At 34.2% G+C, this 72,089-nt stretch overlaps 1 pseudogene; it reads left to right on the forward strand.

The window, feature by feature from the left end:
* Positions 1–32,811: 32,811 nt before the first annotated feature.
* On the forward strand, positions 32,812–33,889 carry LOC149541128 (beta-1,3-galactosyltransferase GALT1-like; annotated as a pseudogene).
* Positions 33,890–72,089: the final 38,200 nt, after the last annotated feature.

The raw sequence follows: 72,089 nt of genomic DNA on the forward strand, positions 1-72,089 counted from the left end.
CCTCCACCATCGACATATGTCTACAAGCTAGATCCTGCAGGTTACTTTGGGCAGGAGGAAATCTCTAGTTGCAAAAATGAAATTCTGAAAGAAAAAAAAAAGAAAAGAGATAAAAGAAAAACATCCCATGGTGAAAACTCCTCTGGAGCGCCATTGGGTGACTCAAAAAATGAAACAAAAATAAAGGACCTATCCAATGGTGAAAACCTCTCAGAGGCACCTGAGGATGGAGATTTCATCCTCCCCCCACAAGAGCATCAACCTCCTATATCTTCAGTTTTCACAGAAGAAACTTGGCCTATCAATATCAATCTGATGGAGATACCACATATCACATACATCGCAACCTTGTTACCACCTGAACAAGCAAAGCTTCTTCTTGAAGTTCTCCATGAAAATATGGGCCACTTTGCATGGTCATATTAGGATATGTTAGGGTTGGACCCAAAACTAGTTTTACACCATCTGGTAGTGGATCTAGGGGCAAAGCCCGTCAAGCAGAAACTTCCAAAAATGCACCCCAAGGTGGCTTTATTAGTTAAAGCAGAGCTAGAGAAGTTGTTAGAGGCCAAAATCATTTGACCAATAGATTATTCTAAATGGATTTCTAATATGGTACCTATTACCAAGCCCTCTAGTGATATCATAATTTGCACCGATTTGAGGGATCTTAATAAAGCTTGTCCAAAGGATGAATTTCCACTACCAAATATCGACATGATTGTGGATCTCACCATAGGTCATGAACTCTCATCACTAATGGATGGTTTCTCTAGATATAATCAGATTCATATAGCAAAAGAAGATCAGCATAAGACAACATTTACTACACCTTGGGGCACATTCTGCTACAATATGATGCCATTTGGATTAAAGAATTCTAGGGCAACCTATCAGCATGCAATGCCTATCATCTTCCATGACCTAATCCATAAGATACTTGAGGATTATGTGGATGATATTCTAGTCAAATATCTCAATGCTTTGGATCACTTATCTCACTTTGAGGAAGTGTTCAACTGACTAGTAGAATATCATCTCATGCTAAATCCAAAGAAGTGTATCTTTGGTGTTACTTTAGGAAAGCTCCTAGGCTTCATTGTGTCATAGTGCGGTATTGATATTGACCCTAAGAAGGTCAAAGCCATCATGGATATGGCTCCTCCTAAGACACTCAGGCACCTTCATTCTTTGCAAGGAAAACTCCAATCAGTCTGGTGGTTCATTTCTTAGCTTGCTGATAAGTGTCAACCTTTTACTCGCCTACTTAAGAAAGATCAAAATTTCAAATGGGACCCAGCTTGCCAATGCAATTTTGAGCTCATCAAGCAATACTTAGCTAACCCATCTATTTTGGTTCCTCTAGTTGCAGGGCACCCACTCATATTGTACATCACAGCTACTCCCACAGTGTTAGGTGCTCTGCTAGCACAACTTGATGATGTAGGAAATGAATGAGCTATTTATTACATCAGCTGAACATTAGTGGGCTATGAGCTAAACTACACGCCAATGGAGAAGGCATGCTTAGCAATGGTGTTTTCCACCCAGAAGCTATGTCACTACATGTTCAATCATACTGTACAACTAATATCAAAGATTGATCCATTGAAATATATATTCTCTTGTATATTACTCACTGGATGCCTGGCAAAATGGGTTATGCTTCTTAGTGAGTTTGACATTCAATTTGTTGACAGAAAGGCCATCACAAGTGAGGCTATTGCAGATCACTTGGCTAATGCACCCTTAGTTGCAGATCACCCACTCATCATGGAATTTCTAGATGAATACCTTTATTTGATAGAATAACAATCACTCTAGAAGCTATAATTTGATGGCTCCTACACATCTCATGGCTCCAATGCGGGAATACTTTTGGTTACACCTCAAGGTGATTATATTCCTAAATCTTTCAAGCTACAATTTTGGTGTACCAATAACACTGCAGAGTATGAGGCCCTTGTTGCGGGACTAAAAATTTCTATTGAATGGAATATCACAAAGCTTCAGGTCTATGGTGATTCTCAGCTTATCATCAAACAGGCTTTGAATGAATATCAAACCAAGGATGACAAGTTACTACCTTGCAAAGATCTATTTGATCAATTAAAGGAGCATTTCACTTAGACACAGTTCATACAGATACCTAGACTCCAGAATAAGGCAGCTAATGCTATGGCTACTCTTGGTTTTCTCTTAGAAATACCACATGAAGCTACACAATATGAATTCTTGGTTGAGCAGCTGCATGAACCCCCATATGAGAATGATGAATCAACACAGGTCTATATCTTGGTTGGTCCCCAATCTCCATGGTACCATGAAATTCATGCTTACCTACTAAATGGTATCATATCTCCTCACCTCACACAAACCCAATGCCAAAACCTTATTTGCAAAGCTTCCCATTACACTATCATCGCCCAAACCCTCTATCATCATGGTTATCATGATACTATCTCTCAATGTTTAGATCAAATCGAGGCTGTAATGGCTCTCAAAGAGGTACACACTAGATTTTTTGGTACTCACATGAGTGGGATGGTGCTAGCGAAGCAGATCCTTCAGGCTGGATAGTATTGGCCTACTCTAGAACATGATGCATGTGAATTTGTGAAATGATGTTTACCTTGTCAACAACATGCTAATTTAATCTAGGCTCCAGCACAAGACTTGCAACCCATTGCACCACCATGGCCTTTTGCCTGTTGGGGAGTTGATCTTGTTGGTCTTATTGCGGCACTTTCTTCAGAAGGGCACAAGTGGATAATCACCACCACTGATTATTTCATTAAGTGGGTCAAATCAATTCTCCTTGTTACTGCCATAGGAGTTTAGGTGTCTAAGCTTATATTGTATCATATCATATGTTGCTTTGGTATCCTAGCTACCATTTTCACAAACCACGAAGATAATTTTGAAAACCTAAATATGGAGGAATTGTGCACTTCCCCTCACATCCACCATTGCTTTTCTAGCCTATATTTCCCACAAGGTAATGGTTAGGCAGAGGCAACTAATAAAACCTTGCTCAAAATCCTTAAGAAATTTGTCAATGCCTCTGGCCGTGATTGGCATTTGCAAATTAATCATGCCCTATGGGCATACTGCACTTCATTTCATACAACCACTAGCGCAACTCCATACTCCTTGGTCTATGGTGTTGAAGTAGTCCTATCTATTGAGGTTGAACTCCCATCACTCCACATTTCTCTCCAAGGATAGATATCTGATGAAGAATATAGAGTGGCTTGACTTACTCAACTTGATCTACTTGATGAAAAAAGGCAACAAGCCTATGACCACCTCATGGTCTATCAAAGTCGCCTCAAGCACAATTTCAAAAACATGGTCCTTAAAGAGAATATGAAGGCTCAAGCTGATAGAGAAAAGAAAGGCAAGTTCAAGCCCACCTGGCTTGGTCCTTATGTGGTCATAGCATCTTTTGGCTCAAGAGCCTATCAACTATCTGCCCTTGAAGGTGAAGTCCTAAATGATCCTACCAACATTATTCACCTCAAGAAATTCTATGCCTAAGGATAAAATTTTCAAATCAAGGAAAGAAAAAAGGCACAAAATAAATAAAGCATCCAATGGTGAAAACTTGGCAATTCAAGCACCTTGGATAGGTCCTTGGTGAAAACCTAGCAAATAGGAACCAGGTGTACTATAGCTCTTCCATTATCTATCACCAACACACACCCCTTTATCACCCCTCCATATTTTATCACTCATCCCCCCCACTTTTCCAAGGTGTTCCTTATTGTTACTTTCCATGCTTCACAACATCATCCTCTAGCACTTTGCACTATGTCAACATCCCACCTCATTTATAGCATCTTGTGTATCATACTTGATGTATCCCACCATTGTACTCTACTAGATCTCCCTTATCAAGTGTTTTTTATCCTTGCACTTTACCATATGTAGCATATACAGCCCATTTAACATGTGTCTCATACCCCTGCACTACCCTTTGTCTCCCATGTACCATACCGATGTCGATACAACAATTTCCAGACCCTTGTACATAAATTGTGCTTTACATAATCCCACCTAAACAAAACCATGTATTATAACAATGCTATCTCGTCATCCTGAGCTTTCCCCCATCATGCATATACCTACTATGTTTTGCTATCTAGTCATGAATTCCCATGTCCTTAACTAGTCATACTTGTACATACTATCCAAATCTTGTTGCAACCTGTTAGTAGCTCATTAGTTGATCCCTTTGGCAAAAGGTTACTTTTTCACGTTGCAAAATATTTTGTTGTTTCTTTTTGGTTTATTGTTTCCACATATCTTTCATTGTTTCCTCCTCAAGATTGCCATGATCATTTCATATCATGTTGTGTTTTGACTGGGGCAACTAAGGAGGTTGGTTTTAATCACAGTCTTTTGCTGCTTGTGAGTCAGTTTGATATTATCCTTGCATATTTCCAACATGTTTTCATCTTTCAATAAAACATGATGCACTTGGGTAATCTCATTTGCTTGTGGATCATCCAGCATCATTCTGACACTAATCTCTCCGAGACTCATGTGTGATGTTGGGGCAATCCTCATGTGCCTATTTGAGTCAGTCCTATGGAATTTTAGGGAAAAGGCCTTGATGTTCTTAGTAACCTTGGCAGATCCCTAACAATCCTATATCAAATAAAGTGTTCACACTACATAGTGGTACTTCCTCACGAAGTACCCCATGCTCAAGCTTACCCTACATCTCACTTTTATTTAGAACCCCTGGTATCCTCCTCCTTGTCATCACCCCTCTCCCTTGAACTATCACTTTTTCCACCCTCAAAATCATTTGATTCAAAATGTTGAAAATCAATTCTTGTTCATTCTCATCATAATGTGATCCCTATCATAAGTTACTATCTTAGCTCTAAAAATCTCTACTATCCTCCTGACTGTGAGTTTGTTGGTCACTCTTTCTCCAACATTATTCTTCTTAGAGTTATTATCTCATATGATCACTTTTCATATCATAGAACACTATCATAAGTTAAAGCATTGGTTATCCTATTCCACCATCATTTTTTGTCTTGCATCTCCTAAAATCTCGTATATTGTATTATCATCTTTATCATATCACAGAATATCATCGCATTCAGTCTTTTATGTTATTCTCGCATGCTTATCATAAATCTCAGGTGTGTCTTTTAGTTTTTGTTCTTTTTTAGCATATCATAAATTTACTTTTCTCTCTTTTAGTTCATTTTAGCATAGTCATTCATCATTAGATTATCAATCATTTTAGCATAGTCATTCATTAGATTATCAGTCATTTTAGCATAGTCACTCATCACTAGATTATGATTCATTTTAGCATTATAGTTATTGATTATTAGACTAGGTTTCATTTTAGCATTGTGGTTCATCATTAAAGTTGTACTTCATTTTTTGTATTTTCATCTTTTATGTTGTAAATTCATTTGTTTTAATCATTCATCCATCTTTAGTTTGTGTTAACATATCCTAAATGTCATGACATTGTATTCATTTTTCATATCATACATTTCTTGATTATCCTTTAGTTGGTGATTCATTTTACATTTGTCACTTATTTTTATAGTTTGTACTTATCATCATACAACATCATATCAAATACTCTCTGAAGATATCAATTCTCTAGGATCACATCACATCATTAGGATTGTATCAAAAACCTATCACATCTATCATACAGAAAATCTCATCATCATCACATCTACAATATCATAAAAACATGTCATCAAGGATCACATCACATCTGTGATATCATAGATAAAAATCACATCAAATCATATTGTATCATGTATACAATATCATCAAACAATCATAGCCTGCATCAAAAAACTGTCAACTAAATCATAAAATCATAGCACAACTCGCATCCTACATCACTGTCTATCCAATGCATATCAATGACCACACATAACATCACTAGTCCATAAACACATATCTCACAAGAATCATCAGATCTATATATCAATGAAAGAATAAAAGAATAACAGTCCATCAATTTACAAATGTCCATATCATACAGGTGGGTCTGAGCCCACACAAAATCTCCATGTGTCTCAAAAAGCTGATCTATACATGGTACTCACTATCCCAAAAAGTTTCTTGCTCATCAATGATCAACCCATCGTCCCTACCTCATCATTCTCCTCCTGTGCCCCTCTCTTGGCCCTTGATGTTGGTGGTGGTGGAGGTGGTGGCCTCATCAGTCCTCCCCCTATCCTAGAGCTCTCTACCTCCTCTCTCATCCCACGCCACTGGCTCAACCTTGCCCTCTGACTATGCCCTATGCACTGGGACCCACTTGTACTCTCCCCCTAGTGCTCCATCCACTCTCCCCTCCTCCCTACATCCCTGTGTGGCTACCTGCTACCCCTGACCGAGTCGGCCACCTGTAATGCTCAATTTGTGATGTTGGCACTATGGCAAGGTACCTCCCCTGGTATAATCCAGCCCTCTCTCTCAAATCCTCTATCTCTATTTGTAGTATCTGTAGCTCATCCAAACCCCCTCCTATTGCCACCTGTTCCCGCAAGGTTTCCACCTCCACCACCAACCTATCTCACTCCTGCTGGAGGGCATCTAGTCTCACTTGCACCCCCTACTACTCCATAGTCATGGCATCCGACCTCCCCTCCACTTAGCCCACCTCTATTTGTAGCCTCCCCACCATGACACCTGCATTGTCTGCCTGCCCCTTGGCTATATCCCACTCCTATCTAAACTGGTCCCACTCTACCCAGAGCTGATCTCTCTCCTATTGAGTATCACAGAGTAGCTGGCTCATCACTATGTGTGCCTACTCTAGCAAGGTGTACCGACCTACCAATCCATCATCTCCTCCCCCAATCGACAATCCCCCTGCATCTCCTCCTGCTACCCTTTGTCGCCCCTGTGCCTCCTCTCCTCCTCTCTCTGGTTGGGCTCCCATCTCCTCTACTCTCATCTCTGGCTGAGCTCTACTCTCCTCCCCCCCATCCTCCTCCTCTGTTGGGTGGGCTCCTCCTCCTGTGCAACCGCTACTACCCACAGCTGCAACCCCCTCGCCACATACCACCCATGTTGGGTTGCTCAAGCTAGCTCCCCTACCACCACCACCACCCTCGTGTCTTGTGCTCTCCCCACTAGTCTCAACCACACAAAAGTATCTCGGTACTCCTGTGTGGAGCCCACATCTGCTGCCCCGCTGAACCAATCTCACTATTGTGGCTCTAGCTCTTGCCATGCCCTCAGCAAACCATCCCTCTGTAGTGCTAGCTTGTACATCGATACTAGCTCACGTGTGACCTGCTGATACCAATGCAAATCTCCTAATGCCACCTGTTGCCACCAAAACTGTCACAGTGCCCTGTCCAACCTGTACTGCTCTGCCACATATTCCCATCTCACCAAAACCAAACAAAACAACTTTGTACACTTGTAACAACTCTTGGTCTATCTTCTTGTCCATCCTCGTTCACTTAGTATCATTGTCTCTGTCCCCACTTTCATGTTAATTCATCCTTGATCAACATCTTGCACACATCACACAACTCTTGGTTAGCTATTCCAATGCATCCTTTCACTTGATCTCCTATAATCAATGTGTTATCCATCTTTGTTCTGCTTGCCAGATGCCTCACCCATCCCAATACCTCAACTTTGGAGCTCTCTGATAGATCCTTGTAGGATATAGCTTTCCTCCTATCTACTCTTGGTCTGTTAGTACCTCATCCTCCACATCTCATTGGCAAACGGTTCTCTTTTGGATTTTTGCTTTCTTTTCCTTTGGACTTCTCCCTTTGGATCTTGATTTATCTTTTACATGCAATATTTTTGTTCCCTCCTCATAGTTTCCATGATCTTCCATATCATGGTACACTGCGAATGGGACACTCTGAGCGTAAGGTCTTGATTAGGTCTTTTCTTTGTTTTTCTTTTTTACTTGTGGGTTACCCAGTGTTGATTTTGTGCTGCTTCCTCTTGGATTCATGGGCGATGTTGAGGCAATCCTTGTGTGTTTGTTTTGGGTTCATTCGTCAATCCTCTGGATAGTTGGTGCAAAGGCCTTGCTATTCTTGGTAACCTTGGCAATTACCCAACATTCCTATATTAACTCTCATGCTCAACTACGTAGTAGTACTTCTCTTTGATGTCTTCCCCCACTCAACCCTCTTCCATGAATTCCCTTCATCTCCATTATCCCCTATCCAACCCACTTTCTCTTCCCATCATCCCTCCCTTCCTCCTAGTTTCCTTTTATAGTACTCCACTCCTTCGTCCCCCACCGTTTCCTTTTATTGGGTCAAGGACTTGAGTAATTTTTTTGATATACCATTGATAGAACTACAGGGATCATAGGAGGATTTGATAAGCACAAAATCTATTTGAAGATTTATGTCTATTTGCAAGATATATAGATAGATCATATGTCTGAAAAATTGATTATATTTTAGGTATGCATGTGTACATTAAGATTTAGTTAATGCCCAATGGGTAAGGGACTTGTCAGCTTAGAGGTTTCATGTTTTTGTTGTTGTATACATGGGTTATGTTGATGATTCAATCATTAATTTAATATTGTTTCCCTCACTTTGTTTATTAGGTTCATGTGCTCTATTATTAGCTATTTCATGTCCATGAACAGTTGCATAAACATAAAAGATTCAGGGGTTTTATCTATTATCTAGATTTAGTTGTATTTCTTTACACTAGTACCATATAAATAATATAAGGTCCATCAAGCTAGGTCTTATAAAGCCTAAAGAAGAAGAATGAAATTTAAATAGCCTTATAGTTGGCCCTACTATCCAAATAGGTGCATTAAGGATGGGATTTAGCTACCCCTAGGTGTAAATGTTCTTCCTCTAGGTTATTCAAAAGTTATTAATTTAGAAGCTAGTAGAGGGGACAAGTTGGTGATCTGAATGGCCTAGTTTTAATGAATATCTGATCTCATTTGATTATGGGGATGATGGAGACTGAATTAGATCACTTATGTGGGATGATCACCAAGATATATTATCTTTTCTCAAATTCAAGTTGTAACTATTAATGTTGTGTTGGTGGGGTGGTTGTGGATTTGATCTTCGAAGGCCACAAGAAGCAAAGGGTAGTTAAAGTACTCCTATAGTATGCTGCACCTAGCTTCTTTATGATTATTCTCCTAGTGTTTCCCATAATGGGAAGTGAAAAAATTAATAATAAATGTAATTCTCTAAGATATATGTACTCTTCCATTAATTTTCTAACATTTGCCCCTCCCATCTAAAGCTTGTTGCAATCCTAGTCTATTTAAAGATTCCCAAGATGTAGAGGAAGGGCTAGCATTTTTGAGTCTTATGCAAGATAACATCATTGAGATATGTTAGGAGTCCTTCATGCTTTTCTTAGCATATCACTTTATCTTTATAGTCAATCTGAATGAATGTTATTCAATGAACTTTGATATATTAATGAAGGAATAGTCTTAAAACCCTTATTATGTATTCTTGTGGCTTAGATTTTTTAGTTGATAGAATTTCTTGATATTTTTCTCTTTTGAATCCTTGAATTCTATCTCAAGTTTAACTAGAAGTGGGATTTGGTTATTCACATAGGTTACAAGTTGAGATACTCTATTCTCATTTGAGTTGTGACATTGTGAATATTAGCATTCCATTTAACACCTCATCTGAAATGCATCCCTATTGCTATCATGAATGCCTGATGCAAACTTCTAGGTTCCTTATCTCTCAACAGATAGTTCATCTTTTTATCAAATGCACCAAGATAAACCACTAAACACATTTGATCATCCAACTTGTAACTTTCAATGATTTTGTTTAAAATCTTTACAAATCTGATATTAAATTCAGGAACTAACTCACCATTCCTGATTTGAATTTTCAAAAACTTATCAAAATAATCGGAGATGCTTACTCTTTCCCTAAACTACATCATGAAGGCTGAAATTAACTCATCACAGGATGAAATTGAACATGCTAGTAGGAACGAAAACCAGCCCCTAGCATCATCCTCTAAAGTCTAAACAAACAATTTCATCTGAATGTCTTCATGAGCAATTTCAAAATCACCAACCAAGTCACTAAACAACTGAACATGATGACTGGCTGAATTTTCATGGTTTCCACCAAACTTAGGCAAATTCTTTCTGATGTTACAAGGCATAATATTCAGGAAACCATGGATACCATTAAAATTCAATGGCATATACCTCCTGGTAGAAATAGATCTAAAACTCTTACTAACAGGCTACATACTAGATGAGATGAAACTCGAAATTCTTCAAACTCAAGACTCATTCACCATTAGACACTTTCATAATTTATTAATTGCAGTAGATCTGGAGTTCTTTCTACCAATTCAAAACTTCAAACACACTTTGACATATGAAACACTTTTGTTGAATCTACTTTCCACAAAGCATGTTGAACTGTACTAAACCAATCTCCTATTTGATGTTATAAACCATTTGATGGAGAAACTTTTGAAATATTACTTTCAAGTAAATGAGAACACATGAAAGTGGAAGATACCTCTCAATGTGGATGCCTGCAACTACTTCAATGCTGCAAATAATAGCAGATTCAAATCTTAACCAGATTTATTAACGCTTGCACTGCATCTCGTTTGATTCTTTTACCCAATGTCAAGAACTTGAAATGAATTCTTCAAATCTACCTTCCCACTGTTGTTTTCTTCAAAATATCTTCACATTTTGAAGCACTAGTACAGAGATTTTACTTTGAGTCGCCACTCACTTAGTGAGAAAAGATTAACCAACTTGCAAAACAAAACAAGATGGTCCAAAACTTACAACTAGTATTTACAAATTGTATTCAACAATAGGGGAATTTCACATTCTTGACAAACTAAAAGAACATGACATTAACTATGAATTTTTTGACAGCAACTTATCAAAACTTCAAGGGACTTTGATATTGCAAATTATTCAATTCAATTAAACTTCTGCTGTCAATGAATAAGAACACTGGGGGACATGAATCTTTAGTAAAGAAATGGAAAACACTTCATGACCTTGCTTTTTATACTAGAGATTCCAGTAATTCTAACAATGAACTTCTTCATAGACTCCCCAGCGGAGTCGTCATTTTGTTGGTGTTTGAAAATGTTACCCATTTCCAATTACCCTGACAAGAACAAAACATATCTAGGGGCAGATAACTCCCATTTTCAACATGCCCATTCAAACACTAGGCTAACTATAAGGCATGACCCTTCTTCTTCTTCAGGCTCTATAAAACCTAGGCGGGTGTACCTCTTTAGATTTGACTATGTGACCAGTGCAATAACCATAATCAAGATCTATAAAAGTAGATGAAACCCCTAATTCTCCTATACTTAACTAGGAGATCACAAGCATGAAATAGCTAAGGACATGCCTCATGAAATTGGAAAGCTAAGTGCAGGTTATACTTTGAATACCTTTCAACATAAAATGAAAATGATTTAATAGATTGATGACAGCAAGATCCAGGTATGAGCAACAAAATTTAATGATCCTATCTATGATCAGTGCCTTATCTATTGGGAAATTAAATGAATTATAACCATACATCTTCTGGAAATCTCAGACATATCTCTACATCTAGATCCTTGATCTATCCTTCACTTTGTGAACTGATATCTGCATCAAAATGAATCTCATACATCAAAATGAATCTCATACTCAGAATATCCCATCATGAAATTAGTAAACCGTGTGATAAACACCAAGCAACCTAAATGAGATGCAACCTAATCTATGATCTTTTTTCATAAACTAAAAAAGATTACAGATCCACAAATAGGAGACGAGATTCAGGCTAAATGTGAAACCATTTTCGCTCTTTATTTTCTTTCCTTGAAATCAAATACATGAAAGATGTATAAAATACTTTATAAATCACCTAACAAACATGAACTATTTGCATAAAACTCAAAATGATGTTCAATACAAGAATAAATGTTGAAGAATGGTCTCTCAGTGCAAAAACTGGAACCCCTACAAAGAATGAAAGATAGAAAGATATAGAAGAGAAAGAATTCCTGGATCTGATCTTTACTTGACAAGTGTCCACTTGAAATTCAATCTTATGGCAACTGAAAACTTCTTCCTTCCTTCTCCTATCTAATCTAATTTGATTTCATCATTCATCTGTAACAAACTTGCAAAATATCCTTGCCTAATGATGAAATCCCTTTACTTGCCAAAATATCTGAAATCTTCACGAAATGCTAAAGGAATCAAACTTTAACTGATTTGAAATTACTTCAATTCGACCCCAACTACATTTTTATTGTCTTTTAACCATACCCATGTCATCATTATGCTAGGAATCAATTTTGAAATTCCATACCTAAAAACGGTTGCAGGAAAGGAACCTGATAGAAAACCTCATACTGCTCGAATAGACAGATTCTTGTATAGAAACTAACCTCAAAATAAAAAAATTCAGACTTCCATGATTTTGATGGTATATGATAAGGCATACTTTGCCTTCCAGAAACGCCCAGAATCTCGATTTGAAAAACACTCCTCTAGTAAGGGACTCAAGGCTGACTGCAACTCTGATTTTAAATTTCAAAAAATTTAAAATTCCCTAAGGTTTAAACTTCATATTAAAACCCCTTTTAAACTTAAAATGAATTTGCACGAGCATCCATTTTGCATAAAACTTTTTAAGAGTCATTTTTTAATTTCCTTCACAACTTCCCTACCCTTTGAATTTGAGGTCAAACCTCTATTGACTAGATGACACATTTCACTTTTTGATTCACTCCTTCAATGCATAGTCATTGCCCAGTCACTCACACCACGTCATTGTCACTACCTCGCTATATTAACTTCCTTGCAACTCTTCCATGGTGAGTTAACGACAACCATTGGATAGGCCACTTGTCGCAATTTGGTGCGCTCTTGACATTTGCCTGCCACATCATCATCTGCCATGTGTCGCATGTTGATTCATTGATGGCATCCTACACACAGCATCAACATAGCATTTTGACTCTCATCGAATTTCACAAATTTTTTGGCTAGTCGCTACCTCGCTAGTTGGAATTTCTTACCACTTTCCGGTGGTGAGATAGTGAGTAGCCAAAAAATGGACTTCTCTGGCACCTTCAACCTCTGCTGACATCATCAACTCTGACTAGCGCATTTGTTTAAAATTGTACTTATCTTCTAACTGGCTGGATGAACAAACCCCACAACCTGAGCGTGCGGCTCCAAAAGCCCATGCCTTTTGGACAACAAGTCTATCAAGTCCAATGCTATTAAACATCATAAAATTTGATACTCAAACAATGTGGGATATAACATTTTTACACATTTCTCCAGCTTCAAACCACATTCTAGTGGCATTCATCTTCTAAAAATGACTCCTCTACTCTTTCTTGTTGATGCAAGTGATGGAGTAGAGCTTTATATGTGTGTTGATGATTCTTTTAATGTTTAAGGCTTTTTTATCTTGCAGGCATGGGCTGCTTAGAACTTTGAGCCTCTTTTTATGGTTGGTGCGGCCTTTTTTAATGTGGGTGACTTCTTTTAAATGCTTCTTGGATGCTTTGACTGTGTGGATGGCTTCTTCATGTTTGGGCCTTTGCATGGGCGTCTTCTTGTTAATGCCTTTGACTTGCATTTTTCTTTTGGTTGCGGATGGACCTCTTGTGCCATGGATGTCTTGGCATTTTTTGCATCTCTCTTGAATGTGTGGGAAGCTTTAAAAACAATAGTGCCTCCTGCTAGAGCCATCTCCCATAAGAGCTCATTATAAGCCATAACCCTTAGCTTAAGGAGCTGCCAACTCTTTCTAGACTGAGATTCCTGGAAACGATTGATATTCACTTTTGTGAAAAGATACAGAACATTACACTGTCGACAACTCTCATCAATCTGACTGAGCCATTGAACTAGCAGTCTTCATTTGGCATTGATGGCTTCAAGTATATGCTACTGTGGATTCTTTCTTTCACATTTTTTATGCTCTTGGTCATTGCTTTAAATGCTATGGCTTTCTTTTAAATGCATTGCCACACCCTCAAATTAAAACTCGTGGCTTCCTCATTCAATTGTTTATCTAGTGCATGAAAGTTTGCATTATGTTTTGAGTGCACTATGTGAGCAAGTTCGTGCAGTAAAGTTTTCTTAATACTCTCATACTTCCTGAAGCCTTTAAGATCATTTGTTCTTAGCCGTACTGATATTTCCTCTCCATGATTTTGATGAAGTATTTCCTACAGATCCAAGTGCCTCTACTCTATCATATGATGATTTCTAACATTGCTGAAGTGCTATCTAATCTTGGCGAGGAATATCTAAGCCACCATGCCGAGCTTGTGTATCTTCATAATATGACCATATATTGCTTACTTTGCTCACAAGTGAAAAAACAACATTATTTAAAACACCCTGTAGAATAGACATTTTATCTCCTTGATGACTGACTTGAGATATGCTATGAGAAATATCTGATGTCATAAAAATGTATTGAGGTAGTAATTTTCCAATATTAATGATAGTTTCACTGTTAACTACCAACAGATGAATCTCACACATGTGGTACTAGATGATTGTGTGTGGCCAGCAAGCTCAACTGTTACTTTCTGCAATCGATGAAATGCTTCCTCCTATCATCTTCTCTAGGAGACCATAGACACTTTAAAATATGCTAATCTGACTTGGGGTGAGCTAGATAGCATAAACCCTTCAGGATTTAATTCTGAACTTCTCAAGTGTGGCTGGTATTTTCTAGAACACCAACTCCCTAATATACCTTATCAGTCTGACACCATTTAGTTGGGCCCTAAAGTGGGTCCGGCTAAAAAAAAAAATTGTTTTCAAACACCTAAACTGTCAAACTTATCTATTCACCACCTGATATTGACTGAAAAAAAATTTAACCGCTGATTGATCAATTAGAGTTCATTTTAACACTTAACTACAAATTGTCAAATTTGGTGTCAGGAGGCCTGTTGACTACCTTTAAAAACTGACCGAGACAACTGACTAGGCTCTGAAAATTGACACACTAACTCTTTTCTCCACACTCTTGTACCCTATCAAATCTCATCTCATGATGAATAACTAGGAAAATTTGGCAAGCGTCTGAAGTTGGCTACCTGGATTTGCAGGACAGGGAACAGTGACAACATAACAATTTTTACAAACGGAAAGACTTTGGAAAAGTGTGTAAATGGATTCGTCAAGAGCTGAAACTTGAAACATGACAAGTCTCTGATGTCTAAAATGCAACACAAAAGGAATTTCAACATTTGGATCAACTGGTCAAAAGTTACAACACGTCAAACAGGGCTTCCCAAAAATTTTAATACTTTGCAAAAACATGAAAACAATAACTGACCAACTTCAAAGGATTCAAAACCTATTCAGATGAACTCGAAATGACTTGAAATCTGAAACATAGGTTCTTGGGTATGGACACTAGAGATTCTCAAAGTGGCAAGTCATGACACATTTTTGGGTACAAGATATTCATTGGCAAACACAGCCTCCTATCGTTGTTTGACACTAGGGCAGAATTGCAAATTTGACAAATGTTTGAAATAAGACTTTGCCAGATGACTCAGAAATGTCAGTTTAAACTTATAGAACACAAAGACACACTAAATGAAAGGTGTTAGAAACATTAAACACCTCTTAGGCCTCAGATCAACAACCAGGTACAATCTCATTTAAAAGCATTTATAGGACCAAAATTTTCAACAATGCTCAAAATTAAAGCTACAATTTTGAGTGTCAACAATCCCACCATCCAATGTATCAACCCATTAATTTTTTCAGTATTATTTACCCAAATTATAATAATTAAAATTTAATTTTGATGAAATTGGATGGACAAGAGATTACTAAGACTCTCTAAGCATAATATTAAAGGATCCAAAGGTATATCTTTCTCAACAAGGATGGTCACTAACTCACCAAATCCAAACAAGGTTTCTTGTGAAATTAATGATTACTAATTCAAGAGCTCAAAGCACAATAACCCAAGGTGAAAATAGGCTTTTGATAATGGGTTAAGTAGCCTAATTCAAACTGGATCAACCTAGGTAGATTGAAAATAATAGGACAACAAAGTAGTTTGACCATAAAGTCTCGACTCAAGAACTCAGATTTTGTTTGTTTAAATGTCCAACTAGGTGTATCAATAGATTTTTAATCATGAACAAGGTACGCAAGATAGAAATCAGGGATTTCAAGCAAATGTCTTTGAATAATGAGCAAGGGACAAAGCAACCTTGCACATGAACAAGAATAGTGTCATAGTATCAATCTAATCCATAGAACCACTACTGTCTATGTTCTCAAAATGTTTTTCAATCATGCACATAGTCCTAGAAAAGAAAATTTGGCAGCACTATGGTTCTTAGTAATGTTCAACTCTATAGCTTTTGCAATCTAGAGTGGGTGAAATCCAATCCTGGTGCACAAGGGTTTTGACATATTCTAAGAATTTAATCAATCAGAGATATTGAGGATATCTGACAGCCCAACAAAAGACTACACCGATGGGGATTTCCCCCATGAGGATATTTTTATAGTGGTTGTCCACTATGTTTTAACCCTCTCTAACCAAGAAGACTCATAAAGTTGTACCACATGGAGACTTGGTTTGGATTCAAGGGTTCTAAGTTTCTGATGTGCCCAAAAGGGAATAGAGCATACTCCTCTAGCATCTTCACCTTACCCAAATATAGCAAACAAGATTCTTTAACATACTAATTCAAAATCACCTTACCAATTCTTTGAAAAATCCAACAACAAACACCACCAATCTCAAAAAAGAAATGACTAATGGATGTTGAGGACAAATCCAAGCAGAATAGCAAGATAATAACAAATATCCTTCCCTACCTACAAAGGGATCCTTTGTCAAGAGAATTTTTGCATGTAAAGCAAGTGAATGGAGCTTAGTCTTTCAAGATCTCTCAAATAGTGTTCATAGGGCCTAATTACTATTGAAACACAAATGCATGAAAGCAAATCTAGATCTAGTTTTAGAGCATTAAATGAAGTGTGAATCTATACAAGCATGTAAAAGCACTCAAGCCAAACAAATGAGATGTTCATTTTAGTTCCAAATCTAAACGTTAGAGAGATCAAACAAAATACTTGGTAATCCTTGCAATGCATCTTTTTTCTATTGTACCTTTCACTTACACTTGAATGCTTGCTCACAATGAACAAAGCAACAAGCAAACACAAAATATATATATATTTATATATGTATATATGTATATACATATATACATATATATATACATATACATGTATATGTATATATATACATATATATATGTATATGTATATGTATGTATATATATATGTATATATATACATATATATATATGTATATGTATATATATGTATATATACATATATATACATATACATATATGTATATATATATATATACATATATATATATATATATATACATATATATATACATATATATATATACATATATATATATATATATATCCAATTTATGCAAAACTAGGGTTAAATCTAAAAATATGATTTTTTAAAATGATAATAATCAACAAATAATCCAAATGAAATCTCACATAATGCATTGATCCATTGTAAAAATTAAATGCAAGCTATTCATTAAATGCCCTTGTTTTTATTGATTTTTGACCTAGTCATAAAGATCGGACCTATATGATACGAATTCAGATCCAAAACCATAAATGAAAAAAATAGACCCCTATAAAAAAGTAGAGAGCTTTCAAAAAATGTTAGAATTTTGAAAAGATCTTTTAATTTTTGCCCTAGGGATCCATTTTGTCAAAATAGACTAGTTTTTGCAAATCGAATTATGGAGCTATAATATGGTCTGTAAAATCAAAATAAAAAGAAAAAACTCTATTTAAAATTCAGAGATCTTTCCAAAAATGTAATTTTTTCTTAAAAATATGCTAATTTTCTCTGAAAAATGATTTTTCATGAAAAATAAAGGAAAAATAATAAAATATCAAAACTATCTTAGAAAAATCTGCAAATTAGACCAACGCTTCCTTGATATGTCACCACCTTGCATAAAAAAAATTAGATCAAAATAACTAGCCATTTTAAATATATGATCAAATCTTTTAGATCTAGAGTTTTTTGTCTCCAAACAATTATACACAAGGGGGTTAAATTTAAAAGTGTCCAAAACTAGCAAGAAAAGGTGGGTTACCCCATGGTGGGCACCAAAAATGTATGCCTAAAATGTGGGCACACTTTTACGAGTCATTATATTCAAGATTACTCAAGAATGAGGTCTTGAATAGTGGCTCATAACTCTCTATTCATGGAGTGCAAGGGTTTGTAATGAAAGCCCTCAGTTTGACCTAGTTTCTACCCATGCAAGTACACCATGAAATAAGAGATTCAAGGATTCAATATGCATGCAAATAGAGATAAAAACTAATCTAAATGATAATAATGCAAAACAATGCAAGAAAGGAAATGTAATAACAATGCAATACTAATCTATGAAAACAAATATGGACCTAGGCTAATATGCAAATTGCAAAGATGAAAACTCATGATGGAAGCTATGGATGCATGAGAGAAGAAGATAAGAAGATAGAAGTTCTCCACAAAAATCTTTAGCATTCAAACTCTTTCAAAAATCGCTCTCCAAACCTACAGTACAACAATAGTATAACAATGGATGTCCAAAATGAGGAGAGGGCTCTCACTTGTAAAGAAGATTGGATGATCAAAATTAAGAGGAAAAAAGATTTAATCAAGGGTGGAGAAAGAATGATCTCTGTGAAATAAAGATCCACTAATGAAAAAATAGAATAAGAATTAAAAGGAGAAGAAAATGGAAAAAGAAAAAAGATAACTCCCACATTAAGTGTAGAGAAAACAAAAAAATAGATTTGTTTAATTTTTTATTTGTTTTATTTCCTTTTTCATGTGGGAGAAAAGAGGAGGAAAATTAAATAGAATCCCACTTAAAAAATTAAAAAGGTTTGTTTAATTTTTAATTTAATTTATTTTCTATTACATCAAAAAGAGATATTTAAGTGGGATTTTTATTTAATTAAAAGGGAGCAAGTTCTTTTAATTAAATAGGAAATATTTAATTAAATTAAAAGAGGAGTTTTTTTCTTAATTAATTAAATGTGAATGAATTGTTTAATTAAAAGAGAGGCTTTCTTTTAATTAAATGGGGACTTATTTTATTTAATTAAACGAGATATTTTCTTTTAATTAAATAAGACTTTGGATAAAATGATCAACCTTAAAAATAAAATAAAATTTGAATTTGATTAAGAAAATTGATTTAAATTGATTTAATAAAATATTACAAACCATTGATTCAATAAATTTGATAAATTGAATAATGGGGGCCTATAGTCTAGGCAACCATTTTAGGGTGCATACAAGTAATAAGAGATACGAGAGTGTGAAGATAGAGCAAGAATGTCAAATTTCAAATAGTAAATGGTCCTTTTGTGGATGCTTTCATTCTTACTTCATAACTTTTTTATGAATATCACCCACCATTTTACAAGCTATCCTTATCAATGAAAAAATTACATGGAAAGAAGACTGCTTGGGAGAGTGAATCTAGGCAGTCATTTGGGAATGGTTCTTTAGATATATAGAATACCATGGGGTTCAACTATATTCCCTGCCCCTCGAACACTCATACTGCCATTGCATGCACATCGGCACTATGTGGTTAAGGCCCGGGTTAATGGCAGGGCACAACAAGAGAAGGAAAAAGAGCTCTCACAATAGGGATAGGGCATCTCATTGTAGAAACAGAGGGCAAAACACTATGTCGAAACAATGTAGGGGTATCCATGGTGTATAGGAGTCATCCAAGGCATGGAGAGTGTAGTCATGTTAAGGAGCAGAGAGAAATCCACATGAAGGATTAAAAAAAGCATCCATCTAAGAGCAAGCATCACGTTGGAAGAAGTTAAAGAGTGGGTAGAAAGGGAGGACTCCATGAGTAGTGACATCCATTACATGGAAGAAATCCATGAGTAGCAAAGATCTTTAGAGAATGTTGATAGTTGAGGGGGGCATCCATTTCAAATTTCATGCTCGGTTCACTCATAGAGGAATGCAAATAAGGGAGTAGTTGGTGCAAAAGTAATGAAAACTCATTGTCCCACATTCAATGTATGTTGGATCCTCAGTGTGTTTAAATGCACAACTACACACAAGGTTAAGTCTCTTAACAGACAAATGGCTTTTGAAATCCACAGACCTATGTAAGGTCTTACCATGGATGAATGGCCAGTTGGAGGTGATAGAAGCATATTTTTGGACTCACAAAGTGACACATGGCATAGCACAAGATGCTTTTGTAAAATTGTAAGATAGAGTTTGTGGAGCTCTAAATTTATGCCTATAAGATCTCACAAGAATCTTGGAGGATTGGGGAGGTAAGCATATAGAGGTAAGATGTTACAATCAAATCTTACGATCAAAGATAGGCAAATTTAATGTTAAGATGTTATGAAAATTGGATTTGTCAAAAGATCGGGAAGGTAAAGAAGGAGTGTCATCACCTTAAGATGAGTTTCAAACTGAAACAAATTTTGGGCATAAGATTTCCAAAATCCTAATATCATAGGCAATTATCAAAATATTCAACTATTACATAATGTTGTGTGGGGCTCGCTTGGGTAAGATGATGAATGAAAAGTCAACAAGTGGCTATTGGAGATTAGTAAGAGACAAAATAAAATATTTAAATGAAAAATTTCTAATCTAAACATGCATTAAATTCAAAAGTTGAAAGATTTAATATAATTCAAAGATATTATATAGTTCGACTATATACATCATTTAAAATTTTCATTTAATGTTTAGTTTGTGGCTCAGGGCCTAGATTTTCAAATTAGCATCAAAGGCATTAGCTCTACTTGAAACATGCACTATAATATATTGTTGGAATTGGTAAGAGATGAATTTTTCATTTCTACAATTACTTTTTACAAAGGTATTTACTAGTAGAAGGTACATGAGGTTTTATGATTTTTAGGCATCCTTAGTTTAAAGTGAAGATTTGATGGTTTCAATTTTAAATGAGACCGAATATGATCAGTTGGAGCTAAGATTTGATTTATTGGAAACCATAAAGAAAGAATTGAATCATTTTAAAGGTAGTTGGAAAAGATTAGAGTTTTTTTGGCAAGAGCACTTAGAGATACTGGAAAAGTTAGAACAATGCAAACAAAATTAGATTGAAACTTCTGCACATATTGTCATGTATCAATTACCTTTAGAAAGGAGTTTGTTTGATTACCTTTTTAGAAGATATATCAAATATTTTTGCAACAACACTTATGGTTTCAATTGTTAGTAGATGAAGAAGATCAGTTTCAATAACATTAAGATGAAGACAGTTTCAATAGGACACATGTCAATATTAGATTACAGATCTAGAAACTTCTTCTCCTCTATAAATATTTCTTCTCTTCTCATTGTTCATGTTCCAATTTTTCACTATGAGACCAATAGGGTTATAGTTCTGGAGAATTCTCCTTGTTTATGAGATACCATTTCTTTGTATTTTCTCTATTATCAAAAGCAATATTGTACATTCTTTGAAGCATTAATATTACATAGTCATTCCTTGGTTTTACTTTTTGAGTTTTGACATACAGATGATGTATTTATTTCAAGAAATGAATACAAATCTTTCATACAATTTCATTCTGAATTTTATCTCCTTTGCTATGGGTTTTGTAGTTTTCTATGATATATGCCCAAAGTTCATATTGTCCATTTACAATTTGTGTTGAAGTTGTATGTTGTTGTGTGTCTTGCTATTGGGTCAAGGACTTGAGTAATTTGTTTGATATGCCATTGATAGAACTACACAGATCATAGGAGGATTTGATAAGCACAAAATCTATTTAAAGATTGATGTCTATTTGCAAGATATATAGTTAGATCATATGTTTGAAAAATTGATTATATTTTAGGTATCCATGTGTATGTTAAGATTTAGTTAATGCCCAATGGGTAAGGGACTGGTCAGCTTAGAGGTTTCATGTTTTTGTTGTTGTATACCTGGGTTATGTTGATGATTCAATCATTAATTGAATATCGTTTCCCTTTATGTTTAAGATTTGAAAGAGTTTCCCTCACTTGGTTTATTAGGTTCATGTGCTCTATTATTAGCTATTTCATGTCCATGAATAGTTGCATAAACATAGAAGATTCAGGGGTTTTATCTATTATCTAGATTTAGTTGTATTCCTTTACACTAGTACCATATAAATAATATAAGGTCCATCAAGCTAGGTCTTATAGAGCCTAAAGAAGAAGAAGGAATGTTAAATAGCCTTATAGTTGGCCCTACTCTCCAAATAGGTGCATTAAGGATGGGATTTAGCTGCCCCTAGGTGTAAATGTTCTTCCTCTAGGTTATTCAAAAACTATTAATTCAGAAGCTAGTAGAGGGGACAAGCTGGTGATATGAATGGCCTAGTTTTAATGAATATCTGATCTCATTTGATTATGGGGATGATGGAGACTGAATCAGATCACCTATGTGGGATGATCACCAAGATATATTATCTTTTCTCAAATTCAAGTTGTAACTATTAATGTTGTGTTGGTGGGGTGGTTGTGGATTTGATCTTCGAAGGCCACAAGAAGCAAAGGGTAGTTAAAGTACTCCTATAGTATGCTGCACCTAGCTTCTTTATGATTATTCTCCTAGTGTTTCCCATAATGGGAAGTGAAAAAATTAATAATAAATGTAATTCTCTAAGATATATGTACTCTTCCATTAATTTTCTAACATGTGCCCCTCCCATCTAAAGCTTGTTGCAATCCTAGTCTATTTAAAGATTCCCAAGATGTAGAGGAAGGGCTAGCATTTTTGAGTCTTATGCAAGATAAAATCCTTGAGATATGTTAGGAGTCCTTCATGCTTTTCTCAGCATATCACTTTATCTTTATAGTCAATCTGAATGAATGTTATTCAATGAACTTTGATATATTAATGAAGGAATAGTCTTAAAACCCTTATTATGTATTCTTGTGGCTTAGATTTTTTAGTTGATAGAATTTCTTGATATTTTTCTCTTTTGAATCCTTGAATTCTATCTCAAGTTTAACTAGAAGTGGGATTTGGTTATTCACATAGGTTACAAGTTGAGATACTCTATTTTCATTTGAGTTGTGACATTGTGAATGTTAGCATTCCGTTTAACACCTCATCTAAATTGTATCCTTCCTGTGAAATATTTATATGCAAATGATTCTTTGCAATATTGAGTTCTTGTTAGCTATTCAAAAGTATTCATCAAGTCAAATCAATAATATCCTCATCCCACCATCCAATGTATCAACCCATTAATTTTTTCAGTATTTATTTTTCAAGCAATCCTTCTATCTATTTTTCCCTTCAAGTTTATTTTCCTATTTGAAGAAATAAAATCAGTGATACATCAAGAGGAGCTAGCCTATAATCCAGGGATTCACTACTAACTTAGGTATTTCCCACTACCTAGGAGTATTATCATGTTACTTGAAGTTAACCAAGTTAGAATTCAATCATAGGCACAACTTCTAGAGATAACAGTTTCTTTGTCCTCTTTTGAATTACCTTTTAAGGATATTTTAGAATAAGATGATGACTTTAATTTATCTCTCCCTCACATTTCTCTTTATGGACATGAGTTGAGGATTGATATTAATCCTTCTCCTAATATATGTCCTTTCTATGAGCCTAATTTAGAATGTAATTTACCTTCTTCCCCTTATGTAGGATCAAGCTTTAGTGATTTATGGCGCTCCTACAATGTGTTTTATTGATAGGTATGATGATCCTCCTATTTGGCATGAACCTTTGGATGTTGAGGGTTTTCAAAATAGTTATAAATGGCACTTCTGGTGTTAATGCATCCAAGTCAGCCCTATCTCTAGCATGTTGCATATTCAAGTTGAATGGCATTTTAAAGTAAAAAATTTAAACAAAATAAGCTCCACCCACAACTAGTGGCAGCTAAAAGAAACTCATGGCTTGAAGAGAAGGCAGCATGTCATTGTAGAGTGAGGAGGTGACATTTGAAGATAGGGTTGTTTTTTAAAAGAATTTCACAACATTGAAAGGGGGAACACTCCATCTCATATGGAGGAAATGGCCCATGTAATCAGCATAAGACACCCATGTTTTGGTTTGGAAGCAGAGACCACATAAAAAGAAAAGAATAGAGTACGATGAAGTCTCATGCATGGAAGCCTCATTGAGTAGAGAAAAAAAAAAGTAAAAGTTTTAGTCCCACATTGGAGATGTAATGGGTGTCATATAGTTTAAATGCTATTCATCACAATTAACATAGTTTCAATAAGACTGTGGGCTTTTGGAAGTCATGGTGTGCACGTGGGGCCATGGTCAGTTGGTTGGATGACCTTGAATTTTGAGCCCATAAGAAATTTTAAACCATAATGCAAGCATGATGAGGTGGCACCAGAATAGCAAGTTCCAAACCAAACACTTAGATTATTACATGTGGTCAAATTCTTATGGTGGGTGCTTGCCCATAATTGGAAGATGCTCAAAAGTTAAGAAATGTGAGCAAGTGCCTAAGTGATAAGTGGTAGTGGGTCCCAGATGAAATGACATGGCACGCCAGTCAGAGTGGTGACAGGGATGTCCAGTGCTAGTTAGAGGAGCTAATAAGGGGTTGATACATGGTAGTGATGTGTTATCTAGTTGGAAGGTGCCATGTGGTGCCCGATGGAGGATTATGTGGTAGATGCCAACCAATGGCATGCTGCCACATGACAAAAGAGGAAGTCAAACATGTTTGACTCAAATTCATGGGTAGGGCATAAATAGAAATATTTTGAAAATGTGAATATTTATGTAGTTTTTCAAGAAAAGGGCTCTTGTACAAATCTTTAAAATGCAGAAAAGGTATTTTCTAAATTTTGAACTTTAGAAATTTTAAAGTTTCAAAATTTTAAAAATGTAGAAAAACTTCTATAGTAGGGGGTATGATTTTCAAAATGACATTCTGGGAGTTTCTAGAAGGCTAGTATAGTAATATTATATATTGTTGAAATCGAGAGAAGACAAACTTTCCAATTATGGAATTTTTTTTCACATAGGAAGCTATCTATTTGAGCTATAGGAGGCTTTGTCCTAGATTCCTAACTTGCAACCATATTCAGACATTGAAGTTCTAATTTTGATTTTTGGCATAGTAATGAACTGAATGAACATAAAAGATAGTGAAGATATAGTTCAAGTTGAATTTGGTCACATCTAATTTAGTTTAAACCTAAATTTTACTAGAATTTCATGAGGTTTTTAGAATTTTTGCAAACAAAATGGTTTTCATCATTGAATAGGAGATTTTTCAAATCAGTTACAAGAAAATGATGAAAACTAAATCAAATCAGATGGAGAGAGAGATTAGAGAGATTCTTTTCACTACAAGGGATGGAATTTCAAGTGGACACATGTCATCTTTAGATCAGATCTAGGAATTCACTTCTTGTCTTTATCCTTCTTTTTCATTCATTGTAAGGATTCTAGTTTTCTGAGAAAAAATTCTCACTACTGAGACACCATTCTTCAGCATTTTCTCTTGTATGAACAATAGTAGTGAATAGAATAGATAAAGTTTAGATCTATAAGGTGTTTTCATGTTTTGATTTCATGCATTAGAATGTATTGTTTCAAAGAAATAAATAAAAATGAGCAAGAATTTCATTCATTCTAATTCTCATCTCATATCTTAGTAATCTACAATATTATGTGGTCTAAGGGAAAAGAAATAAGACTCATTTGCATCCCTTTAAGGTTGTATGTTAGATATGTTTTGTTGTTGGAACAAAGAGCCAAGTAAATTCTTGATGTGTTTGACAAGGTTGCTGGTTATTTAAGAAGGATATTTCATGAGAATGTGGTCTTAATGAACACGGATGTTTGATTCACAAAGTGATAGGATAGATCTAATGTCTTGGTGTATGAAATATGTCCTTGATACCATAGATGTATGTATTTGACTCATAGAATTTCCCAATAGATAATGCACTAATCAGCTATAGGATCAATTTGTTCTTACTGCTACATATTTGGGGTTTTTTTGAATTCAACATCATCAATCAAATGTATTTCCCTTTCATGTTGAAGAGCTAAAAAGGATGCCCTCACTCTTATGAATTTCATTAGCTTGCATTTAGCTAGTGCAGATATATGTTATTGCATGAGTTAATAGGAGAAATAAGGGTTAAATCTTCTTATTAGATTCAAGAATATGTTTTTGCATTTGTACCATATTAATTGAATCTGAGGTCCACCTACCTAGGTTTTGTAGAGCTTTAAGTAGAAGAAGGGTCAAGCCTTATAGTTGGCCCAATGTCTGAAATGACATGTTGAAGATGGGAGTTAGCTGCCCCTAGATGTGTCTTGTTCTCATTGGGGCAATTTGAAACTTGTATCATTTCAAAGCACCAATAAAATGGTGACTCTACTGGGGAAGTATTGAATCTAAATGATAGACAAACCTTGAGAATTTAAAAGAAGGAGATTCAATATTGTAGGAGAAGTGTGTGAAAATTTGCAGTACTAAGTTATTTGATGTGTTTTCCAATTTTCTTACTCAGATATTGTGTACCCCAGTGATGTTTTGTTTAGGATAGAAGTATCTTTCAAGGTTGAATGTAAATTTTGTTGCAACTCAAAATTATTTTCAAACAATTCAACTAGTTTGGTTGTCATAGTACTATTGTAAATTTAGAGTCAGAATTGTTTAAAGATTGTTTCTCTCTTCAAAGTTTTTGAAGATTTTCAAAGTTCTACAAGTTTAAAATCCAGTTTAGATTTGTCATGTTATGAGTTAGTTTCTCACAATTGTGAGTGATGACTCTCTAAGAGATCTTTGAACCAGTGTAGATTGGTTACATCTGAATGTTTTCAAGACTTTTCAATTTATTTATGTAGATCTAAAAGTTATGATAATTTTTAAGCAAGAAGAGAGATATGTGAGTTCTTGATTGTGAGTTTAAAGTGTTGTGTTGATCTATTGTCATAAGAAATTTGAATGTTGAAATGAATCACAACAGTGATTTCATTTTTTTCTCCTCAAGGAGATGACAGCTCTATAAGGATTTGATCAGTGGTGTGAAGAATTGAAATCATCACCTATGTCAGTCAGCAGAACAGTGTTTTCATGTAGCAACACTAAAGGCATTTTACACTTTCATGTGATTTCATTTCCATGAAAGTAAGCTTTACAAAGGTTGCTCCATCAAGTGATATTTCTAGCACTAAGTAGGAGAAGGTTTGATTTGTCTCAGCATACTTTGTGAAGAATGGATTCAACAAATGTTTTCATGTTTGGAAGTATGTTTTGGATTTGAATTGGTAGAAAGAATTTCAGATCTACTACAAGTAATAAATTCTAAAAATAATTATGGGGAATGAGTTTTAAGTGTGTAAGAAATGGAAAATGTCTCTTCACCTAGTATGCAGTGCATGGATAAGAATTATAGATATGTTTCTACCATGAGATACATGCCATTATATTTTGATGGCATTCATTGTTTTCCAAACCCTATGCTGTATAATCTCAGAAAGTATTTTCCTAAGTTCAATGGAAACCATGAAAATTGACCTAGTCATTATGTTCAGATATTCAGTGACTTGGTTGGTGATTTTGAAATTTCTCATGAAGATATTCATATGGAGTTGTTTGTTCAAAATTTAGAAGGTGATGCAAGGGATTGGTTTTCCTTTCTATAGTAATGTTCAATTTCATCTTGGGATGAGTTACTTTCAGCCTTCATGAAGCAGTTTGGGGAAAGAGTAAGCATCTCTGATTATTTTGATAAGTTCTTGAAACTCCAAATTAGGAATGGTGAGTTAATTTTTGAATTTAATATTAGATTTTCAAAAGTTTTGATTGACATTCCTGAAAGTTGTAAGCTAGATTATCAAGTGTTTTTAGTAGTTCATTTTGATGCATTTGATAAAAAGATGAGCTACTTTTTAAGAGATAAAGAACCTGATACTTTCCATCAAGCATTCATGATGGCACTAGAGATTAAGAATAATATAAAATATGGCTTAACCTAGAGTCACTTCTCTAGGAATATTTGCTGGCAAGATGAGGTGCAAAGGAAGAATCAATGTCATAAACAGTATTTGGTTTTAGATCAGCAAATAAGTACTCTTGTTGTTGTAAATAATCTTGTTGAAATTTCAAAACTAAAAACATGTTTAGATGAAGACTCTTTGTTGTAGAGAGGAGTTGATTCTTTTCTTCCTCAAAATAGTGCATGTGTTTATAATATCACAACAACAGATGAAAAAGTTACTTCACTTGATTAGTTAAATATGCAAGAAATAAATTCATTTTTTTCTTCTCCTAATGATAATATACCTTTTGTTGAGAATGTTGTAAATTTTGAAGTTGAAGGATATTCATCTTAGTATATGGAAGAGGAAGTTGAAAGTAATCTTTCAAGTGATGAAAGTGAAGTTGTTGATCCAACATATTAGGAAGAAGCCTCATGTGAAGATAATGATGAGAGTTGCAACTCAAGTCAAGATGAAGACAATGATAGTATATGTTTGTCTTCATATGAATCAGATGTGAATTGGGAAGAAGAAAGAAATGGTAGAAGTTGTCACTCTTATGAAAGTGAAGGTATGAATTCTTTTCCTAAATCTAAAAGTGAAATTTCATTTCAGAATTGTGCAAATCAGCTAGAGATTAAAAGTTGTGAAGAGGAGTTGTCTACAGAATACTAGGATAAAGAGGTTGTTTATAAGGATATATTACCTAATTGTGTAGATGAATGTCTTGAAGATATATGCATTAGTAGCTAGTAGCATACAAATGATTATGAGGTTAATGCATCAGCACCTAAAGATAATTGGTTTGCAAGACATTTGAATCATTCTAATGAAGGTAATGCAACTAATATTGATCTATTTTTTACATGCTTCATTGATGGAGTAGAAAGTGAGTCCTCATATAGATTTAATTTTTCTTCACATGTTGAAAATCTCCATGAAGATGAAATGGGTAGTGAGTTTAAAGTGTATGCTAACATTTTATATGATGATGATTGTGATGATGATGAGCTGATTTTTTGTCAAGATGTTCAAAAAGGATCATTACATGGAGTTATCAATCCATTGTTTGAAGAGCACATGGAAATTTCATATTTAGTGGAGAATTAGTTTAATAATTATACATTATCTTACTTCTATAAGAAATCAGATTGTTCCTCTTTCGAATTTGATAGTGATTATGATGATGATGTTGCATCTCATAATATGGATAACAAGGTGTTTGATGAAGGTGTTATTGAAAATCAGCATACACCTTGTGTAGACACCTAAATCTGATTACACCACTTTGGTAATCCTATTTAGCTATCTCTAAAGGTATCATTAATTAAATTCCTATTCAAATTAACCTTTTCCATCCCCTAGCTCATTAATTTAATTAATCATCTATAGTTCTAAATTGATAAATCAAATAACCCATTATTTATCAATTAATCCTATTCTCCTATCTAATCCCCATTTATTAAATAAATATATAAATCACTTTAATAAATAAAGCCCTCAAATCCTAATAATCCTAAAGCTATCCTAAATCCCTCCATTAGCTTAATCCACCCCATCCACCCATACTAACTAAGCTTAGCCACTAACTCACCCACCCTCATCAATACCATCCACTTGCACATCTCTAACATCCCTAATCTAATCCTAACCCAGGCCTAACCCATCCCCTAATCATTTGCATAATCCTATATGAGATTAAGACTTTCCTAAGCCAAGCAAAAGTCTATCCCCTCAAAATATCCCAACCACCAAGCCATAAATGCTCTTACAAGACATAAATGACTCTTACAAGCCCATTTATTGCTCTTACAATCCATTATGAGGGTCTTTATGAGCTTTGAGCCTCCTTTGTTGACCCCTCAACCCCGCTTGATCTAACCAATGACCCTGTGACATGTGTCACTCTATGATTGGCTATAAGGAAGCACAATCCATTTGCTTTCCTCTCATTCAATCTCATCCCTCTATAAGCTTTCTCCTTTCCTTCCATCCTCGCCATTGATCCCTCAAGCCCTTTGCCTATTTAAGGAATCCCCTCCCAAGCCATTTTAGTCACAATCCATCAAGTAAAGTCATAATGCCATTTTGAGAATAGGTTTTACATCTACATCCATTATCCACACCCAAAATCCAAGAATCTCCATTGAAGCAAATTTGAGCACCAATCTTTAGCATACATCCCTAAAACGCAAACCTTAACTAGACATAGCGAATCAACAAAGAGCCATTCCTATTGGGAGAGTCTTTCAGTGGCTCATATTCCCAATTAGGAACCCTCTTTTGTCTATCTTGAAGTTTATGTTTGTTATTAGTTTGTAGAAGCTTTATTTAAATTTGGTTTCTCTTAACATGCTAACAACTCACGTATACACCTTGTAGCAAGCTTTATGATGAATACTTTAATGTGACAACTTAATCGTTTGCTAATTGTGAAGAATCATTGAAGGAAGCTAGATTTGTTTTAGATTCTAACATTAATTATATATGTGAGTACAAATTTGATTGTTTATTTGAGTATCATCCGGTTATACACAAGGATACACAATTTCAAGGTATGTGTGATTCTTTTACCCAAGTTGAGTATGAAGCCTTCATATTCAAAGTTGATAGCATGCATGATTTATTAAATGAAGGAGAATTTCACTTTGAGTCTGATATTTATAAGCATGCTAATTAGAACTTTCATAATGAGCAAGTTGTAGAAAATGAAGCTAGTTGTTATATGCATTATGAAAGTGAAGTTATAGATTCAGTTTTGCCAAGCGAGTCGATTCAAAATGTGTATCTAATTGGTGAAACTGATATAAGTGATAATTTAATCTTACCTCATGGTGAAAGTAATTAAAATAAGGTACATGATAGAGGTAAGAAGTTTTATTGAAGTTTGGTGGTTCGGGGTCATTGCTTGTACATAATAGGAGTAGTTTTCTTGCTTTCAATATAGTTGTTCAAGAGAGAAGTTTTCGTTGTTTGGAGAATGGTCTGCTTCTTCCAAAGATCTAAAGCCTTACCATGCCCATAAGGGACATGCATCCTCAGACGAAACCACTATTGTCACTCAAAATTGAAGCCATGATTTTGAGTACCATTGAAAAATTAAGCCCCTTAAATGTTTTTTGATGCACATGTACCCGACTATCAATTTGAGGCCTAAGATGTGTGTAATATTTCTAACAGTTTCCATTTAGTATGTGTATGTGTTCCCTTGATGATAAATTGTCATTCTGAGCCATTCTGTGAAGACTGGTTTTGAGCAATGTCCAAATTTGCATTTTTGCCCAAGTGTCAAATAGTGATAAGAGGCCATGTTTAATTGTGAATATCTCGCACCCAGTAATGTTTCCTGACTCGCCACTTTGGGAGTCTTTATTTTCCATACCAAAGAGCCTATGTTTTATATTTTGAGTCATTTCAAATCTATTTGACTAGATTTTGAATCCCTCAAAGTTGGTTGTTTATTGATGTCATGCTGATGCACTTTGTTCTGAAGTCTGGGAAGCCCTGTTTGACTTGTTATAATTTTGACCTAGTTAATAAAAATGAGAGAATTCCTATTGTGTTGCATTTTAGAGGTGAGAGAATTTCCATATTTCAAGTTTGAGTTTATGATGAATCCATTTGATCAATTTTCAAATGCAATTCCAAACACAATTTCTACCTTTTTACTGTCATCAAGAAGTATAGATTTGTCAAAACCCCCATTCGTGATGTCATATCTTGAAATTCATGATAGGTGAGATCAATGGATTGTACCACTACATTGTACTCTAAAAATACTTCAAGTGTGCCAATTTGTAAGTCTTGATGAATCCATTTGCACACTTTCCAAAGTTAATTCCATTTGCAAAAAATGCTTTTCTGCCAGTTCTTTTAATCTGAAAATTTTGAGTAGCCCATTTTGACTGCTTGCCAAATGCATCTAGTTATTCATCATGAGAAAAAATCATAGTCTTATACTCTCCTCATGATAGTGAACCAATGTCCTAGTTTTCTTGCCCCCAAGTGTTAGTGTGCTTATTTTATCTGAACGCAATTTATTGTGTTCTAACATGTCTGTTTGCAGGCAAATCTGAGAGGAAAACTTTGATGGTCAATATCTTTTGACTAAGAATGTGTGATGAGATAAGTTTTTATAGGGTAAGAGATTATTGAACAGAGAATTAGTGTGTTCAATTTCATAACCCGATTAGGTGTTTGAATTGGTTTTTAAAGTTAGTCAAAGGATCTCCTGATAGAAATTTGGCAGTTGGCAACAAAGGGTGAAAGTGAATTTTAAAAGCTTAAAACAATGACAAAGATTGATTCCAATCAGAATTAGGTATTCAATAGATCAATTTGACAAATCAGTTGTTTCGAAGCAAATTTTTTTTTTAGTCGGACCCACTTTGCGGCTCGACTAATTTCATTTGATTGCAATGATATGAACCTAGAATCAGAGGAGTTTTTAAAGGGGTACTTATCTCCCATTGCAACATGTTGTGGGTGCATAGTTCTCAAGTCATGTCTATTTTTATTGATAGAAGATGAGAGTGATGGAGGTACACAATGTGTTTAGGATCAGTTCCAAGATAATTTTTCATTAAAGACTTTAAGAGTATTTGTGAGCAATCATACTTTTATAGCCAAAGAAGTGTAATACTTTAATTCTTGATAACATTTAAATTCACAAAATTAGTTCAAGAGACAACATTTCAATATTATTGTTGTCATGGAGCTGGTCCTAATTCTTACAATGAAGAAATGGTTAGTAGGCACACTAATTATTTTTTTATTTGTAATTTTGGTGTTGAGGTATAATATACTAGAGAGTTCTTCCCACAAACAATCACCTTACAGTTATTCTAGTAACCTCAAACCTCTTCATGTGGAACAGAATGAAATTATTCAACCTTCTTAGGGTCCAGACAACATTGATCAATAAAAGAAGTAGTCATGGAATGTAAGGATCTTTTACATTTTATTAATCAAGAGAAAGTTAATATGACAAAAGATGGTAGTGGTTTCAATAACCTTACAAAGGAACAATGTCCCTATTCTTTAAGTGTGATGAATCAAATAGTTTAAAAGTGATAGGTTTAAGCTTCAAATTCCTTGTGGTTTGGTCTAAGATTCTTCGATGACTGTTGTTGGCATTCCAATTGGGCTTCTTGGAAACCATTATATAGAGCTTATAGGGTCACAACTTTCCCAAGAGCCAAGTCCACCTATTGTCTTGCATTACAATGTGCACCTTCAAAGAGATAAGATAACAGAGAGTCCAATCATTGTTCAAAACACATCGACAGTAGGATGTGAATGGGGTGAAGAAGAATGTTTCCCTTTGCCTGTTACTTGTAAAAGATAGAAAGTGGATGATTTGGATAAATGTAATGAACAAGTGGGAAGACTAGCTAGTAGAAAATATAAGAATGTCAATCACACTAAAATCACCAAAGAGTTGGGAGGAATTGCAAAAAAGGGTGCTAAACAACATATCTATTTTCCTTTTAGGGAAAGATATCCATTTGTAGCAACTATATTGGTGGGCTAGGATGGTTTCCATATGATTATTAATGGAAAATATAATACGTCATTTGAATATCATGAGAGTCTTGAACCATGGTTGGTCGGTGGGGTATGATTCGCAAGAGATTTGCAACTCTTTTCTATATTGGAAAGTGGATTACCAATGTCTTAAGATCATGAACATGTCTTTGATTTGAAATCACTTAAGAATGGTGATTTAGAGAACTTGGATGCAATATGATGCTATTAAGTCTGGAGATGTAGCAGTGCACTTTTTTGTGGAGAATTTATGAGTAGCAAGAGGAATGGAGTCACTGTACAAAGTAGCCACAAGCCAAGGAAATACCATGCATAAAAGGAAGAGTTTCCTTCAAAAGAGGATATTATGGAGCTTCAGTATCATGGAAGTGATGTATGCCTATGGTGCATATTTAATATATGTCAGAGGTCCACGTAGCATGAGGGTTTTTAGAATAGTTTTAAATGGCACTTCTAGTGTTAATGCGTCCAAGTTAGCCATGTCTCGAATGTGTTGCATATACAAGTTGCATGGCATTTTAAAGTAAAAATTTTTAACATAATAAGTTCCACCCATAGCTAGTGGTAGCTAAAAGAAACTCATGGCTTGAAGAGAAGGTGGCATGTCATTACAGAGTGAGGAAGCAACATATGAAGATAGATTTGTTTTTGAAAAAAAGGCTACAACATTGAAAGGGGAAACACTCCATGGCATATGGAGGAAATGGCCCATGCAATTAGCATAAGACACCCATGTTTTTCTTGGGGAGTACAGACAACGTAAAAAGAAAAGAAAAGAGTAGGATGAAGTCTTACACATGGAAGCCACACTATGCAGAGAAAAAAAAACTGTAAAATTTTTAGTCCCACATTGGGGATGTAATGGATTTCATATAGTTTAAATACTATTCATCACAATTAACGCAGTGTCAATAAGACTGTGGGCTTTTGGAAGCCATGGTGTGTGCATGGGACCCATGGTCATCTAGGTGGAGGACCTTGAATTTTGACCTTGTAAGAAATTTTAAACCAAAATGCGAGCATGATGAGGTGGTGCCAGAACAACAAGTTCCAAAACAAATGCTTAGATTATGACATGTGGCCAGATCTTATGGTGGGCACTTGCCTACAATAGGAAGATGCTAGAGAATTAAAGAATGTAGGAAAGTGCCTAAGCAAAAAGTGATAGTGGGTCCCAGATGAAATGACATGGCAGGCCAATCAGAGTGGTGACAGGGATGTCCAGTGGTAGTTGGAGGAGCTAATAAGGGGTTGACACATGGCAGTGATGTGTTAGCTAGTTGGAAGTTTCCATGTGGCACCTAATGGAGGATGATGTGGTAGATGCCAACCAATGGCATGCTACCACATGGCAAAAGAGGAAGTCAAAAATGTTTGACTTGAATGCATGGGTAGGGCATAAATAGAAATATTTTGAAAATGTGAATTTTTAAGTAGTTTTTCAAGAAAAGGGCTCCTATGAAAATTTTTAAAATGAAGAAAAGGTATTTTCTAATGTTTGAATTTTAGAAATTTTAATTTTTTGAAAATTTAAAAGTGTAGACAAAGGTTTATAGTAAGGGGTGTGATTTTCAAAATGACATTCAAGGAGTTTCTAGAAGGCTAGTATAGTGATATTGTATATCACCAAAATTAGGAGAAGACAAACTTTTTGATTTTAGAATTTGTTTTCACATAAGAAGTCGTTTGTTCAAGCTATAGGAGGTTTTGTCCCAGATTCCTAACTTGCAACTGTATTCAAAAATTGAAGTTCAAAATTGATTTTTGGCATATTAATGAACTAAATGAACATAAAAGATAGTGAAAATGTAGTTGGGGTCAAATTTGGTCACATCTAATTCAGTTTAAACCCAAATTTTTACTAGCATTTCATGAGGTTTTCATAATTTTGGCAAACATAATGGTTTTCATCATTGAATAGGATATTTTTCAAGTCAGATACATGAAAGTAATGAAAACTAAATTAGATTAGGTGGAGAGAGAGATTATAGAGATTCTTTTCACTGCAAGGGATGGAATTTCAAGTGGACACATGTCATCGTTAGATTAGATCTGGGAATTAACTTCTTGTTTATATCCTTCTTTCTCATCCATTGTAAGGGTTCTAGTTTTCTGAGAAAAACTTCTCACTACTGAGACACCATTCTTCAACATTTTCTCTTGTATGAATAGTAGTAGTGAATAGAATAGATAAAGTTCAAATCTATTAAGTATTTTCATGTTTTGATTTCATGCATTTGAATGTATTGTTTCAAGGAAATGAATACAAATGAGCAAGAATTTCATTAGTTTCATTCTGATTCTCATCTCCTATCTCAGCAATCTATAGTCTTATGTGGTCTAAGGGCAAAGAACTAAGACTCATTTGCATCCCTTTAAGGTTGTATGTCAGATATGTTTTACTATTGGAACAAAGAGCCAAGTAAATGCTTGATGTGTTTGACAGGGTTGTTGGTTATTTGAGAAGGATATTTCATGAGAATGAGGTCTTAATGAACATTGATGTTTGATTCACAAAGTGATATGATAGATTTGATGTCTTGGTATATGAAACATGTCCTTGATATCACAGATGTATGTATTTGATTCATGGAATTGCTCAATAGATAAGGCACTAATCAGCTAGAGGATCAATTTGTTCTTGCTGCTACATATTTGGGGTTTTGTTGAATTCAATATCATTAATCAAATGTATTTCCTTTTCATGTTGAAGAGCTAAAAAGGATTCCCTCACTTAGCTTATGAATTTCATTGTCTTGCATTTAGCTAGTGTAGATCTATGTTATTGCATGATTTAATAAGAGAAATAGGGGTTAAATCTGTAGACACCTAAAAACCTTTAGAAAATAAAGTATTTTTATTTTCTGAAAAAATCTCTAATGACATCATCATTTATTAATTAATTATTTAATTAATTAATTAATTAATTTTTATGCCATTAAATCCCTTTATCTTAATTAAAAATATTTAATTAAGGAATCCCTCCCTAAAATGTTTAAATCTTATTTAAACATTATTTCCTTATTTATTAATTATTTAATTAATAAATTGACCAAAAATCCTAAAATAAATAAAAAATTTATTTTTTGCCCAAAACTTGGCCAATTTCCTTATGACCAATAACCTCTTCCAAAATCTTCTAATCCTTCTTTAATTTCGATTAAAGGCTAATCCCATCATTTCCTACCCCTAATCCCAACTCAAAATATTTAATTAAGATTAAATATTAATCCTCATGTTTATTAAAAAAGTTTTAATAAATATCTCCTCAACCCAAACCCTTGAAATAAATAAAAATTTATTTATTTCTTAAAAATCTAATTTATCCTCATCCTAAGAAGTTCTAGACTCTTCTAGAAAGTCTTCATCCTCATCCTAAGAAATTCTAGACTATTCTAGAAAGTCTTTATCCTCATCCAAAGTCTAGACTCTTCTAGAAGATGTCTTTAAACCTAATCCTAATCCCCTCCTAACCTTGTCACATTCCCTAAACATGGGTTAAGAATTACTAACCCAAGCCAAAGTTAACAAATATCTCCTCCTTCACCCACCCTCATTAAATGCCATCCACTTGCCTATCCCTAAGCTAATCCTAAACCATCCTAATCCATCCTCTAATCATTTGCACAAGCCTAAACAAGCTTAAAACCTTCCTAATCAAGTCCAAGTCGAAATTTCTCTCAACACCCTCAAAATATCTCAACCATAAAACCTTATGAAGTCCACTAGGTCATAAATGACTCTTACAAGCCCTTTTATTGCTCTTACAAGTCATTATGAGGGTCTTTATGAAGATTTTATCCCTTGAGCCTCCTTTGTTGACTCATCCTTCCCCTTTCCTCCATCCTCTCACCATGTGACATGTGTCACTCCTTGATTGGTTGTAAGGAAGCACAATCCATGTGCTCTCCTCTCATGCAATCTGAGCCCTCCATAAGCTTTTTCCCATCCTTGCATCTTAGCCCTCAATCCCTCAAGCCTCTTGCCTATAAATTGGATCCTTCCCCTTTGCAAAATAACACAATCCATGAAGTAAAGTCATAATGCCATTTTGAGAAGCCATTTTACATCAAAACCATACACCCACACCCAAATTCCAACTCCATTTGAAACCATTTTTGAAGCATAAGCTTGAGCATACATCCTATCTATTTAGACAAAGCCACTCAACAAGAGAGCTTCTTATTGAGAGAGCCCATTAATTGCTCATATTCTCAATTGAGAGCTCATCTTAGTCTATCTTGAAGTTTATGAATTTTGTTTAGTTTGTAGAAGCTTTATTTAAATTTGGTTTCTATTAGCATACTAACATTGCTCATATACAAAATCTACTTATTAGATTCAAGAATATGTTTTTGCACTGGTACTATATTAATTGAATCTAAGATCCACCCACCTAGGATTTGCAAATCCTGAAGTAGAAGAAGGGTCAAGCCTTATAGTTGGCTTGGTGTCTGAAATGACATGTTGAAGATGGGAGTTAGTTGCCCCTAGATGTGTCTTGTTCTCATCAAGATATTTTGAAACTTGTAGCATTTCAAAACACCAACACTAATGATGACATAGTGACTAATGAAGTTCCATTAACTCCTTCTGATATGCCTTCTCATTATGGTCCTAGTTATCATTTCTTAGTTAAACAAGGATTTAATGGTCAAGTATGTAGTAAGCATAAACATGAAATTCAAATGCCCTTCTAGAGTGGGGGGAATACACATTCTTATGGGTTGGTATCTAATTCTTAATAATAATAAAATGTTAACAACATCTCAAATAACACTTCAAAACATGATGAAACTATGAAGGATTTTGACCAAGAAGTTCTTTTGCCTAAACTCTTTCATTCTAAGACGATTACTAGACCTAAACACAAAAAGAAATGTAGTATTTGAAGATTTTTCCTTTTTTTTAATATCATATATTTCATGGTCACTCTACTAATGAATGTCAAGGTTTACATTATAAGATTAGGTAGCTCATTAATAGTAAAGTTATTTATATATCCTATGGCAATGAGTTGTATTTCAAAACTATTTTCTCTAAATAACATTTATGTTCCTATTATGGAGCTCTACATTATGTAAACAATGTTAGCCTAATCTTTGGGGGCTCATTGTCTTGTATAGTATTGTGAGAGATATAATGGGTCCCCTTTCATCCTTGTTCCTATGCTTGGGGGGCTAGGATGTCATCTCTTTCCTTTCCATCTTCATGAGATCCACTTTTCCCTGGTTAAGCAAGATCTGTCTATTATGTGATATCTAATTATACATGAAAATTATGGTTTGCATTGAGAATCTATGTCCTTAATCATACTCTATTTTTTTGTTTGACATTGGATTTCCATGGTTGATATATCTCTCACCTTGGAAGCTGAATGGTGTGCTATCCCTCACAAGGGTTACTTTTTCTCTTCTTGTATGATATCTCTTTGCATTCATCTCTTCCAAGGCCTTATAGGAGCTATGACCTTCTTGGATTGGACTTGGTGTTGTCTATGGATATTGTCTTGATGTTGATGAAGGATTTATCCTTGTTCTTTTCTTTCCTTAACATGTCAAAATAGTATGTATTTTTTCCATCTTAAGGAAGGAGGCATATATACAGCCTCCCTCATTCTATATTATGCATTTTTATTCTAACCTTTTTTTGCAACATGCTAAATCTTGTAAGCTAATGCACATAAGTTGCTAAATCCTTAAGAGACATGAATTTTCAATTTCAAAAATGCTAAATCCTTGGAAGATAATGTACATAAGTTGCTAAATCCTAAAGAGATACACACTTTACAGATATATTCTATGGTGATATGAGAATATGGATCCATGGGTACTTTATAAAAGTCTTTAGAAGATGCACTACATACATGCACAAAGTGGCAAGAAGGAACATAACTTTATGGGGTGACTATAAAGTTCCTTCTTGATGCATCATCCTATCCTTTTTATGGTTCACAATGAGATATACACATCTTACTAGGTGAGCTATCCACTCCTCTCTCCTGCTTTTCTCTTTTTCCTGGAGATGTCTCTCTTATTGTGATCTTGGAGTTGATGAAGACTTGAGTTCCTAGGGGCTTGAGGATATCTTTTCATTATGATCTACTTTACCTAGAGTTTGCATCATGTTCATACTTTTGCTAAAGTGGGGGCTAAATGTATCATCTTATAATCAAAGCATTTTCATGTTAAGAGTGTTTAACCCTCTAAGTAAGTGGTTTTGGGTCATGTCAAGAACCTTGAATGTATCTTTGAATTTGGATCTAGCCTTTCCCCTCTTTTAACCCCTTTTTCACTTTATTTCTGCATTTTTTGGCATTCTGGACTGAAATCCTAAGATTAATGACTTTTGGGTCAAGGACAACCTTAGGGTAAGGGATGACCTTTTAGTTCAAGGTTGACCTCAACCCTAACCTAGGGTAGGGTTGACCTTGTCCCTAACCCTAGGTCCAAATTTTAAGTTTCCATGAATTTTGGATGTTAGGTTTTTGAAAGAATTGTTTTCTCACTTTCGGGTTGGCTATTTTGGTCTTCAAAATGGTAAACTCTTACATTCAATTTAATCTAGGTCCATTTCTAGGGGTTAAGGTTAATTGGGATTTAATGCTCCCATGTCACCCTTGTCTAGAAGTTTGTACCCTAGATCTCTATATAAGGAAGCCTCCTCTTATTTTTTCTAAGGCTCAAGAAGACTAAACAAGGCATAAGGAGATGAGATGAATTTAGACTCTTCAATGATCAATAATTCAAGAATTATCAAGTTCAAGCAAGCATCCATCTTCAAGCATTCAATTCATCAAGGAGATCCATTAGTAGCCATTGAAGAATTAAAGCTCTATGGAGCCCTTATGTTGAAGATTTCTCCATCCAAATTCATCCAAGCCTATTCCTATGAAAAGATCCATTCCATATTGGTGTTGAAGATCTAAGACAAATTGATTTGAGACATCCTACACACAATTATACATTTATTTAGAGCATACCTACTTGTGGATTCAAGGATTTGAATCATCCACAAGGATTTCAATATAAGCAAGGTGAATAGTTTCATTTATTTTGTTTGCAATTTTAATTCAATTTTAGGGTTGATTCCAAACCAAGGTTTGACTAAGGAAAACCCCCCATCTAAACCAAAAAAAAAAATCATTTTTCTTACAAGTACAAGTGTCGAACAATGAATTGAAGTACATATTTGGATACCCTTTTCATCGAACTTACAGGATCTGTGGACATAAATTTTCTTAGAGCAGTGTAGGTTAAGATCAACTTTTTGAGGCACAATTGTGCCCTTGGGTACAATTGCTCCCCCTATCAACCAATTATTTTTTACAGGTAAGTACCCTTTATTTCTTCATTTCAATATTAGTCATCTACATTTACATCCCATATCATTTGAATTTAAATGTATTGTAAAATATGGGTTTAGGGTCTCTTTCATGTGTACTGTTCTAAAACCCTATTCATCCATATTTTATCCTATACAAATACAAAAAAAAAATTTATGTCTATAAAGATACACCAAATACTCTACTCGAGTTATAACATAGGCCTACTAAGCATCGAATAGTTGTACTTGAGCATCAGATAGTGGTTACTGAGTCTCAAAAAGTTATACCTAAGCACCAAACAATACAACTCAAGCATGAAGATGAACTCCCATTGAGTGAAGAAAATATTGAGAATTAGAGGACTTAACCTATATTAGCCAAATATGTGAGAAAGAACCATTCACCTAGACAAGAAATCAAAGATAAAAGTATTGGAGTAAAAAAAAAAGAAAAAAGAAGGTAAATATATAATAACTAATTTTGAGCCTAGATCAATTAACGCTGCATTGAATGATGAATATTGGATTAATTCTATGAATGAGGAGATTGATCAAATTGAGAAAAATAACACATGGACACTTGTGTTGAGACCTAGTGATAAGAATGTGATTGGAACAAGGTGGGTTTTTAGAAACAAGTTAAATAAGAATAGAGATGTGGTAATAAATAAGGATAGATTTTTTTCCAAAGGTTATGGACAAGAAAGAGTTTACTTTAGTGAGAATTTTACTCTTGTTGCAAGATTGGAAGGTGTAAGAAACCTATTGGCTTATGCTACATACAATAAATTCAAGGTATATCAAATGGATGTTAAATATGCATGTTTGAATAGAATACTTAAAGAGAAAGTCTACATTAAACAACATGAAAAATTTGTAGAGCCTAAAAAGAAGGACATGGTTTGCAAGTTGAACAAAGCAATATATGGACTGAAACAAGCCCTAAGAGCATGGTATGAAAGTTTATACTCTTATCTTATTAAGATAGGATTTTCTATAACAAGTGAAAACAATAATCTCTATTTGAATAAAGAAGCACAAGATTGTTGGACTAACTGTCAACATTCCCCTTCGAGATTTGTAACATAGTTTAACTGCCTCCTATGTTCTCTAAATCTAGTGGTTTTATTAGGCATTAAAAAGTTGATCTTTTAGTTCAATGAAAACCCTATCTTGTAACAAGTGGTATCAGAGCTTGGTCATAGGTTTGAATCTCCTTGGGTAACACTATGGAGGGGATTGTTGGACTATCTGCCAACATTATCCTTCAAGATTCATGACATGGCTTAACCACCTCTTGTATTCTATAAGTCTAGTGGTTGTATCGAGCATTAATAGGTCACTCTTTTGGTGCAATGGTAACCCTAGCTTGTAATGAAAATATGGTGTTAATAGGTAAATTTTTTGTTAATGACATGGTATTGGAGGAAATGATATGTTGAATAAGTTATTTACTGATCAAATGAGTACTGAATTTGAAATTTCAATGTTTTAAGAGATAAAAAATTTCATTGTTTAACAAGTTTTTCAAACACCAAAAAGCATCTATGTTACTCAATCCAAGTATGTGATGAAGTCTTGAAAAAATTGAGGATGGATGAGTCTAAACCAACTAGTACATCTATGATGACTGGAGTCAAATTATCAAAAACATACACTACTAGTGAGTTTGATCAAACATAATATATATCTATAATTGGAAAGCTATAATATGATATACATTGTAGACCATATATTGCCTTAGTTGTTGAAATTATTGCAAGGTTTTCATCTAATATAAGGAAAAAACATTTGACTATTGTGACAAGGATATTCAACTATCTAAAAGGAACTAAAAATTATGGCCTATGGTATAAACAAGATGGTGGATTTAATCTTAAAGTCTACACAAATGTTGATTAGGAAATAAATGTTGATGATAGAAAGAGAAAAAGTGGAGAATCACTTTTCTTAGGATAAAAGTTGATCACATGGATAAGAAAGAAAGAAAACTGTATTTCACAATCTACTACTAAAGCTGAATATGTTTCTACTACAGTCAATTGTTTAAATATTTATGGATCAAATAATTATTAAAAGGCATGCAAGAAGAAGTAATTGAGCCTATCACTATATAGTTTCATAACACAAGTTCTATAAATATATCAAAAAACTTGGTGATGAATGCAAAGAAAAAGTACATATCTATTAAGTATCATTACTGAAGGGAGTAAGTTCAAGGAAAAGAAAGTGAGGCTTGAGTATGTAAAGTTTAAGGAGAAAATTAATTATATATTTACCAATTCATTTCCTAAGGATTCTTTTGAGTGTCTAAGAGGTAAATTGGGAATCCTTCCCTATCTAAAATTCACTAGGTCAAGATACATGTCATGTAAATTCATGGATGAATTGAAATATCTTATTGAGTTGATGCAGAAAGTGTTCACACTTCAGGAGTATTTTTGAACTTGTGAATTTAAATTTAATGAATCTAATGAAATTTGTACATGCAAGGTACAAAGTTAACTACAATGTTTTATAAGTTTCATAATGAAATTTATGACCTTTTCCATTGTTGTCAAAAGGGGAGAAGTGTAACTAAAAGAGAGAACATATTGATAGAGAAAATAAGAAGATGGTGAGAAGATACTAAATGGGAGAAATATATAGAAGAACCTAAAACCAAATACCATAACTAAAGGGACCGAGTAATGTTAAACATTTGACATTTTTCTATTGTTGAAGATAAAAACCAAGTATAAGTTTAAAGAACCAAAATTTCAAAGTTTCTCATTTTCAATGCATACATTTGATTATCTTATGCAATGTTTTATAATGTAAAATATTATGTTGTGTGTTTCCATCAATGCCAAAGTGGGAGATTGCTAGCCCCAATTGATATTATAATTCATTGTTAGGTGATGATATTATGAATGTATAAAAAATATTCATATCAATTGTTATATTGTCATTGATGCCAGATGTAATTGACTAGACATTATACTAACTCAAGAAAGTAAAAAATCATTTGATTGATGAAGACAATTTGAAGAAAGTATAATGAGGTTAGAGTTGATTAATAAGGTATTCAATGGGTACATGAACGAAATGGATAGTGATTATGTAATATTAGTTTGATTGTATTACAATCATGTATTGTTCAAAAGTATTGAAGATAACAAGCTTAACTGAGTCACAAGGTTAATCAAGGGAGACTATATTCACTGAGTGACAATACTATTTCCCAAGGAATTAAAAAGAAAAATGAAGAACACACTATTGCCCAACTGACTCAGTATTAACTAAGTTATATATTGCCTAAGTAAATGTGATATTTTTTGAGTGACAAACAAATGAACAAGTTGGGGAAATTAGAATTTGAGGTCATCTTTAGATAAAATTTTGGAAAGTTCAACAAGGTCTATTACTATTGGAAACTTATAATTGGAATTTTTTTGTTTTGTCATTGATGTAAAATCTACTAATAATACATATTACTACCTAATCTAAATTTCATAAATATTTGATTAATGAAGAAGATTTGAGAAATTAATCATAATAATAGCACCTAGAGGAGAGGTTGAGTTATGGAAAGGAAGCTATAGTGGACATTTTATTAGTTTTAATTTCATAAGACAAAGTGGTTAGTTATATCAAAAAGGTAAAGGTAAGCCAAGAAATAAAGTAAAAGGTTAAAGAATATTGAGTGATGCTAGTGCCAATTGAGCCACAGTACATGTCGAGAAAATCTAGTGTTGACCAAGTATCATTATCAACTGAGAAAGATAATTGATGTCAAGTCATAAGTTTTATAGTGATCAAATGATTAAGTGATGACTAAGTGTCAAAACTTAGTGATTGTTGAGAAATAGTTGTAAGAATGAATTTTGAAGAAATCATAAATTCTAGCTAATTAAGTTGATTTCTTGGGACATGTAAACTATGTTGAAGATAAGATTGGTGAAATAGATTATTAAATTCAAGGAAAGGATTAGGTATAATACCTATGATATAATTTGATGGATAATAAGATAATATAAAAGGAGGATGAACATATACAATGAACCTGATGAACTTGATCATAAACCCTAAGATCTATTGTGATCATGCAAAATGGAAAAGCAAGAATTACCTCTCTGAAAAGGTATAGAGAAAAAATTAAAGGAGCAATGCAGATAGAGAAAGGTGGATTAGAGATGCACAAGGGTGAACTCAAGTGTAAGAGTGAGAGTGAAGCAAAAGGAGATTTATTGTTCAGATGATGTTGATATTGATAAGTGAACCTAAGAAGATGGCTTAAGTTTTTTGAAAGGAGATGATTAATTTCTTGAAGGGTTTCCAAGTGAATAAAGAATAGAGATGATAGTAGGAAGGTTATTAGTGAATCAAAACATGAGCCAAATAGTGATTTGAATCTACAAAGTGAGTTTTAATCATACAAATCAAAACCCTATTCTTTTCTTTCTAATCATTGTAAAAAGTTTACATTGAAATCCTTTTAACAAAGTTTGACCTAATAGTCATTTGAAGGGCTTAACATTCTATATAAATACTTTTACAAGGTGACATTTTAAATGGAATGATCAAAGTCCTCTAACAAGGGCACTCCTAACAAGGTGATCAAATCCTCTAACCAAGTCACATTTAATAATGTGTATTGTAAACCTTTAATAGGGTTGGTTGCTAACAAAGCTCATTTTGAAAGAAGTAAAAAGTAGTGACATGTTGCTAGTGATTTTTCCTAAACTAGCTTTCCAAATAAAAATCCTAGTGTAAAACTTTTGTTGAACTCTTTATATGTTTTACATTTGGGAAAGTATGTTTGAGATAGTAATTTCATCAATATAGTAGAGACAAGACAACAATAGGATAATTAGAATATTGAATATTTTATGTTTAATTATTCAAATGTTAATTATGGACCTTGAGTAACTAATTCACTCCCCCCCTAGTTTGAAAAATTCTAACAATTGGCACTAGAGCTTGGTGTTTATAGAGAAAATTTGGAAGGTACTTAGAGCTAAAGATCATGACTCACAAAAGAGAGGTACCAAACTTGAACAAGGAGAGCTTTCCTACATTGTAAACCTTGATGAGGTTACAAATATCTAGTATCAGTGCTGCTTCTATCAAATTTGTGGATAGTGAGTATGTAAAGGTAATAAATCTCCTCTGATAGCTAAAAAAATAAAGGAAAAGTAAGATCACAATCAAGTGATGTTGGAGATATCTTCAGCCCTAAGCTATGTCGAGTTTGGTGATTTAAAAGAATGTGATGTTGGTCTCAAATTGGTTTTGACAATTGAGTGTCAACACACTTAACCAATTCTCAAGATGATGTCGAGTATAATATAGAAGCTGAGATACAATGTATGTTGAGCAAGAGAATTCAATAGGTTCCAAGTGAACTTCAAGTGTTGAGTGAAGTTCAAGTGTTGAGTAAAGTATAGATGCCAAGTCACTATAGATGCCAAGAAAAGAATTGATTCCAAGTGAGACAAAATTACTATAGGAGCTGAGTGAGCTAGTTTTCTTATATGTATCAAGCATCGGCAAACTAGTTAGTGTCAAGTAACACAGAATAAACATATGAGTTTGTATCTTCACAAACTTAGATGTAAACCATTTTTGAAGTCGACATGGGATGAATCTTAAAGGATCTTAAAGATAAGAATGAATATTTTGCATTACCTATATAATCAACATGCAGTCAATAAGAAAAATGGAGAAGGCATGCAACCAATCAGAAAAGTGCAAGAATTGAGTGGGAAATGAAGAGTAAATATTGATTGTAGATTCATACCTAACCCTAAGTCTTTGAAATATTTAAAAAGAGGATGAAACCCCATTATGGATGAGTGTGAGAAGTGGATATGACAAGTGTATGGGTAAATTATAGCAAAGTGTAGAAGGGTGTAAAAGACTTAGAGAAGAGCATAACAACATTGCAAAATCCAATTGATCAAGAACCGAGTATCAAAGTTTTGAAGAGTGACACATCAGATTAAGCAAGGATCAGAGTAGTCAAAGTAGAATGAGGATCTAAAATCAGCAATTAAAGATTGCAAGTTATCAAGTCAAGACTTTCTAATACTCTCCAGCAATTGTATTAGGTATGGAAATCCTATGGACTTAGGTTGGCTTAATAGCCATTTGTAAATCCTTTAACAGGGTGGCATTCCAAGTGAATGTACTGAAGTCCTTTAACTAGGCCCACTTCTAATAGGGTGGTTAAATCCTTTAACCAGGTCACTTTTAATAGGGTGTAAAGCCTTTAATAGGACATGCCTTTCATAGGGCAGACCATTGGAAGTGGTCAAACTTTGTAACCTTGAACAATTACATATTGTTGCAGTGATACTTTGTCAGTGTCATCCCCACCCCAATTTTACCTTCTCATTTTGGAGGGTTTCTAGGTTACCAAATTTGTGTTTTATCTATTTTTATGCTTTTCTTTACTTTCATGCTTATTAAATGAATTATATGCATGTGAATGTTTTCAATTAAAAGGTTTTGAAAAGGTTAAAGTTAGTTACTTCTGATTCACCTCCCCCCTCAGAAGTAAATCTTCCCACATGTACATTCCAACATGCGATAGTGCAAAGAAGATGTGGGAAAAATTGAAAACCATATATGCAGGTGATGAAAATGTCTTGAGATCCAAATTAGAGAGCTTGAGAGGTAAATTTAATGACATGAGAATAATGGAAGGTGAGAATATAGTTCAATAATATACAAGAGTCAAATAAGTTGTCAATGCTATTCATGGTGCAAATAGAGAAATCAAAGATGAAACATTAATGAGCAAGGTATTGATGAGTATACTCCTTATATATACCATTAGAGTATCTGCAATTCAAGAGCTGAGGTGTACACCATGTAACACTTTGACCTTGGCAGGTGTAATTGGTAAACTTAGTGCTTTTGAGATGTCTAACTTTGATGAATATAGACCTACTACTATTGAATCTACCTTTAAGTCACAACTAATTATTAGTAAAAGGAAAGAAAAACATGTGAAGAGTGACAATGATAGTTTTGATAATGAACTTGATGAACTTGAAGCCTTTATTATAAAACAATTTGGAAGAGGTAGAGGTAAATACAAAAGTAATCTACCTATTATTTATTTCTCATGCAACAAAGTTGGTCATATTTTGACTGGGTGTCCTAATAGACATGAGAAGGATGAAAGGAAGGAAAGAAAGTACAAACAAAGAAGAGATGACAGAGACTTCAAGGAAAAATAAGATGACAAAGGTAAGAAAACTTATTATATTATTGAAGAAGAAACTAAAAATGAATATGAAAGTAATGATGATGAAGTTGTCTATGTTGCTATAAAAGAAGATTGTGATAAAGATGAGAAAACTACATTAATCTCATATGTAAAAAAAAGTGACAGATGGATAATTGATAGTGGATGCTCCAATCATATGATTGGTGATAAAGATAAACTTGAGGATATGGTCCATATATAGGTGGATGTGTTAAATTTGGTAATGGTATCCCATATGTTGTAAAAGGTAAAGGTAGTATTCAATTAACTAAAAAGATAAAATGTGTCAATTTTTACTAGGTTGAAGGACATAACTATAATATGTTAAGTGTTTCACAACTGGACAAATTAGGTTACAAAGTTGAATCCCATAATAAGAAGGCCAATATATATGATGTTGAATGGTAAGATGATTGGAAGTGGTGATCAGGCAAGATATAACTTGTTATATCTAGATTTATCTAAGGAGACATGTTTTTTTGTACAACAAGAAGATGTTTGGTTATGATACAAAAGGTTATGTCAAGTCAACTTTGATAATTTTTTGAATATTAGTAAAATGAAGAAAGTAAGAGGGTTGCCTAAACTGAAAAAGCAAGAAAATGCTATGTGTAAATAATGTTAGTTAGGAAAAATGACCAAGTCTAGTTTCAAGAGAAAAATATACACTTCTAGTGATATTTTAGAATTGGTTCATAATGAACTATGTGGAGCTATTGATGTTCAAAGCTATTGCATAAATAAGTTCTTCATTCTATTTATTGATGAGTACTCTAGGATGACGAATGTGATGTTCTTTAAAGCTAAATTTGATACTTTTTAGATATTCAAGTGTTATTTGGTCAGAGTTGAAAAAGAAGTAGGGAAGAATCTAAAGTTCTTGAGACCTAACAGAGGTGGTAAATTCATTCCGAATGAGCTCAATACATTCTATAATGATAGAGGAATTAATAGATAGAGGTCAACAGCAAGGATTGTGCAAGAACATTGATAATGGAGAAGAGTGTATCAAAGAACTATTGGAGAGAATCTATTAGTTTTGTTGTATATACCTTAAATAGAGTATACGTAAAGAAAGGTACTATTGGCACTCAAAATTGTAGCCTGAATTATGAACAATTTCGAGAAATGGAGCCCTATAAATCCTATTTCAATGCCCATGTACCCAGCTATACCTTTGAGCCCCTAAGGTGTTTAAGGTTTCTAACACCCTCCATTCAATGCATTTAAGTGTTCCATGATGATAAATTGACATTCCAAGCCATTTAATGAAGTCATGTTTTGAGCATTTTCCAAATTTGCATTTTACCCTCAGTGTCAAATGGTGATAGGAGGCTGTGTTTGCCATTAAATATCTCACACCCAAAAATGTTTCATGACTTACCGCTTTGGGAATGTCTAGTGTCCATAGTTGAGAACCTATGGTTTAAATTTCAAGTCATTTCAAGTCTGTTTGACTAGGTTTTGACTCCCTCAAATTTGGTCATTTAATATTGTCATGCTGATGCAATTAGTTCAAAATTCTAGGAAGACATGTTTGACATATTAGAACTTTTGACTAGTTGAACCTAGTTGATCAAAATGCAAAAATTCATTTTGCGTTGCATTGTAGACATTAGAGAGTTGTTATGTTTCAACTTTTAGCTTATGACAAATCCATTTGATCAGTTTTCAAACGTGATTCCAAATGCAATTTTTATCTTTTTACTGGTGTAGGCATTTGCAGATTTGTTAGGACCCCTATTCAAGATGTCATAACTCCTAATCTATGATAGGTGAGATTGAATGGATTGTACCACTATGTTTTCCTCTAAAAATGCTCCAAGTGTGTCAGTTTTTAAGTCTTGAAAAATCCATATGCACACTTTTCTAGGTAAATTCCATTTGCAAAAATTATTATCTTGTCAATGTTTCCAGTCAGTAATTCTAAGTAGCTCACTTTGACTGTTCACCAAATGCATCCTATTATTTTTCATGAGCCCAAATCCTAGATTTATATTCTCCTCGTGACAAAGAACCAACGCCCCAGTTTTTGTATTCCCAAGTGTCCATTTGCGTAGTTTTCAAGGCCAAATCTAAACCCAATTTATTACTTTTTGACATGTTTTCTGGTAGGAAGTTCTAAAAGGTCAACTTTGAAAACGAATATCTTTTCACCCTGAATTTTTCATGAGACAAGATCTGACGGGATGCAAGTATGTAGAATAGAGATTTAGTGTGCCAGTTTTCAGAGCTCAATTAGGTGTTTTGGTCAATTTTTTAGGGCCAGTCAAAGAACTCTCTGGCATTAATTTGATAGTTTGCAAAATAATGGTAAAAGCAATTTTGAATGACTATTCAGTGGTCAAATTTTTTTTGAATCAATGTTAGATGGTTAATGGATCATTTTTGTAGTTCAGTTGTTTGAAAATAAATTTTTTTTTAGCCAAACCCACTTTGGGGCCCGACTAACTTCGTCAAACTGCTGGAATAATGGAGATGGAAGGTGTGTTAATATAGGTGATTGCAAATTTTTAGACAATTATAACATGCTCATATGAACATCTCATTATTGCAAGTAAACTGAGCATGGAGTGCACACATTGGAATACAAACAAAGGGGAAACTTATAATGCAAAATGTGGTGTTTGAACTAATGTTTCTTAACTCCTTATGAAAAGAAATTAGTGCCTTCAAATGCCTTATGAGGGACATTTAGAACATCAACATGAGGTAAATGATGAAGTTTTCACTTTCCATATTGATGGACTAGTAGTTCATGTTCATAAGTGCAGTTTAGTTCACTTTTTTATGTAGGTCATCCACAAAAAAGTTTTAGGTACTTGATATGGGCCCACAGGTGCCTAAAACCTCTTTAGCTAAGAGCCAAGGACTAGAGAGCATCCACGCTACCAAATTTTCCTGAGGCATGATCCTGACCTCATCCCTTATGATGTCTTTGGGCCTTGCACTGAGCAAGACTTGATCTCTGATGGGCTCTTTGTGAGCCATTCAACTTCACTGCTAGACCAAAGGTCCACTGTGGGCCATTCAATATGTTTGGTGCACTAATGTTACATTTGATGTTTTGAGATTTCAATAGCACTCTAATTATCACAATGGATGATTGTGGGTCTAGGTGGATCAAAACCAAACTCCTTTATAGAGTTCAAGTATCTTCATCTGTTAGATCTCTTGGGGGTAAGGGATTTTTCACCAAGAGGGGTCACATGATCCTTCTCTTCTATATTGTACATATCTCTCTTTTAGGGAGGGTTTTTCACATGAGGTTTTTCCTCTTTCTCCATTTTTAGAGATATTTCATTGCATTATGTGTACAATATTGCATTTGTACTTGGGTACCTAACATGGCCTAGAAGTTGGGACCCATTATGCATTTCATCATAGCTTTTGTAAGCTTAAGTACATTCCCCTTAGTTGCACGTAAGGGGGGTGTTAGTGTAAATAATTATTATTTATGCTTTACTTAACATTACTTAGGATAAATACATTATTTTATTATTTATTAGGTTATATATCTATGATTTTGTGTACTCATATGAGTTGTCATGTTGACAACATAGGAGTACGCAACTCTATTTAGCACATGGTGTCTACAACACTACATTTTGCATAATCAATTGAATTGTCATATAGACAACATAATTGTTCACACTCTTAATTTAGCACATGGTGTCTACAACATAATTTTACATGACACACCTTTGTAGGCTTATCCTCTCATCATCACACTAACTCTTGTGCTTAATAGAGGATAATCCACTCTTGGTGGACATGTGTTTAGTTGTGAGGTTTATCATATTGCTAACTCCTAGACACTCTAGAAGCATTCTAGAGGCCTTTATATATAGGCACTCCTAGTGTACTTGTACATCAATTTAATTTTGTATGGTTATTATTATCATACTCTATTGGTATATTGTGTGCTAGTTGTTGAGCTTCTTGGTATTGGGTGATTTTTTCGTAATGCAAATTCTTACAAATAGTCCACCAAGATAACTAAGAGGGGGAGCGGGTGAATCACTTATCCAATAATTAAAATATTTATTAATCTTAAGCAATCTTATCCATCCAACCAAAGTAAACAACAACCATAACAAGATGTGCATAGACGATTACACCAGATATGTTAACTAAGAAAATACTTGATTAGAGGGGAATGATGCCCAAAAGATGATGTACTAATATAAATATTCATTGTTAGAGGATGAACCCTGTCTAGAGTCTATTACAACATTTAGTACATAAGAATCCCTATTAGGAGATTCCAACCCTTTTAGGAGTTGTGCCAACCCTATTAGGAGTTGTAGAAGATAGAAGAACCCACTGTCCAAATAGCTTATAGGGAAAGAGCATTGAATGCACTATCTGACTAATCTCTCAACTATTCCTTATGGAATAATTGTGTGTACTACATGATAACTTCTTTCATCTATCCTATCAATCGTACCAATCACTATCAAACCTTGTAGACTAGGTCATGAACCTCAGATCCAAGTATCCAACTTTAGATCACACAATAAAACCTTGGCAATGAAGTTTCCTTTAGTTCTGATCTTCTCTGCTCAACTTCACATGCCGCTCTTCATTCTACTTACAATCATCTCATATGTCAATTCTAAGATAAAGGAAAATGCCCCTCCTATATACCAAATCCATAAAATAATTTCCTGAGTCAGTTGTTACACCATCTCAATATATTATTATAAGACCACATTAAGAACATGTTACACTTAGTGATAACATTAATCTTCCACCTTGTAACTCAAATAACTTTCCATACACATAACATTATGATGAGTGAGATTAGATATGTCATCAACAACATGTCTTATTTACATCTCTAACTTTGGCTTCTTAGAATAGTAACTCTACTAAGAGATATAACAAGTTTACCAGAACATGCCTTTGTAAACTCTATCTTCGAACAGTCTTCATCAAAACTTACATAACTTCCTCTAGAACTAATATCTTATGCTTCCAAGGTTACCTTCATATACTAGACACATAGTATAATCTCCCTTTAACCTCGCTACTAAAAGTACTCAATGATCTGTTTGTACCAACTTGATCTTTCCACTATTCTTCTATCACATACCATAGAAAACTACTATATTGACATCAATGAAAAACACAGTCATGAATGGAACATATCATCATGATAATGATCTATCCATGTATCTACAATACTCCCCTATAGGAATATCATCAACACTCGTGCTTCCAACAAAAAGGAGATAAGAAGGAAGTTATAAGAGGATCTAAGAGTCACTAGAAGCTTTAAAAAATGGAAGCTCAACCTTCTCTAAGAATTTGTAGGAGTTAAAATTTCATCAGAATGCATTTCTGGTACATGAAAATCTGTAAATTAGAAATTATTTTTTAACTATTGATGCACCTTTAGAGTAGCACACCTTGCATAGCTCGATAAAATTTGTGCAAGGTGCTCAATTCACCAAAAAATAAATTTTCTCAATTTTGAAAATAGTTTCTAGGTTTTTCTCAAACAAGGTTTGGGAGCACTCTAGTGTACTTATTTTTCCCTTTTTGATGATTTAGACCCTCTTTATAGATAAAAAATTTCATATATTTAAACTCCTTATGATTCTTCTATCCAGAATCCCAAGGCACTTGTATTGAATCATGTCATTAATAATTACATAAGATAAGGAACTTGTTCTAGTTCATGTGACCAACCTTTGTATCTTTAATCTTTAGTGTGAATTCATAAACCAAAACTTATGTATGACTCCTTTGAAGGTGAAGGTCACTAACTTAGGTGAGATCTCTATTGCTGCTGATAATGAAGATGCTATGATGATATATGCACTTGCACGTTATGACCTCAACAAGTTAAGGATGCCTTTTTGTCTACACAAAAGAGGAAAACATTAGTCTGAAGAGTTGAAAATTTAACCCAAAACACTAAAATAGTGAAAAACTAGTTCAATCCCCCCAATAGCACTTTGGTTTCTTCCAACAACTTTTTTTGTGTTTTTGTGCAAGTTTAGTGCACCTTTGGAGGTACAAAGGTGTGGTTGAACAAGGAGCACTAAGAGAAATGAAGTGAGGAAAGGTGATGTGTCCAAGGCTTGTATAGGCTCAAGCCAATGTGCACCCTTTGGAGGTGTGCACATGTGTAGGTGAACATGTGTGTATCTCCAAAGGGGAAAGAGTGGGAAATTGCACATTTTGTGCACCTAAGATCCTTGGTAGGTGCATATGTGTGCTAGGTGTGCTAGCGTGCTTTTTGTACAAAAACACTCTTTTTCTCCCAAATTCTCCTAGTTCTAACTCTAGGGAGTGCTCAATTAGAGAAAAAGGCTAGACCTAGACTCTAGGGGGAGTTCCAAATTGACCCAATCCCTAGACTAGGGATTTGGTAGAAAAAAATTTACTGGGGGGGCATTTCTAGGTGAAATGGGGTGTGCATTATGAAACCACAAGACTTTCATTGGCCTGCTTCCTTGTATAGAAGGTTTATCAAATGGCTTTCATCAATTGTGTGTTTTTATCCTTGAAACCATTAAGGATGGGAAAAACTGTAAATTTTTATGGAAAAAGGATGTAAAAGAGGCCTTCCAAATGCGGAAGAAGAAGGTAATTAAGAAACTAATCCTACTATTCCCTGATTTTTAGAAGATTTTTATTATTGAATGTGATTCTTCTAACCTAGCTATAGGGGTTGTCTTAAGTCAACAAGGGAGGCCAATAGCCTTTTTTAGTGAGAAACTAAATGAATCAAAGAAGAATACTCCTCCTATGACTTGGAAGTGTATGCCTTAGTTCAATCATTAAAGAATTGGAGGCACTAGCTCCTTTCAAAATAATTTGTTGTTTTCACATATAACTAGGCCTTAAGTTTCTTGAATAGCCAAGATAAACTAAGCCACAAACACATGAAATGGGTAGAATTAATTCAAGCCTACACCTTTTTGATAAAACACAAGAAGGGAGTTGCTAATAAGGTAGCAAATGCACTAAGTAGGAGAAACCTATTTGTGTGAGAAATCCAACTCCAAAGTGTAGGGATCAATGATTTGAAAGGCATGTATAAAGAGGATAAAGATTTCAAAGACATATATAAGGTATATTCTAACTTTTTTGAAACATATCACACTAAATATGTTGACTACTTAATTCAAAATGGGCTATTTTTCATGCCACAATGAGGAAGAACATCATTAGGGGAAAAATGTAAACAACATGGGAGGGCATTTTGGCTTGGAAAAGACCTTGGAATAGGTGAGAATGTTCTACTATTGGCCAAGACTTCAAACTAAAGTGAGGAAGATTGTGGAGACATGTATAATCCATTAGAGGGCCAAGGGTACATCCACTAATGTAGGACTATACCAAACTTTTCCTATTCCTACAAGGCCTTGGGAGAGTTACAACACGGACTTTGTGATAGGATTACCTATATCATAGAAGGGAAATGATAGCATATATGTTGTAGTGGATAGATTTAGTAAAATGGATCACTTCATCCCTTGTAAAAGAACCAATGATGAATCAATAATGGCAAGTTTATTCTTCAAGGAGATTATCAAGATACATGGTTTTCCTCTAACCATACTATCAGATAGAGATGTGAAGTTTTTTGGTCACTTTTGGAGGACCTTTTGGAAGAAATTGGGAATTGATTTGAGTTTTTTCTATGCCTACCATCCACAAATATATGGGAAGATATAGATGATCAAAAAGTCTTTTGGAAATATACTTCAATTCTTGATAAAGTAGTATGGAGACAAGTGGGAATTAGTCATACCACAAGCAAAGTTTTCTTTTAATGACTCATTCAATAAGAATAAAGGGAAGAGACCTTTTCAAATAGTGTATGGGAAGAATCAAATAGCTATCTTAGAACTTAGGGAACTACCTTCTAACACTCCAATCAATGCTCATGGAGAGGAGTTTTCAGAAAGCATGAAGGAGATTCATAAGTCAGTAAGGTTGGCACTTGAGAAGAGTGTACAGAAGTATAAGTAGACTAAAGAAAAATATAGAAGATATGTTCAATTGTAGGTTGTAGAATTAGTCTAGGAATACTTCAAAAAGGAGAGGTTACCAAAGGGCAAGCATACCAAAATACTCATGAAGAAAGTAGGAACCTATCAGATATTGAAGAAGTATGGAATGAATGCTTATGAGATAGATTTTCCCTCACACCTTGGTTTCTCTCCCATATTTAATATTTTTGATCTAACGCCATATAAAGGTGACATGAATTTAGGTTTAGAAGTGCAACTTGAAGAGCTTGAAGAAGATTTTTTAGGGATACCAATCCATGAGCCAAGGAAACTTGACAAGATCTTAGACACCAAGGTCATCAAGAAAAATAGGTAGGATGCATACAAGAAGTATTTGGTTCAATGGTAGGGATGTCTTGAAGAAGTTTTTGTATGGATGAATGAACAAGAGATATAGAAACATGGCCTAAGTTTTCAAGAGCTTATCTCAATGCACCCCAAGGGTATGGTGCAAGAGCACATTCAATTCCATCCATTGCTAATAGAAATAGGGAATTTTGGAGGTGGGGTGGGGGTGGGGGTGGGGGGTGAATCAACATTCTAAAAACTTTTTTTGCCAACTAGATATTATTTATTACTTTTAGCCACACATGAGAAAGTAAACAAGTAATTTTGAATAGTAAAAGTAACCATGCATAAAGAGAACTCATAACACCATATTTTTCTAACTAGGGAAACCTTGGCCAAAGGAAAACCCTGATGGGAATGATGCCCAAAAAGATATATTGATATATATGTTCCTTGTTAGAGGATGGACCCTATTAGGAGTCTATAAAGAGCATTTAGTACATAGGAGTCCCTGTTAGGAGAATTTTAATCTTTGTTAGTAGTTGTATTACAATAGATGCAAGAAGAGCTCACTGCCCAAACATACACTTCCAATTCCAAGAAGAGTTCACTGCCCAAACAAGTAATTAATCCTCAAGTGTATAGATAATGTACCTTCTTTCAAGATAATCTCTAACCTTATCTCAATCTCAGATCACAAAATCTGGTTCTCAAAAACTTCTCTTTATATGATACAAAAATTTGCATTCATATTCTCTTTCAAATCACTTGCACATAATTTTGCAAGATGTCTTTGCATAAATACCATGCCTTTCCACAAATTTTTGTTGGGTCAACTAGGACCACAATATACTTTTTTAACTTAGAGTAAACCTCTAGAATGTCAGCCTTAATTAGTCAATCAATAATTTTGTAAACAAAATAGTTCCTTTACCTTTCATTCCATTGGTCTGTAAATCTTACATAACTTCTTTTCGTATTGTCCATATTGATGTCTAAGGTTTTATACATCATCATCATCATGTATAATTTTTCCATCAAACCTCTCTCTCTCATAGATAGCATCATATAAACAAGTTATACATCAAAACAATACACTATTGTAAACCAATTTCATACTTAGACAATTTTCTAAGTGCCAATAGCCAACAATTTTCAGAGTACCAAAAGCCACATATCTTTCTGAGGTTTTCTACAACATGTACATCATTTTTTTTCCATTAATCACAATAATTACATCACTACATATAGCCAATTCTTAACAATCTGGACTCCTTTGGCATTGATGGAAAAAAAGTAAGGAAAATTGGCTAAGTAACAAAAACTTTATCAAAACTTATAATACTTGTCATCTATTACATATACTTCATATTAAGAAAACCCCACCTTTCTATATGATTACTACATACATAATTCACTACAATTTTCTTCTAAAACTTCTCCCCCTTTGACATCAATGACAAAGGTTAGAATGTCCAAAACTATCAAAAGGTATTGTCTATCTACTATCAAAAAAACTTTCAAAAAACTATCAAAATTTATGTCTTTCTGATTCAAGCTACTATTATCCTCATAAAATCATCAAATTTTTCCTTCATAATATTCATACCTTTGTCTTATGTGTCATTTGTTGCTTCAGCAGTAGTGAGCATTTCACATAAGGTTTCATATGGTGCAATCTCAATTGCGTTGAGTTCAATGTAGGTGAAATTGGAATAAGTTTCATTTCTTTGACACATTCCTCCACCTGTCTCTGAATGGCTAATTTCTTTAGAGAAATACTCTCTAAAGTTTGATAGTCTTCTCAAAATTGCTCTTTTTCATGTTGTAGTTTCTTAGCATCTGTGTGAACACCGAAAACATATCCTTCAAACTCATCAACTCTGCAAGAGAGTAGTTGTATCTAACTAATTAGAGATTCCATCTCACTTAGCTTCCCTTAAATTTTACTATCCAAATATTTGCTAAAATTATTCAAGATAAACTGCATTTTTTGTATAGTACCTTGCCAACTTGTTGACATTTTTAGATTTCCCTGATATAAGTATCAAGACTCAGAAAATCATTCTAAATGTTTTGACAAATGGTGCTGAAAAGATTGGGATCATGTGAAATTTGAGCCTTAGACTCATCGACATTCAATAAATTTGTGAACTCATCATCAAAAGATTTTACAACTTCTTTGTCTATCTATTTGAGTCTACCTCTGTATGTTTGGCTACCAGAGTGTTGTGTAATCTATCAATCACCTCCATTAATGATCTCTATAAACTCTTGATTGTTTTGTTCTTCTCAATTAACTTTATCAAGGAGGAGATCAAGTTAGATTGATTGTCATCATCACCTATAAGGTTAGCAAGAGATATAGGAGTGGATGAGCTAGATGCTTTCACCTCATCTCCCTCTTGTTTCTTCTTTGTTGCCTTCTTTGATTTTCTCTCTTCTTCTTCCTTCTCATCTCTTTCCTTTCTTTTCTTTTTCCTTCTTTTCTACTTCTTTCTTTTCTTCTTCCAATTTCTTCTCTTTTTCCTCTTCTATCCTCTTTTCTTCTTCTTTCTACTTCTCCTCTTCAAGTAATTTCAGCTTGGCTTCTTCAATCTTCTTCTTTTCTTTTTCTAACTATATTTTCTATTATTCAACTAGTCTCAATTGATCCTGAATATCTTTAGAATGGGCCTCAAGATGATCAAAACTTGCAAAAGGATTATCATTAATGTTAATTGTAACACTTGTTAGATCAATTTGTCTAGCATGACCACTTATTGATACTTCTAAAGTTTTCTCTGTAGTGGTAGGAGTTGTCTCTACCTTAATCATCATTTTATTGATAGCTGCAATAGTTTCACTTCTTATTACATTATTATCACCACCCATAAATAGAATTGGCCTCATTTTGTTCTGTAGATAGGGTGCCAGTTTACCTATCAATTTTTGTATTTCTTCTTCATCTTCAATCTTGCACATAGTTCTTATCATCTATTTCTAAAGTTTCATATCTTCTTTTTGAACTAGTGCCTTCTTTTCTATAAGTCTGGCATAGACTTTCTAATTGACAAAACCTTTAGTGTCTTTGAATTTCAAATTTTAATAATCATACATCTCATAGTAGAGATATCAATTTTTTCTTTCTCAATGTCCTTGTACAAATCATAAAACTTATTTATCTACATAAAGTTCCCTTCATTAAAAATGGTTGTGTTAATTTTCTCTATCTTTGGTTTCCAAGGTTGCCTTGTTTTACCTGTTGGCTTCTTGGAAACAATAATCTTCTCTGGCTAATTGTCTTCTTGTTCCTCTTCTTCTTCATCATCACTGGAATCTTCAATTGTCAAAAATGTCTTATTTATTTACTCTGGTCTAGTAGCTTTCTACTTAACTCTCTTTTACTACCTTTTAGATCTACTTGGTTGCTTAGTTGATATAGCAGTATATGGGATACTTCGTTCTATAGGAGTTGTTGCAATGGATATACCAGATACTTGGCCAATTGGCAGAGGTGTCTCATACATTACACCTTGTTCACCAATTTGTTTCAATCTAGAGATTGTTTTTCTAACTACCTATGATTCTTCTTCTGAGATACCTACCTCAAATAGTGCTTTCTTCATTATAGTTGCAACCCTCTTATCAGATTCTTTCTCTAATGATGCCTAGTAAGTTGACTAAGTTTTCTTCTCATATGTTCCAAATCTATAAGATGCTTGATATATTTCAGATTTCAAAATTAAATCAATGTAACTAATAGCTACACATCACTTAACACATTAGCTAAGGGATCAAGAAATGTTTCCCAAGGTTCTATTGCTCTAATATACGTTAGGTTCGTATCCACCATAAAACATATATCATCCTTAAATCTATCAAAAATTGTAGCTATAATTCTAAATATCTATTTCATCTAATTTTGAAATGTCCTCATGATTAAATTACCATTGTCCAATATTTTCTTTGTAGGATGCCTTCTGCATACATTTGTTATCTTATCCATAGTGCATCTTTCACTTCTCATGATCTCTATAACTAATGAAAATAGAATTCCCTTGAGTACATGAATGAAAATATGATTAATTAGATACTAGAACTTAAATACACTATTCTTATTTCTCTTAACCTTCTCCATATTCTCAAGGATTTGTACTCTTAGAATAACACTACAATTTACTTGTTCCTTCTTAATGCAAATCTTATAAGCTACATAAATAAAGCCTACTGACAACTCGTCACTCTTAGAACTTGCACAAATAGAATATGCAATGATTCTACTCAAGAATCTCACATCATTTTGTTTGATGTTGTTGATCACCATTGCCTTACCATTGTAAACTACCTTAGAATAACTTTCAACCTTTTTCTTAACTAGTTTCTCACCAATGGGTACATTGCCTTGTTTGATAAGACCAATAACCTTATGAATAAGGTTATCAGAGATGTCAACTACATTTTCTCCCATCCAAATCTTTCTGTCATGAATTCTTCTAGATATAATCTAATCCCACTCTTTGGTATCAAGTTCGTACTCTATTTATCTAGCTAGAACTTGCATTAATTATGTATTTTGACAAATTGAAAAAACTATTAATTTCATTCTAAAATTAAATATCTACTCAAAATCATTTGTTTGATCTTCAAATTCTATCTAAGGTTTTCTATAGCTTCCTTTCATCATGGCAATGCTCCACAAAACTTTGCTCCATGAAATTTTCTATGAAAACATAAATATCATCTTCTATCATAGAATAAACTTTCTCTGCTATAACAATAACTCTTATTTCCTTTGCAACTTATTTTGATAAGCTCCAAATTGCAAGTGAGCTTAGCTACAATCTTGTTATTATTGTGGAGTCTAATTAGTCTCCAAGTGGGAGATTATTGTGATGCGGAGTCTAATTAGACTCAGAAGTTTATTTGGCACAATTTCCCTCTAGATTATTTCTATAGGGGTTTAGGCACAACTCCAAGATGGGGTCAAGGGGCAATGCCCCTACAGGGTCCTGGAGTACCACCCCCATAGGGATTTTTGAAGGTAGTGAAGCCAAAAATTCCCTTATATTGTAAAAGGCATCAGCTACTATTTTTCTATTATTGTAGCCCTAATTTTTTAAGTAGAAAAAATCTTGTATAAAAAGGATTAGGGTTAGGGATTTTCATAGTGTGTGATGTAAAAATTGGTTCTTGTGGTGATATTGAGCTGTAAGGGCTTATAGATTGTAATCAAGTTGTAATCACTGGATAATAATAATATTAGATTTATTGTTGGTTGATATAGCCCAGGGATTGGGTGAACCACATTAAATCCTTGTGTCTTGTATTCTTTTTTTTGCAATCTACTAATTTTTGGTATTGGCTATATTTGCATGTAACTGTTATTTCTTTCTGGGGTTAATCCTAACAAGTGGTATTAGAGCCAGATGGTCATCATTTTATTTAGCTAGATCATCTCATTTTTTTAGCCAGACTATTGTCATTTATTTTTAGTGATCCTCTATAAGAATGTCTCAAGTTTGAGTGGGAGTCTCATGGTTGCGTTGGAACGATGGTAGATGAGGATAAGCTGAGGGTTGACAAGTTTAATGGGCCAAAATTTTAGCTATGGAAAATGCAAATGGAGGACTATCTTTATCAAAAGGATTTATGGAAGTTATTGAAAAGAAAAAACAAGAATCAGGGATCTATGACAAATGATGATTGTGATCTTTTGGACAGAAAGGCACTTGGAAGAATTTGGTTATGTCAAGCATCATCGGTGGCATTTAATATTACAAAAGTGAAGACAATAAAAGAGTTGATGCAAACCCTAGCAAAACTGTATTAAAATCCCTCTACTTCAAACAAGGTATCTCTCATGAAGCGTTTATTTAATATGAAAATGATAGAAGGTGAATTTGTTGTGGATCATTTAAATGAGTTTAATACTATTAATAGTTAGTTATCTTCTATGGGTATCAATTTTGATGAAGAAATTAGGGCTCTCTTGATTTTTTTTCTTTGCCTAAAAGTTGGAATGGCTTGGTAATGGTTGTAAGTAATTTAATTTCTAGATCTAGTACCCTAAAATATCATGATGTGATTGCTGTTATTTTGAGTGAGGAAACTTGTAGGGAAACCTCAGGTGGATCTACATTAGGAAGTGCATTGAAAGCACAAAGTAGAAGTAGACTAACTAAGAGAGGGAATAATTTTTTTTAAATGGGAAATCAAGAGGAAAGTCAAAAGGGAAGGGGTCTCAATCTAGAGGACCGAGAGATTGCTCATGCTATGGAAAATCAGGGCATAAGAAAAAATATTTCTGGAATCAAAATAATAATAAAGGAGACAAACCAGAAGGGAACAAGGAGGAAAATCTGGAAAGTAACAAATCCAAAGAGGATGCTTTGCTTCTATTTTCAGAAAGTGTTGATGATTCATGGGTTTTAGATTCTGGTGCTTCATTTCATGCTACACCTCATAGAGGTTATTTCATTGATTATGTCTAAGGGGATTTTGGGCTTGTTTATTTGAGGGATAATGAGCCCTATTAGATTGTTTGAAAGTGAAAAGTTAAGATTAAGTTGTTGAATGGGAATCATTGGCTACTACATGAGGTGAGACATGTTACAAGGCTAAGTAGAAATTTAATTTTAGCAGGACAACTTAGTGATGAGGGTTGTGTAGTTACTTTTAATGATAAAAATTGGAAGGTTTCAAAAGTTTCCCTTGTAGTAGAAAAAGGTGTGAAAGAAGGCACCTTATATCTATGTAAATGTCATATTGGTCCTTCTACATTGATTGTTTCAGAGAAAAATGAATGTTCAAGAATAGTTGTTGCAGTTGAGTAGGGAGAACAAATAGCAGCTATAGATTCTAATACAACATTGTGGCACAATAGACTTGGACACATGAGTGAAAAAGGTATGAAAGTACTTCATTCAAAGAAATTTTTACTAGGTTTAGAATGTGTCAATATGGATTTCTATGAAAGTTGTATATATGGAAAATGAAAGAGAGTGATTTTTGTGAAGACTGGGAAAGAAAAAAAAATTGAGAAATTAGAGCTTGTGCATACAAATTTATGGGGACCAGCTTAGGTATCTTCCCTTGGTGGCTCTCATTATTATGTTACATTTATTGATGGTACAACTAAAAAAGTATGGGGTTATTTCCTTAGATAGAAAATTGATATATTTCAAAATTTTAAGAAACGGAAATGCTTGGTTGAAAATGATACTAGAAAGAAATTAAAATTTCTCAAATCTAATAATGGTGGTGAGTATTGTTGTCATGAATTTGAATATTATTGCTCCACTAATAGTATTTTTTAGACAAAAAATTGTTCCAAGGACTCCATAGGAAAATGGAGTGGCTAAATGCATGAATAGGACACTAATGGAGAATGCAAGAAGCATGAGGTTGCATGTAGGTTGACCTTAAACATGTGGGTAGAGGTTGTCAATACTGCTATATATTTGATTAATAGAGGTCCCTCTACTCCTTTGGGTTGTGGTATTCTAGATGAAGCATAAACTGGTAATAAGGTGAGTTATTATTTTCTCAAGACCTTTGATTGTTAAGCATTTTCCCATATAGATTCTAAAAATAGAACCAAGCTAGAAGATAAGTCAAAGATGTGTATTTGTTGGATATAGAATTAATGAATTTGGTTATAGGCTTCTGGACTTTGAAAATCATAAAATTATAAGAAGCAGGGATGTTATATATAATTAGAAAGTGTTGTACAAAGATCTATTGTTGCAACATGAGAAGAAAGAAAATAATTATGTAGTGCTAGATAACACTCCAAAAGCTAATGTTCCATTAATTCCTCATGATGTGCAACAACTGCAACAAAAAATACCACACCCCAGTGAATGTTACACAGTCAAAAGGATGAGTAGACCTCCAAAAAGATTTTCTCCTTCCTTGTATTCTATTTTACTTACCGGTGTTGTTGAACATGAATGTTATGTTGAAGCTGTATAGGTGGATACAAAGATTCACAAGGAGTCTATAATGAAAGAAGAAATGGACTTATTGCTGAAAAATAAGACATGAGATTTATGCAAGTTGCCTACAAGTAAAAAGGCTTTACAAAATAAGTTGATTTATAGGTTAAAAGAAGAGGATGGAGGTAAGAAAATATTTAAAGCTAGGTTAGTTGTAAAAGGATTTGCACAAAAAAAAGGCATTGATTTTGATGAGATATTTTCTCCTATTGTTAAAATGACTTCTATTCACATTCTTTTAAGTATTGTGGCTACTAAAAATTTTCATTTGAAGTAGCTTGATGTTAAAACAACCTTCTTTCATGGTGATTTGGATGAGGAAATATATATGGCACAACCACAAGGATTTGAGGTCAAAGGTGTTGGGACTAAAAATTGCATGGTCAATTTTGAGTACCATTGAGAAATTTAAGGCCTGTAAATTATTTTTGATGAGTTTGTTTACCTATACTTTCAAGCTCCAATAGGTGTTTAATGTTTCTAGCACCTTACATTCAACATGTCCACTTGTTTCATGAAGTTAAATTGTCATTTTGAGTCATTTTGTGAAGTCCTATTTTGAGCATTTGTCAACTCTACATTTTCACCTGTGTCAAATAGTGACAGGGGGCCATGTTTGCAATTGAATATCTCACACCCAGTGATGTTTCATGACTCACTTTTTTGGAAGTGTTTAGTGTCCATACCTGAGAGCCTATGTTTTAGATTTCAATTCATTTTGAGTCTATTTGCCTAGGTTTTGAATCCCTCAAAAGTTGGTCAGTTATCAATGTCATGCCGATATGAAATGTTCTGAATTCTGGGAAGCCTTGTTTGACGTGTTATAACTTTGACCCAATTGACCAAAATGAGAAATTTCCTTTTTTTTTTTCACTCTAGAGGTAAGAGACTTGTTACGTTTCAAGTTTGAGCTTCTGAAAAATCCATCTGATAAGTTTTTAAATACAATTTTGCATGCAATTTCTAGCTTTTTACTAGTGTTGACATTTACAGATTTGTCGGAACCCCTGTTTGTAATGTTATAACTTGAAACTCATGATAGATGAGATCAAATAGATTGTACCATTGTGTTTTACTCTAATGATACTTCAAGTGTGCCAATTTTCATATCTTGATGAATCTGTCTGCACACTTTCCTAGGTGCATTCCATTTGCAAAAATTGCTTTTCTGACATTGTTTCAATTTGCAAAATCCAAGTAGCCCACTTTGACTACTTGCCATTTATGCCCAATTATTTTTCATGAGCCCAAATCCCAGATTTATACTCTCCTTGTGACAAAGAATCAATGCCCCAATTTTTGTGCCCCTAAATATCTATTTACCTAGTTTTCAAAGCCAAATCCAAACTCAATTTATTGTTTTATAACATGTTTTCTTGTAGGAAATTCTAAGAGGTCAACTTTGATGGTCAATATCTTTTGACTGGGAATTCATCATGAGATGAGATTTGACAAGGTGCAAGAGTGTGGAACAGAGAATCAGAGTGTCAATTTCAGGGCCTAGTTATCTATTATGGTCATTTTTTAAACCCAATCAAAGGACCTTCTGGCATTAAATTGATAGCTTGAAATTTAATGATAACATGAGTTTTAATGATCTTTTAAGTGCTCAAAATTAGTCCTAATCAACTTCAGATGGGCAATGAATCGATTTTGTAGTTCAGTTGTTCAAAAACGAATTTTTTTTCAGTTAGACCCACTTTGGGGCCTAACTAATCCTGTCAAACTAATATGATGTTTGGAGAGGAAGGTAATTTGATGTAAGAGTTTCTTTGCAATTTAGTTGGAAAGTAGAGATTCCCAAGAGAGGAGACCAAATAGGAAATTAGAGCAGAAGGGGCACACATAATTGATTCCCCTCATATACGGTAGCAGAAGTCCCAAAAGGGATATCCTTTAGGCTTCTATTGAAACTCACAAGTGGAAAGAGTCTTTCTTGAAGAGAGAGGCAACAATTAACTAGAACAATGATAGATATTTTTAGGATTGTGCCATTTGTAGTGTTCATTATAGTTCCATTCATGGAGTTCTTCCTGCCAATTTTTCTTAAAGTATTTCCCAACATGCTGCCATCCACTTTTCAGGATAAGATGAGGGAAGAGGAGGAGCTAAAATGACAGTTGAATGCAAAGATTGAGTATGCCAAATTTTTACAAGACACTCTCAAAGAAATTTCAAGAGAAATCAAAACATCTTGTAGTGGAGAACTTAAACAAATAGTAGAAGATCTTGATATTTTTTGAGTTCACACAGGTGCAAAGGTATCCAATGAAGAAATTTTGGGTTTTGCAAATCTATTCAATGATGAAATAATTTTGAATAATATTAGTAGACCGAGGCTTGTAAACATGTGTAAATATATGGGAATCAAACCCTTTGGAACTGTCGCATATTTGTGCTACATGCTATGCTCAAGGTTGGCAAGGATCAAGGAAGATGATAGAGTGATCCAAAGCGAGGTGGAAAAGTCTCTTTCTAAAGCCAAACTTAGATAGGCTCGTAAAGATCGTGGAATGTTGGGCCTTACCTCAGTTAAGGAAATGCACCAACAATTACATGATTGGCTGGATCTTTCATTGAATCATTCAAAGTTCATTAATGGTGGGAGTCACGTGCAACCATGAATCAAATACAATGCATCTTCTCAATTAAAGTCATGTCAAAAGTGTTAATATGGGTCGAAAATGAGATGAGAAATACTTAGAGCCAATTATTATAGTAGAATCCATAATGTTAGACTTAGTTAAGATGTGTTGCACCTATAATAAAGGAGTTGGTCCACATTTTAGTATAGTGAGCACCCACGAGCAGTTTTAAACAGAGAAACACATGATCAACTACAGGTCAAATGAATTCCCACATTCCATGCAAAGCATTCAAGGGAAGTCAAAGCCCACACATCAAATAAAAGAGTAGAATACACTAGGCAAAAGAAACTCCACAGGAAGTAGCTCATGTTGGAAGTAAATGGGCAAGAACAGGGGATGCCCACAATTAAAAAGGAATCCCCACGTTAATGAAGTTCAGTAATGAAGAGACTTTTACTTCTATGATTTGGAATCCCATGCATGGCATCCAAATAGAGGTCAACACTAAAGGGAGAAGCAAAGGGCATCATAAAATAGCCCATTCCATAAAAAGGCACCCTGAGGCATTGAAAAAGAAAATGCCAGCAATTGAAGGAACTCCATGTTAGAGGCAGGGAAATTTAAACAAAAAGCCACAAGTTTAAAAAAGACAAAATAGGACACGTGGCATGGACAAGAGGTCATATGTTAAATTGATATCCATGCTAAATAGGTGTCTCCATGTGAGTTGCAAAGGAGCTCCATGCATTAAGTGAAGTGATAAGGCAACCTAAAACATCAAGATGTTGTTTTAGTTCCCCAAAGTGGTGGATTGCCCAGCTATAGTGCTCGCAAGAGTTAAAGGACATGTTTTCTCATAAATCAAAGAGTGACTTCCTAAAAGTGAGACTTCTCAAATGAGAAAATTTGTCTTTTTCCCATTAATACTGGAGTTAAACATGTCACGAGTTGAGGATCATGTTGTAGAGAAAATGCAATCAAAAAGGGCAAAAAAATATAACAGCAGTATATCCCACATTGCTCATGGGAGGGACATTTTATGTCTTTAAAAGCTATCTCACACACTAAAAGCAATGTCTTAAAGAGAATGGCTTTTGTGAAATCCAAAGCCTGCATGGTGGGTCTAGCCTATGCTCAGTAGGAGGTATGCAATCCATAAATTTTGAACAAACATACATGCAAAACAAGGTGACATCATTATGAATAAAGCTACCTGAAAACTCAAAAATCTGGTGATTTTCTATATCGCCACCAAAAAATGGCAAGGTTTTTCAATAGCAACATAGCGAATTTTTAAAAAACCTCAAAATCTAGCAAGGGTTGTTGTGGGTTTCACCTAGTATCTAACAATGAACCAAGAGTGACAAGTGGCAACCAGAGAGAGTGTGCTTCAAGGAGACTCTAATGTGGTGAAATTTGGACCAACCACAAGATGCCATGTGGTATAGACCTTAAGGTAGGTTGTGATGTGGTGGGCACATATCTCAAATGCACTAGATCATGCCACATGGAAAATTTGAGGGTAGTCACTATGTCGCGATGAGAAAGTTTCTCGAGAGATAATATAGCAACATAGTGACATAATAGAAAGATGACATGTGGTAGTGACATGGTGGCAAGGTGGACACATCTAACGGTGGTAGAGATTGTTGACATGGCATGCTTCCTGAGGTGCTGATGTGGTGCCTAGCTGACAGGGATGGTTGACTATACATGGAATGAGTGAATTTGACGATGACACGTAACACCCATCATCAAACCAAGTTTGGCCTGGATGGGGATTGTGAAGGAATTTCAAATTTTAATATTTTAATAATTTTTCTCAGAATCACATGCAAGGCAGATTTTAAATAAATGTTTGATTATGCATATAGTTTGAACTATGGTAAAAGGTTGAATTTTTGCAAAATGATATGCAAACCTGTGAACAGAGGCCTAATCTTCAAATGGCCATAACTAGGGATATTTTAATCCAAAATAGTTTCTCCAATATACCACCAAAACCAGAATGATCTAAATTTTCCATTTTTGAGGTCAATTTCTATACAACTATTCATCAGTTCATGCTATAGTTCAATTTGTGATTCCTGAGGAATTCTCAGTAGAATAGGTAGATTTCATTATTAATCATCCAAATTGGTTAGAAGGCAGGTATGAAAACATATTGAAGCTTGAATGTGGAAAAAAAAACTTTGAAAAGATTGTATTGCATTTTGGAGGCCTTTTAACTAATTTTTGGCTTTACCTTGATTTAAAATCTAGCATCAAAAGCCGTTATTAGACCATCAAGTTTCTGAGATACTTTATGATTTTGAGATCCAAATTAGTTAAGGATTTGATTCATCAATTGAAGAGAGAGATTAGAGAGAGCCTTTTCATTACTAAGAGAGGGAATTTCAAGTGGACACATGTCAAATGTAGAGCAGATTTGGGAATTCCTTCATCCTATATCATTCTCATTCTTTCTCATTGTACAGGTTCTAGTTTGATGGAGAAAAATGGCTCATGGCTATGATGCCATGTTTGTGTTCTAGTCTTGATGTATTCCCAATACTAAGACACCATTCTCTAGCATAATTCTCTTATATGAATAGCAGTAGTGTAGATTATAGTATAAGTTCAAATATATTAGGTGTTTTATGTTTTCATTTCATGCATATGAATGTATTGTTTCAAAGAAATTAATACAAATAATAGTAGGTTGAGTTTCATCTTGAATCTTGTCTCCTTCGTCAGTAATCTTTAGTGTTCTATGATCTTTGAACAAAGATCTTATGTCATAATTGTAGTCCCTTAAGGTTGTATGTTATTTCATTGTTTCTTATTACTCAAGAGGATATGTAAATACTTTAGGGAAATCAATAGGGTTGCAAGTTTACTAATGGGGATGTCATGTTAGAATGGGATTTAAATTGAACATGGATGTTTGTTTATAAGGTGAATGGATAGATCAAATATCTAAAGATACAAATATGTCTTAGGTATCCATATGTGTGTGTTTGATTCATGGAATTGCCTAATGGTTAAGGCACTGATTAGTTATAGGATCATTAGGTCTTATTGCTACATATCTAAGGTTTTGTTGAATTCAACATCATTAATCAATCATTTTTCCCTTTCATGTTGAAGAACCTAAATATGATGCCCTCACTCAACTTATGAACTCCATGGTTTTGCATTTAGCTACTATAGATTTATGTCATTTCATAAGTCATTAGGAGATATAAGGGCTTTTATCTACTTTAATAGATTCAAGAATATGTTTTTGCACTGGTACCATATCAATTGAATCTGAGGTCCACCTGCCTAGGTTTTGTAGAGCCTAAAGTAGAAGAAGGGTCAAGCCTTATAGTTGGCCCGATGTTTGAAAGGATATGCCAGTTAGCTACCCCTAGGTATGTTCTATTCTCATCAAGGTAATTGGAAACCTACAATGTTTTGAAAAACCAACAAAAGGTAAGGAGAACTTAGTGTGCAAATTAAAGATAAGTTTATATGGCTTGAAGCAAGTACATTGACAATTGTAGCTGAAATTTGATAGTTTTATGCAATAGCATGGATATAGTAGGTGTCATTCAGATCACTGTATTTATTTTAAGAGGTTGGATGATTGTAGCTACATTATTTTATGTCTATATGTTGATGATATGCTTGTAGTTGGGTCTAACATTGATCGCATTAAGGGGCTAAAATGCTAGTTAGCACATGCATTTTCTATGAAGGATTTGGGGGCATCAAAACAAAGCCTTTGTATGAAGATTTGTAAAGATAGGAAGAACAAGAAAATAACATTATCTCATGATGAATATATTTAGAAGTTGTTGCAACATTTCTCTATGGAGAATGCTAAAGCTATCAACACACCTTTACCTGGTCATTTGAAGTTGACTAAGGAGATGTGTCTCAAGACATAAGAAGAGGATGACAAGATGTCTAAGGTGCCTTATGCTTTAGTTGTAGGAATCTTGATGTATGCTATGGTATATATTGGGTCATATATTGCACATGTAGTGGGAGTTGTTAGTAGATGTATGAGTCATCTAGAGCTTGAGCATTGGAATGCAAATAAATGGATTCTTAGATATTTGAGAGGAACATCCAGTAAGTATTTACAATTTGGGGGATCTAATACTAATTTACAAGGCTACATTAACTCAGATTCAGTAGGGAATATTGACACCAAGAAGAGTACTATAGGTTATGTATTTACTATTGGTGGGGACATTGTGATTTGGGTTTCTAGGTTACAGAAGGTTAATGATTCATCCACTACAGAGGCATATTATGTTACTACTACAAAGAAAGCTAAGGAAATGATATGGCTTTAGTTCTTCTTGGAAGAATTGGGACACCCTAAGAAGGATAATTATTTGTTTATAGATAGTCAAAGTGCCATTCATATTGCAAAGAATTCAACTTTGCATTCAAAGACAAAATACAATATAGTTGTGGTATCATTTCATTTGATCAATTTTGGATGATGGATAGTTAAAGCTAAAGAAGATGCATACAAGTGACAATCCGATGGATATGTTTACAAATATATTGACAAGGGAGATGTTGAATTCTGCTTTGGCTTCATTTATTCTTCTTGACTAAAAAGAATAAAAGAACAATAGAGTCTAGGGTGGTTTGATATTTCCAGTAGGAGCTACAAGTTTAGTAGTTCTATGATTAGTCCCCAAGTGGGAGGTTATTATTATGGAGCCTAATCAGTCTTCAAGTGGGAGATTGTTGTGCTATAGAGCCTAATCAGATTTAGAGGTTTATTTAGTGTGATTTCCCTCTAGATTATTTCTATGGGGTTTTAGAGGTAGTGCCCCCAAGAATGGGTCAAAGGGAATCGCCCTCAAAGCCAAAAATGCCCTTATATTTTAAAAGGCATTGACTAATATTTTTCTATTATTGTAGCCCTAATTTTGTAAGCGACAAAAATCTTGTGTAAAAAATCTTAGGGTTAGAGATTTCCATAGTTTGTGATG

This window comes from Cupressus sempervirens, chromosome 9 (assembly GCF_028749045.1).
Source record: "Cupressus sempervirens isolate cs-2001-9-10 chromosome 9, ASM2874904v1, whole genome shotgun sequence".
NCBI lineage: Eukaryota > Viridiplantae > Streptophyta > Pinopsida > Cupressales > Cupressaceae > Cupressus > Cupressus sempervirens.